We start from the raw sequence: 56,739 nt of genomic DNA on the forward strand, positions 1-56,739 counted from the left end.
TTACGAGCTAACCCAGAGCCACAATAGTGCCATAAAGAGACCCGCTATTACGCAGGCTTTGCTTTATTTACACTACAGTGTCGGCGTCTAGTGTGGCCCGAGTCGAGCCAGCTCATCTTATTTTACACGTATATCAGGCTCAGTTACTGCTGGATTAAAGGCAAAAAAAAAAAAAGGCTGTTAGGTGGTGACCCCTAGTGGCTGTAGTAATTATTACGGCAGCAAAGGAGAATGTCAGGTCCAACATTGCCGCCTTGAAAAAGGGATAAAGATGGTGCCACGGGAAAAGATCTTCTGGAATAAGTTTAAGGATGTTTTTATTTCGACTTGAGAAAACTTCGTCATTATAACAAGACCCAGAGAAAATCTGTCTCACTGTGGCAGTTCTGAGTTCACTGCCCTGTGTGACCCTGTTAAAGATCAAATCTGTTATCTAAGAGGTGCACAACACAGTGGCTCTAAGTGAGGTCCAAACACCATTTTACCTAAACACCACAGCAGCTCAGTTCACTCAGGTGTTCCTCATCTCTAATCAACACCATGCTAATCATCTAACACCTGCAGAATCGGAATGAAAACCTATGAACTACTGATATAATCTGATTGGCAAGATGTTTCTTTTAAGGCTGGCACTGATAGACATTTTAAATCCAAGCTGCAGATTGGAGATAAAAGTATTTTAAGCCGATAATTAAGATCTTCATGTACGTTTTCCCCGGATTTTTTATTCTTGTCGGGGTAAGAAAGCGGGGTGAAACAGCAACTAGGCCACGATAGGACACTACAACTCTCCAGTGAAAGCCAGACTGGTTCAACACCTTTTATACTTTAGCGGCTTTTTGAAGGCAGAGGCAGGGTTTATCGAGTGTTGCCTCTCAAGCAGTTTAGTAACATCACATCCTCACCTCCACCTTCGTCTGGTGGTGGGAGATTTGGGGACGGTAACCCAACAGTGGGGCCTCGTGAAGCATGGATTAAAACCACTGATTTACAAGACAGAATTATTGTATGTACACTCCTCCAGCACTTGCTCAACTCAACAGTTAGTACTTATAATATACACACGCATCCGTGCCTAAGTGAATTTTTAAAATGACCGTGATTTCCATTGTTTTTCCGTTTTCTTCACCCATCTTGTTCGGGTATCGACCAAACGCTTCTTCTGGAGACTGTAGTGATACTTCCACGAAGGGATCCAGTGGCTGCAGTTTGTTGAGTGTCTCGACAGTACATTCCTCATAGATAAGATAGATAGATTGCCCCCGGAAAGAAGAATCTCCCCAAAGAAACACCACCTCGTGTTGACCCACTTCACTTCGAGTCTCTGAGGACGTTCTTGGACATGAGGTACATTCTGCTCCGCTGACAGTCCGACGCTCTTCACTAGTCAGTCCACGGGATGGCGACAGGAGAGTGAAATGAAATAACGGAGCACTCAATTTAAACAAGAGTCCCCATCTACCAAAGAAAACATGATCAAAAATGGGGAGGTGATGGCCCTCTGTGTTGAGGATGTTGTCTGATGAATCACCAGTTTTCATTATCCAGTGACTGTGCCAGGAAAATAGTGATGACCAGGTTCTGTAGATTGTTTCTCTAACATCCTGACATTTTTAAATTTACTGCATCGACTAAACAATGGGGAATGACAATGTTACAATGTTGGGAATGTTAGGTAATGATAATTGATGTGTCCAAATAACTATTAGCTAAACCCCAACCCCAACAGCCACACGGACATCGAATCACGGTCCATGTGGTCGTAATAAGAGCGATACTTGGCGTATGTTTTGTTTTGTTTTCGTTTTATAGCCTTTCCAAAGTGTTACGAATCTATTCAGTGGTGTTTGCATGTGTGTGCCCTAACTAGCAAATTAGCTTCGATAATAACGTTGACGCAGCTTTACTTCCAAAGCTAACCATTAGCTATCCGCATTAGCCATCCCATACAGCTGCTAACGATAAGTTTAACGTTAGCTGCTAATGTTAAGTTTAACGTTGGCAGCTCTGCTCTGATTTACATCGAGGTTTACTCTTTAAACTTTTTTTTTTTTTTTACCTAAAATAGTGTCATCAGTTGGTCCTCATCTTTAAACCTTTTTCCTTTGTAACATTAAAAATGACAACATGCTATGTGAAAAACACAGCAGTAGTCCAAAAAACCTCCGATCAAGCTAGCTAAGCGAAGCAGCCAGACTGGGTCACGTCAGAACAAAATTATTGTCTGATCTTACGTCTTCCGTTATCACATTGTTCTGTATGTAAAACTGTGTACAACCAGCTTTACGGATAGGGTTAGGGTTAGCAATACTTCTTCTTTACTTCCATGTCTTCTACGTTAGCTAAAGCTAATCATCAGCAGGTGAGGACGCTAACTTCCTGTAGAACTTGTAGCTTTAGCCTCAGTCATTTAGCAATTATGTCACATACAGTACGTAGCCATCAAGGGGATATTTAGGACCCTTACAGAGTTCTTGTTTCTAAATCGACTGGACACAGAGTTTTTAACCAACTCATGGAGCTAACGTTAAACAGCTAGCTCGGGGCGGGGCTTAGAGAACAGTCATTTGGCGCCAAGGCAAATTAAATATGTAGCAGAAAGAGGCAACCAAAGTAGTTCAAGTGTGTCGATAGGAAGAAGGTAATTTTTTTTACTACATTAAAAGGGTAAATGAAAGATGTTGGGGTAATGTGAGTCAGGGCTAACCTATGATTTCATAGTTTAAATAGCAATTGTTTGATATTGTTAGTTCATAATCAGCAAGTTTGGTTAGATACAAGTGTATTCGAAAGAAAGTTGCAAACTCTTTCCACAGATCGGTCTCACCAAGTTAACCGGGTATCGGGTGCTAATATATTTTCTCGTATAAATCAGCAGGATTAATATTTAATGATTACATAGTTGTTTGTTAATTACGATTATGAATTATCATTAAATAGGACCTCTACAGAATTGACTACCTACCATATTTGGTGTCAGATATATGAAAACAATGCATGTAGATGGAGTTTGAACATTCGTTTGACTTGCTAACATAACTAAAGTGCAGCACTGTCAGCAGAGTGTTAGACAGCAGAGAGGGGTCACTCTATTGAGGAATCTAGATCAGATCAGAGAAAAAGATCCAATTATAAAGGCGCTATGGGACCATGGGAGCCAGCCTCAGTGCATTACACCGGCAATTGGTGATGAAGACTATAATGTTGCAGAGGGGCTGTTAACACCAAACTTTATTTAAAGATCGAAAACTATCTTACCTCAAGCTACTGAGGCACACAAGTGTGCAGATTTGAAGGACTATAAATCGTAAAAGGACATTTTGGGAAATGTGCTTCCTGACTTTCTTCATGAAAAGTTTTATAACACTCTCATGCCTGTATGATGAATATGAAGCTAGTGTACAGCCTTCAGCCGATTAGCTTAGCTTAGCATAAAGGTCAGAAAGTTCAGACTAAAGCTCATAATGAACACAGTATATGTTGTTTGTTAAATCCACAGCCAACCAGAAAAGTATTAACCATAAATTGTTTTTACTTTTGGACAGAGCCAAGCTAGCAGTTTCACCCCCCTGCTCCAGTCTTTATGCTACGCTAGGCTAATCGGCTGCTGGCTGTAGCTTCATCTTACAGTTTAGTTTTTTTTAGTTTCTAAAATGTCGAACTATCCCTTTATAGTGGCACATAATATGTCACAAGAGAGTGCTGCAGGGAAAAAGGTTGGCATTTTTGCGCCTCTGGTACCCTCATCTCGAAGGCAACTGTTTTTTTATTTTAATGGGTTTTGGGTTGAATGCCTGAAATAAGCTCCGTGGTTAACACAAGCTTAAGATATATTTTAACGTTTTGTTCTACAACATAAAATACACAAGTTAATACCTGACATTTGAGTTTTAAAACGTTTACGTGTCTTGGAAAAAGCTGTTGCTAACAAGTGGCTAAATGATGTTAGCTTTTTTTTCTTCAGGCAATCGTATTTACACCTCAAAAATCAGAAAGTTATTATTATCGTGCTGAACAAAACGCGTAAGTATGAAAAACTTGATTAAAAAAATCCAATAGGCTTTTTGTCGAGGGAACCAGGGGTGATGCTAACTTCCGTGTTAGCCTCCAAAAATACGTCGTCCCTGCAGCGCTCTATATGACACTATATGATACTTTACTGAAAGTAAAAGCCAGACTGGTTCTTGATGGTGATATTAACACATGAACTTTAGTAAATAATGAATATGTGTGTGAAGGGAATAGGCTTTAATACACACATGGAAGGCACGTGTTCTGCAGCTTTCAACTATCCTGGCCCGACATTAAATGGTTTGCACTTATCAAGCGTGCTGGAAAATACTTCTGTTCAATGGGTTTCAAGAGAAAACACGTCAATAGCTATGTGGCCCAACAACAACTACAACAAAACAAAAAAATACATTTTTTAAATAACCCCCCCTCCCCTAAAAACAGCATTATCCAAGGAGTATATCCCTATCTGGAATACCGGACTACATGAAGCATTTATTCAGGTAAGTGACTGCTAATCTTTTATAATCCAGTGTTAAGTGCTTTTCTCTGGAGACAAATTGTGGCTGTATAATGGCTGGGTCACTGACTGTATGGGAGGGGAAAGAACAGCATGTGCCTTCAGTCCGAGAGACCTGGAGCAACAATCGTTCCTGCCTCCGCTGTGAACTTTATTCATTTGCCACCAAAAGGATTGCTGAGGGGGACAGAGACTCCAGCTAGGCCATTAAAGCTCGATCTAATGCTCGGGTCGCTTGACGTTCTCGACAGCGAGACAAAAGATGATATGTCACCTGAAACCTGCATTTACACGCAACATTTAAGAGATGGAAAGAAAATGATGAGGCCGAGTGATGCCACAGTCAACCTCGTTCACTTAGCTTGTATGTGGTGTTGTCCTTTTGTCTTTGATGCACGGAAAAATGTAAGTGGAAGTAATGATACACAAAAGTATATAGGGCTGTTTTTAGTTCAGATTAAGTGGAATCTTAATGCTACTGTGACACTAAAAATGAACTTTTAAACTTTGTAGAACCAGTTTGGGAAAGTCTCATTCCTTGTTCAACTAGAGCACAACCTGATTAAATATAATCCTAACAAACGTTACTGGATAGTGGTTTATATATTGTCTGGGAAGTAATAAGAGTTAAGATTAAAGATAACAAAATCTTATGTTTGTTGTGGTATATTGCTGTTATTTCCTGTCCAAAATACATCATTTCTGTCTTAAGACGCTGTCGAGAGTGTTGAGCGGGAAAGCATATGAATTAAAGTTAAACGTGTGTTTAGACTGAATGCAAGTCAACTGCGCTGAAGAGCTTTTTGTAGTCCAAAGCCGACTGAAGCTGATTTAGACACTGATTTCAAAATGTACCTGAAACCCTCTCCCTCATTATCCCTAAGATTCATTTCACATTCAGTCTGACCAAATCTTATCAACCTGTATTTTCAGCTCTGGCTTCATGTTGACTGATCAATGGTCACTATGTAGAGGATACAGTTTTGCGCTTTACCTACAGCATTAAGGAGCAGGGCTTGTGTTTACTGGGCCAGCTTACATGTGGAAACATTTCGGCTTAGGACAGAGAGCACCACTCCTCCGACAGAGATTCAATAATCACGCAACGACTGCAGGAGCCACGACTACCTACTATCAAAGAAAGACGTGTTGTTGAAGGCAAAGATGGGTGGGTAGGTTGGTGGGTGGGCTTAGGGGCAGGGAGCAGGACTGAATAAATGAAGGGGATGGTTTGGTTTGGGTCATCTCTTCAGATGGTGGTACCGTGGGGCAGATGAGGCACTGCCACTCCAGGCCTCCGGTTGGAGCAGCTCTCCATGTGTGGCAACAAGTGGCCAGAGGGCATCAGGCCTAGCAGCTGCTTGGATGTGCCCGGCCACCTTCGGACCCACCGGCGACTACCATAACCGAGCCTGCGGCTTCGGCTCACTGCCTGGCCTAACAGCATGGCTGTCTGGGGCCACAGTGGGTCCGTGAAGCTAGAGATGCTGGGCTCCTGAAAGGGGATACTGGACCTGCGCCTCAGACGGCGTTCTTCTCGATAGATGTGGGCGGTTGTGAAGAGGTCAGGGCTAAAGTCGGAGCGGGGCTGCCATGAGCCCTGGGTCAGAGAGATACGGCCCTCCAGCGAAGGCCCCAGCAGGCTGAGGCTAGTTCTGTCCGTCAACGAGTCCGTTCGGTCTTCGTAGCTGAGATCAGCGGGAGCTGAGCACTGTTGCAGGGGCCATCCTCCACGACTCTTGCCCCCTATGTCCGCAGTGCTGCCTCCCTCACCACCTTCTCGCTCTACCCTGACTGACTCATCTTCCTCCTCGTCCTCCTCTTCTTGTTGTTCCTCTTCCTCCTCCACCTCCGCTACCTCCCCCTCCTCAACCTCTCCCTCCACCGCACCCTCCTCGTCCTCCTCTGCGCTGTTGGGCGGTGGGGAGCGTGGGTCCCGCAAGAAGACCACTATGACAGTGATGTTATCACTAGACCCCGCGTCACGGGCTGAGGCCACCAGCTTGTGGGCTACCATGGTGGTGTCTCCAGCGTTCTCCTGGAGGTGGTCGCTGACAACCCGCACCGCCTCATCCGGACCTACTGTGTCCCAGAAGCCATCGCAGGCCAGAATCAGGTAGTCTTCTGTGCCGTCCAATGGGAAGATACTATGGTCTGCATCACCACAGATGTAGGGCTTATGCTCCGAGTCGCCTGTCAACACAGGGGCAGGTTATTCTGTTAGGGCTGCTCATACCAGTATCCCAGCAAATATCCCTCCCTATTTAACTGGTTTGAATGGAACAAGTAGGTTCTCTTGGTTTAGCAGCAATAAATACTTATAATAGCTGATAGTTACCTATTGCTCTGGATACAGACAAACTGCCATTAACCCTCCATGTGCCAAACCAGATCACACAGCCTCCCAGAGCCTCGATCCTCTGCTTCTCATCCTGCAGAAAACACATGAAGCACAGTTGGCTTGAGGCGCAGTCATAACGGTGACGACTGTCGCACGGCACATGGCAATCTCATCCTGCCATTCCCCGCAGGAAATGACTCCGTGCAGTGCATTACCTGCCTCTGATGTGCACTTAAACATCCCACTCTTGGACAGCACAGACATCAGTACAGACTTTTGACAGAACATGTACAGAGAGCACTGTGACAGAACATGAAGTGAAAAATAATGCTATCAAACACAAGTTTATTGATGAATATTTCTTGGAATAACTGAAACTTGTAGTATTTTTTTGTAATGCAGAATTTACAAGAACGCAGCAATAACAACAACAACAACAAGATACTTTAAGGGCGTATGGTGATTAATTGTTTCCTCTGTGCTAATGGACATTAATGTCTGTATGCTTCAAATCAACAGCAACATTTTAGGAAATATTGCTTAGTCTTGTTCTGGCAGAGCCGGTTAGCTTAACTTTTCATATAAAGACTGGAAACAGCAGGAAATAGCCGGCCTGGCTCCGTCCAATCTACCAGCATCTCTTAAGATCACTAATTAACACATCTATCTAATTCCTAAGTGTAAATAAAGATAATTTGCCATTTTTATGATGACTTATGAGTCAGACTGTTTTCTTGGCGGGGACCAGTAACTTCCTGGTTGAGCCGCTGGTTGCTTGGCAACTGCTCAGAGTGAAGAAACAGTCAGGCGTCCATTAATGTGTTTTCTGCTTTGGTTTTTGTGCAGATTAAACAAGATATGACATGTTAGTTATTATGATTAGGAGCTTTAGATGAGCTGGATTTTGTTACTTTTGTATAAAGCCATGTTAGCTGTTTCCTCTTGTTTCTATTCTTTATGTTTTTTGCCTTAAATGCATCATATCACTGATTTATCAGTGTTTGTTTGTCTTTTCTCTGATTCTAGTATTGTTGACAACAGTTTCTAAAAAATGTGTGATTATCTTGTCACTCACAAATTAGATTGCTACTTGTGGATGAGGAAAATTTTCAATACCCAAAAATGATGAACAAACTGTGTGTGACACAGACACAAACATTTTTTGCTAATGCATGTTGTACATTTTGTAAATACGTGAATTTAGGAATGGATATAAGGTTTCAGAATCTACAAATTAGCTACTTTTGGCTATTGTTCTGCATCTCAGTTCAAGTTTGCAAACAGTGGAAGTGACAGATTTGTGCCCGATGGTGTTTGAGGATGTGTGTGCATCTGTGAGTGTTTTACCTCTCTGTCTGGTTTATGTGGCTTCATCAGCTCCACAACCTGTCCTCTCCTGACCAGAATCACCTGGGAGTCTCCCAGCCAGGCCACGTACAACGTCGAACCCCGCAGGAACGTCACCACGCCCGTTGTGCCACACCGCAGGTGCTGCCAAACACAGACACATGTTACAGTATTCAGCAACAGCACCACTAACTTCTTACAATAACTGCGTTCCCTGTTTTACACAATCAAGGTCACCAGATTACTAAATGGCCTTTTATCAAGACTAGCAAGAAAAATTCATATTTGTGTTTAGGAGTAAAATAAATGCACTCGATTACAACTTGGTGCGAGGCTGATCTAAAGCATGTTTTATTTTTATTTTTTAACAACAACCAATAAAATACCAGCTGTAGGCTGCAAAAGTGTGAATGGAAAAAAAGTAGAAAGAATAAAGAAACACTCACATGCACTATATACAGTATATACTAAATATTTGTGACAGTAATATTATGTTTAGTCGTGAAGCAGTGAAAACTGTTGTATGTGTGGTTGAATGTGCTGTATTTGTAATAGCAGCAGCAGCAGTAAGAGTGGCAGTGGGAACATCAGGAGAAGCAGTGGTAGCTGTTATAGCAGGAATAGTATCAGTAGCTATAATAGTCGCAGTAATAGTAGCATTAGGTGTACTATACAGGAACTACAGGAATAAAGTGGCAGTGGATGTGTTTACCTCTCGTCTCGCCTTCTTCACGAAGCCCTCATCAGTGACTTTGAAGGCTCTGCAGAGCGCATCGATGGGGTCCTGGCCGAACGATTCCTGGTGAAATAAGTTGACGTGGAGGTGGTTGGCAGCGTAAATGGCAGCGTCCACGCCACCGTGACCGTCAAACACGGCAAAGTAGGCCTGTTCTTCCTGATCCTAAGAGACAATACCAGTCATACAACACCATTAAGACTACTGGTTCAAAGGGTCAGTAACAAATATGATGATGATATGATGGTCTCAAATGACAAAATTTAGGCTTGAAACTTGCAGGGATTATGCTACAATAATACTTTATTACAATTTGAATACTATTTAAATTTCTTTTAGTTTTAAATTCAATTGTTGTTACTCAGACTTAGACACTTTTTCTTCGCCCCCATGGTGTCCAACTCAGAAGAAAAACATCCTCACAATCAGAAAATTAGCAAAAATGTGAAATATCAAAAGCTGCAACAAATTTGGTGTCAATTTATTGGTGAGTGAATCAATTGGTAAAGCTGGAGTGTTTGACTACATCAAAGCTTTTGCAAAAACAAGTTCACACAATGCTGATTAAGCCTATCACCTCAATGCTTAATCATTATAGTGTGAACTCCTCTGAATGTAACAGAGGTTCATTTATATGTAAAAGTCCGGGACTCCAGCTTTAATCACCAATAAATCGTTCTAATGCCACCAGTAAAGTCTGCGATCATCACTGGGGAGGTTTTATTTACCTGAACATTGAAGAGTGAGTTGAAGTCGGGGATGATGACGTGCTTGTCCTCCATCTTGCGCCTCATGTTCTTGATGGCGTGGATGGAGGTTTCGTAGTACGGCTGTGGGCGACGGCGGTAGGGCAGCTCCTTCATCCAGAGGCAGCACATCTCAAACAGTCTATTAAACACCAGCCGGGCCAGCTTCACGGCCTCAATCTCTAACACACACACACACACACACAAATGTAATCAGTCAAAGAGCTTCTGTATTATGTAGCTGGAGTCTGTTTGGATTCACATCAACGTCACAAACAATTTCATGTTCCTGTTCTATATCGACCAATTAAATAATGAATCAAAAAAAAAAAATAGAAGGAAACATTCATCACAGTTTCTCAGTGTCCGAGGTGACGTGTTCAAATGTGTCTGATGTGTGACGTATCCGATCTGCAGTCTTAAACCCAGATATATTCAGTTAACAGTTATATAAAACAAAGAAAAATTGCAAATCCTCACATTTGAGATGCTGAAATCAGAAAACGTTTGAATTTTGTGCTGAATTAATTACTTTTGTCTCATTCGCCAACTTCCCTATCGTGAAAGTAATAGTGCCGACTCACTGAAACGCACCATTAACTTGAGTAAACTCGTGGATATTTCGTTTGAACATCGTTGGAACACAACTCAACAAAATATACAACAAAGGTCGAGTCATTTTTAGACATTTTAATGCAGAATTCTTACATATTATACTTGTAAGTGATCAAAACAGTTTCAGCCGATTGACTATTATTCAACTAATCGTTGCAGCTTTATGTTTTTCAAATGTCAATTACATGTATGTAGTTAACTCTTATTTAAAAGATCTTAATAGGTACATTCAGACCTACTACTCTTTGATAAATGTAACATTTGCATCTTTACTACAAAGAACATTTTTCTTTACTGCTTTGTCTTTGATTGATGTTGAATTCAGTAAAACATGAAGGGGAAGTGGAAGTTTTGGGAACTTTTGTCAGGCCTGATCACTGCCTGCAGATCTTCCTCTCTGAACAACATCCACTGATACGTACAGGCAGCCTGCATGACAGGTGAAAAACTCTATGTACTCGCTGCTCCTGGGAAAGCTTAACTGCTGTGAGGTATAATAATTCAAGGTGACTGTCTTCGCTCATCTGGATTGTAGCAACCAGACAATCAGATGACACTGTTTAGAGAGATTTTAGGGGGTAAATTAAGCTTTCTACTGTGTCAGAAAATAGAATTTAGAGAACTCCCCATCCCCAGTAAAAATACATCTTCATGTCATTGAGGGATTGCACTGAGTTACAGATGTAAGTGGAGCAGAGGCAAGCCCACAGTGGCATCATGGCTTCAGCTCTCTGTAATAACCAAAACAGGCTGTGTGTGTGCATGACCTACTAATGTTAGCTGCAGGTATAATAGTCTATCCCGTCTTTGCCATCGTCCTCTCTCGCTCTGCTCCATTAAATATGTTTTCAGTGAGATGGAGAGACAGTGAGAGAGGAAGAGAGAGAGACCAGCCCACACTGTGTCCCATTTCCTCCCTTCACCCTCACCCCTCCACCTTCTGAAAGTACACGCATGTCAAACTGTGCCGCGATGCTAAACTTCACTTTGTGCTCAGCCCCTACCCTCCTCGTCCTCCTCCTCCTCCACCAAATGAAGATGTCTCAGCACTGTGTCTGGCATCAAGGCTACGCATAACACCTTGCAAACAGCTGAAGAAGAAAAAAAAATGAAAAGTAGAGTGCAGCGAAGCAACATCAAACAGGATGTGATCGGCTGTTACACAACACAAGAAGCTCTTACTTTGAGAGACGACCACAGCAAGGTGCAGAACAGTTTGAGCTTTATTCACTGAATGTTTTTGGCTATCTCTGCCCTGATTAAGGCAAGATAACAAGAAGTGTTTGGTGAAGAAAGAGAAGGACTGGCTCTCCAAAAATTCAGCATCTGTGGGGAGATGTATCCCCTGCATTTGATTCGATCTTCTTTATCTTTGTTATTGTGAGGAAATCTCATGAAAAGACCAAAACCAACAATATGTTAGTCTGTCTCTCAATACTTTGTGACTTCAAAGCCCCTTTTCTACCACATTATCTCTGGTTCTTGAACCGGTTCTGTTCAAGATTCTTGGAACGTCGGTGCTATCTAGCGAACCAGCCGGCACTTTTTCACCAGTTTTGAGCATAGCCATTGTCGTCAAGGGTGTGTCATCAACAGAGGGCGCTGCACAATGCACAATGGCCTGTCTAATATACATTTTTGTATGTATTTGTATGTATGTGACAAAACAAGTCACAAAAACATTTTTTAAAAATAAATAAATAAAAAGGCAATTTTCCTAAAACAGCTTGTCACTGTTGTGACAAGTAAATGGTGCATTTGTTGGGGACTATTTTTAGCAGTGGATTAATACACATTTGGGTGTATTTCCATCAGCAGGAATATGTAAGTGGGATTAACTGGTAATAAATTAGAGCTCATCACTATGAGTGACCTCTTTCAGAGTACACAGAGTTTGATAAATTGTTAAAGGTGCACTGTGTACGTTTTGGGGATTTTTTTTTATATGTCTAAACAAACTAAATAGATAAACTATTTGTTTTCATGACTGAATAAACAAACTGACCTTAAAGGAAAAAAAATTCATACTGTTTTACTTTGTTTATATGTGGCGGACCCTGCCACCTTTCTAGCTTCAAACAGTGTTCTGGACCTTATTTTCCTCTGAGAACAGCTTGTTTATTCAGTTATGGAAAAGATAAATATTTCTGAGTTTGTATTTTTACCTCATTTATATCGTAAATATTAAAATTCAGATTTTGAATTTCTTCTCCAAAACTACATAGTGTCCCTTTAATATAAAAATGCTGATTAGTGAAGCTTTAACAGCCATTGACTGCTGAATTTAATTCGTATGTATTTGCAATATTTTTAACAAAGATTTTTGCATATATTTTCTTATAGGATACCTCTACCCTATACACAGATCCTGGAAATTATCGAGAGGAGATGTAGCAATTATTGTGTTTCCGTCTCCCTACAATATCCCAACGGTTGAGTGCAGGCTGTCCAAAAAAATCAACAACTTTCTACTTTTACCATTACTGTCTAATACTGTATTGTTACTTTATACAGTGAGTATAGTAGAGTCGGCATCATTGTTGCTGTTATTTGTCAGTTTATGTGCTGTTGAATAAGTACCTGTTTTGGACCCTCAACATAGATGTTGAGTTTAAGATGCTTCCATCAGGGTGGAGGTTTAACAGCACCAACAGATACAGATTGACCTTTGCTCCATCTACTATTGGCTTTTTAAACAAACTACAACCTTCATGATCTGTGGTGGATCAGTGTGGGTGACTTGGATCTTGTGCTGTGTTTGCGTATGATGATGTGTTTGTGTTTGACTACTGTCCACACAGGGACATTACAGTTTTGCTCCACTAAATTTGCATTTTGTATGTTCTCTAATAAAAGCTGCAAATTTAATATTATCTAAGCCTTAAGTCTATATGCTCAAACTGAATCAGTCGACCCATGTCGGCTTGGAGTCAACTTTCTGCCCTCTAGTGGTCAAATACCACTTAATGCAGCTTTGCGAGGGAGAATTGGGACAAAGCCCTGGTGGTTACATGCCAGTGTATGTGTGTGGGATGAAGTGAGAGAGAGACCTAATTTGTCTGAGAGACAGAGAGAGAGAGAGCAGTCTCGTGGGCTCCCCAGGGACTCACGTGGTAATGGGTCAGCTCCATCTTCTACAGTCTTATTGAGGTGGTGGATAGAGAGGTCAGTCTGCAGGAGGCTGTCTGCTGTGGCTCTGGCCAGGGCTGCAGCCAGGGAGCACGGACAGTTACTGTGGAGACGAGAGGAGAGACACAGTTATGAATCGGTCAGGATCGCAATAATGCTCTTCTATCATTTTTAGCCAGTTTGACTGACAGTAAAATATTAAGTTTAATATATGTATGTATGTATACACAGTAGGTCCACAAGAGAGACACGGTGCATGGAGCAAACAGCATCCTGATGGTTTTGTTATTCTTAGAGCCTTAACAGATGTAGCTTTTTCTTTCCAATACAGAACAGACTGAGACATTGACATGACAGATATCATCAGCTGATTCTAGCTCATCACTGATATTGTTATCAGCACATAGGTCTGCTGATAAGTAATTAGTGTTGCACAATACCTCGAAATTAAACCATGAAAAATATTGGTATTCAATACTATTTTCAGTATGACAAGGAAAAAATCGACACAGCATTAGATTTTCATTGCTGGTACCGATTTATTGATACTCCAAAAAAATCACACTTGAAACCTTTTCAAATAATCTGAATCAATATGTATCGATCTGAGCATGTGAGTGGAGCCAACAGGGAATGCAAGCGGGAGGATTTTGGATGGAGTGCAGAGCGTTTAAAAAAATAAAAAAAAAAAACTGGGGTGTCGCCTTATCTTTAGCTCAATACCGCTCCAATTACGCTCCAGTACCGTTCAAGCATGCTGAAGCATGCCCGACTCAGAATGCATCTTAAGTGTATGTCTCATCATGCCTGTTTGGAAAATGTGGTTTTGGACTCTCAGTTATTTTGGATGCCAGGCTACAGTTTAAGCTAAAACTGAAATACAACGCAGATTTTTTTTCTTTCTTTTTGGCGCACGCGATTTGCTTGTCTGGAAGCCATTAATTCCTGCACAAAATTCTGAGACATTTCAATGAATAAGTGGAAACTCTGACCAGCTGTTGGTCCTAAATACAAAAATCAGAGGATCCTCAAAGTTAGTGGGCTTCATTTTCTGCCTAGACCAAATTTCATGACAACCGATAGAAAACATTTCAGTCTGGATCAAAGTGGCGGATTGACATTTTTAACAGAAAAACCTTCAAGACTGATATAAAATGCATCAAGTAAAGAACACTGAATGATGAAACATTCAAAATAAGCTCTCTAATCACTGAATATCACATTTTCAAGGTTTTTAATTTAGTCAGCTGGAGCGAGCTGGTGCCAGTTAAACGTTACAATGATATAACAGCTCTGTTTGAGTGCAGCGGTACATCACTACAGCTGGCCAGAGCTGTGTGTGCTGGAGGAGGAGGAGGTGTGTCTCTTCTCGAGGTTAACGAGAGTGTTGGTGAGGAGGAGGAGGAAGAAGAAGAGAAGAAGAAAAAGGGGTCGTTTGAAGGACTGAGGGCTTGCTGAACATGAGTCACCAAGATAACTAGGTCACCTCCAGATGCAGGTAACCATGCCAACCCAACTTCTGGATGCTCTTCCTCATGCTCAAATTGAGGTGAAATTAAACCTGAGCTGAACTGATGTTAGCTTCTTGATGAAGGGGCGGGGGCCACAGCTTGTTGTGAGAGAGTGTTATTAACTGTAAAATCATTTCTTCATGTCTGCACTGAGCCTAAGCAGGTCATACTGGAGTTTCAAAATCAGGAGAGAACACCTGAGTGTGACCTTTTTATGTACCAATTTGCAGGTATGTCTTGATTGGTTGATTAGGACAACAGGTGGGAGTAGCTTCCTTAAAGGGTAACTTCACTGCACCCACTTCAGACAGAGTGCATCCCAAGATTTACCCACTGAGCACAACACTAGTTTTTTCTTATGCGGGTTCATATTAGGTTGAAATGTAGCAGCTGTGTGGCGGCTGAATCCTCAAATCTACAGTATACTCAACGACAGTTAGTCTGATGTTGCATACTTGAAACCGCACTGTATTTAATTTACTCAAACAAATTAACTGCGGCTGGCTGAGTACAACACAGGGACAGTATCTACAATTAAATGCTGTGAATTAAGTGGGAAAGGGCCTCTGTGGCTCTTTCGTAATATGCAATGGGTTTAATCAATGAAGCCCGAAGCCGACAGGAGCCAGCTTCAACATCTTTAATGAATCCAGCTCTGCTCTAGCTAACTAAGACGGCTACGAGGGGTCGTTTTCTTGGATGATTCAAATTCTAGTTTAACGTCATCGAACAACGATGTCTGTCACAAATATGAGAGAAAATTAACAAGATGTACTCACATTTTAGCAAAAATGTGGTCTCATTACCAGTATCTGTCATTTTGTTCCAGATGTGTTCACATTAAAAGAAGAAAAAGGTGGCAACAGACAAAAAAACAAACGAAAAAAAAACATGGGTTGATGAATAATGACATTTAATCACAGGTGTAATCAGATTAACACCTGGTGTTAATTAGCATTCTTGTCATCTTGATTCTGCTACATTATGATCAGATCTCAATATGCAAAGCAGGCAGACTTGTCAGAAAACACGGGACAGGTCGAGGGAAGCGATCCAGAAACTCTCGAGGGGCCACTACGACGTGCAAGGTGATGGTCATCTGACAGACTGACACGGTCTCGGTTGGCGGCGCCTGAGTGCCGGTTCAGTTCACAAGAACTGGCATCCTGTCACGTCTGCAGCCTTGTAGTCCGCATGCATAGAGACGTGTAGTACCACTGGAGGCCTCAACAACCACTTCACCTTAAACACCTGCAGTTTTGCAGAGATTACTCTTACTGCAGGCGCTACAGCCACTGCCCTTCATCAGGTTTGTCAATCATCATTCTGTGCTGTGTGGTGAAGCCTGTTGGATATCTGCTGCAAAGTGACTTTAAAGTTAGAAAAACAGGGATGATCCAAATAGCTTGTAGCAATATATTGTGGTTATTCTTGTTAAAAATGCCAGAAATGGCATCAGAAAAAGGTCATCTGGACCAGAGGTATGTGCATCCAGTCTTGTAATTCCTCTCCTCCCTTAGAAACTTATTATTCATCAGGTCCTTGATTTTGTTCTCAAACTAGGTCAAGGGCTAGAAACTCCAGGAACAGAGGAAAGCATGCCCCCTTAAGGCTATAACCACTGAAAGCTCGTGGGGAAACCTCTCCTTGAAAATGTAATTGTGGCAGCTGGATTGGTGACATATGCTGTGCTCCTTCTTATTCTTCTGGAGTAAATACTGATTGCACAGTGTAATGGCTGTAGAAAAAGGACACCATCCACGTATAGATTGGTTCCCTTTAAAACCTTGCTTTCATTACGCTGGTCCGCCTGCAACTGGGCTCGAGTTTTCCTAGAAATATTAAGCACAAATGAGGGCACAAAGGAAGCTTGTGTGCCATTGAGCAATGAAAACAGGAAGAGGCATTGTTTTCACCAGTGGACGGTGGAACAACTGGAATAACTGTGCAGACGACTCTGTTCCCCTGCTGGTACCGTATGTGTTTCTCTTTACCAACAGGGCCTCAGACAATTTCATACCAGCATTTGCTCTACTTAGTGGAATCTTTTCCGTTTTTATTTTGAAGTTTTAAGAATATTTTGGATCATTATCAGGATAATGTCAGGAATCACAGAATCATCCTGACATAAGATCTTCGTATCATCAAATAATATGAAAAATAATATATCAATACATATCGATTCTGAATATTTGAAACGGTTTCAATACTCATTTTCTGCAGTGTCGATACACCTGTACCATCCGCTCTTTCTGCCAACACACATTATTTTCGAAGGCTACAGAAAAAATAAACGTTTCTAAAAAAAAAGTGTAATATTTGATGTTGATATTGCAGTTTTTCTGCTGTTCTCTGCTACTAGCCAAGATAAAATAATAATATTTGCAATGACCAGCCTTGTTATATTTATGTTTACATAGAAATCTAAAATTTGATGCTTTTAATGTTGCGTCAACTTTCCCCTGTGGTATCAAAAGGGTATCGAATAACTATATTATTCAGGGTATTGCATTGAAGGAAGAATTTCCAGTATTGTGACAACACTAGTAAATATTCTTCCTCTATCCCATTTGAACATTTTTTTAGGGTACTTGAAAATTACAAAATGTATGCCGTGACCTCTGCAGTAGTCTAGTCAGAATAAGCAGTATAAAAGTGAGAGTGCAATCCATCAAAGAGGATGTAAAGATAGATTTAAAGGAGATAGAGACCGAGAGATGAGGGGTGGGGAGGGGCGAACTCTCAGTATTTGGGTTTGCTCATCACAAGTGTCCTCTCCTCCATGTTTCCATTCATAGAAACATTTTCCTCTTTCTCTCTCTCTCTCTCTCTCTCTCTCCCGCTCCTCTCCTCCTCATTCGTTCCACCACTGGCTGCCCTGTGGGGGTGGATGCTGAGCCGAGGAGCTCTGATTGGCTGCAGGTCACACAGGAGAACACTCGGTGCACCAATGACAGTTCCCTGTGGCTCGTGCATCACAGTGAGGTCATGTGGAGCGGAGGAGGATTAAAGGGAAGCTTAATCTCAGTTCACACCATCACGCTGCAACAACACGACCGACTGGATAAAAGACCAGCACTGGTTCATCTGGTCATCAAAACATACATTCGTCTTCCTGTTTCTACAATGTGTTCTGAGGCTTTTTCTTCTGGCTGTCTAGAAATGTGAGAAGTGTTTCAACGTGAGCATTTGAACACAAAGAACACATATGGTGAAGACGCATGCACACCCATAAACACAGCCCGAATAATCCAGTACAGCAAAACAACAAGAGGAGACTATTGTCTGACAATCTCAACAGAAACGGAGCAATAATCGCTCTGTTCGGGTAAAATTCACCTCGAGGCTACTGCTTTGGACTGAAGTGTCTCGCACAGGTGTTCCTGTTATTGTGTCCATCCCTGTATGCTTTATACAATTTGGAAAGGACTGTTGTTTTTTTTAGGGAATGCCACCCCCCTTGTAAGCAAAAAGCAAAATGACGTAAATGCAGCCCACTTGTTAACCTGTCATCCCCTCTCCATCCCCTAGTAGCAGAGAGATTGCAGGCAGAGGGGTTGTTCAGTTGAATATTTTACTCTAGTCCGCCTCAATCTTTGGTTCTTTGTCTGTTCTATATCTCTGAAATATCAGCAGCCTACAGTGTGCTGTGTATTGATAAATCCATGTTACTGTCAGCGGTACTGAAGAAGCAGACGGATTTATAATTGAGCGTTTTTACTCTCAGTCCCGCCCTACTGCAAGTTCTGTCTTGGATCGATCATATCCTATATACAGTATACTACTTACAAATACTCAGTTCTTTAAAATATTGTAGCTTTTATACTCTACAGAGTAGTTTCACCTTCATGATCAAAGTGGAAAGTAGCAATGTGTGGTCGCAGAAGAGCGAGAGGATCATAGAGACACACTGCCACCTGTAGTTTTTCTGTAATATTTCCATGATCATTCAGTAGCGTCAGTGGAGGATCATAGAGACACACTGCCGCCCGTAGTGTTCCTAGAATAATACGATAATATTTCTATGATCATTCAGTCTATGCTGCTTAAAATACAACCCAAGACCATGGCCCGTCTGTAACGACATAATTCAGAAGAGACATGACTACAGACAGTTTTTACTATCGGGTTTGGGTTAGAAATGAACAAGTGCTGAATATTATAGCAACATCTACAGGCTGAAGAAGTATCAGCTTCTGCAGTTTTCTGTCAATTTCATCTGGATTCTATATTTTCTGAACTATTTACTAAAAATACTTGATTCTATACTAAATTGTAACCTTCATGACAACTAGCAACATTCAGTCGCAGAAGAGGAGGATCATAGAGACACACTGCTGCCTGTAGTGTAATATAATCTATAATATCTCTATGATCTTTTTGTAGATCCTGTGCTGCTGAAAATACACCACCAGACCAAGACACCTTGGCATGACTACAGACATATTGTTCACTATAGTGTTCAGGAAACATGGAGGACTCAGAAGAGTGAGAGGTGAGGATCATAGAGGCACACTGCTTACTGTAGTGTTCCCATAATATTCCTATTATATTTCTGTCATCATGTTTGGACACTTACGCCACCTGCAAGTATTACGTGTTAAAAATGCAGTTCTGTTTATGTTCAATACTTGACATTTTACACCTGTAATGTAAAAGTTTAGTCAACTGGAGCTTTCGTTCTGCCTTGGGTCACTGTGTGTCCTCCTGTTTACTCTTGCGAGGAGACCAGATGCTTCCTGACTGGATTTTATTCGGCCAAAATAAAATAAGAATTTGTTGTTTTATTCTCTAGTTAAAATGCCAGACTGCCCACTCATCAGTACGTAACAAACAAGATACTGAAAGAGTCTTTTGCATCTCTTAGAGGTAGTGGTGCGGGCCATGGACTATTCAAATTGTATTTGTATATACAGTATATGTTTAGCCAGTATTTGACTTTATTAAATCCCCTTCACACCTTTCGTTTCATGGAGTCAGATCAGAGAGAAGGAAGATGAGGGGCAGAGAATCAACCTGCTAAGAATAACTGCTCAGTACTTGTAACTGCCTCGACTGCAACTAATGATTAATGTCATTATCCATTAATCTGCCAGTAATTTTCTTGATTGACGGACTCATTGTTAATGAAAAATGAACCAAAAGATGTTCAGTTTCCAACAGAACATCTTCACATTGGAGAAACTGACACCAGAGGATAATTGTCTTATTTGCTTAAAAACTGTTTTTTTTGTAAATAATGAGAAAAGCTGATGATTTATTTCCTTGATTAATCGACCACTTGTGACATTTTCCTTTTATTCTCACAACACAACCCCCCACACCCACACAGTTTTACATTTTCCCTGGCTTCAGCTTTTGACGGTCGATAACATTCGGAGTTGAATATAGCGATACGCTTGAGTCAGAGGTGATTACTGTCTTCTCCCGTGGTCTTTACCACAGTCTGGTGTTGCTTTTGTTCTCTCGTGTGGTCTCTGCGGCGGCTGTGTTTAGCTACAATCGTGCAGGGAGCTCTGACAGGCTGCTCGCAGTGAGAAAACTGGAGAGCTCTGAGTGTATGTGTTAGCAGATGACTCATGCATGCAGCCATGTTTTTTTTTTTTTTTTGTTGTTTGTTTTTTTTTTTTCTTCATACCGTTCCTTTCTACAAGCTCCTTCTTTTCTACAGAATTAGCCCCAGAGTGGAGCAACAAGGTTGTTTCCACAGCAACACTGAAAGCGAGTGACTGACAGCCAATGGTGTCAGTCGTCCTGTTGCCAAACCCACAGATCGAGCTCCCACTTCATTATTCTAAATATTGAGGCTTTTCTGTGCCAAGTGGAGGTGAGAGTGTAGATCCACTGGAACTCACACAGCACTATTGATATGTTGTGGTTTTGGGCAGCGATCCCTTCTACCAGGCATTCCTCATATTAACACAGCACAGAGTAGAGAGAAAATCCTCTGGCTATTTCCAGCTTTGCATTTATTGGTGGTCAAAGGAAAACATTTGAATTCAGTGTGTTTCTAGCAACTACTGTTATGTGAACACAGTATTCTCAAGAGGGCATAACAGGATTACATAACACAAAGAGCGCCAGTAACCCTTAAATCATAGCATTTTTACTGCCGCTTCTCCCTCAAGATGGCTTTCAAGTGACTTTGATGAATTAATTTGTCTCCTCTGTCCACACACACCATGTGGCGCTTTAGTCTGTTGCTTGGCTCTCTGGCATCTCATGGTGAGTGGCAGGGATTCACCGATGCTGCGTCTAAACTGCCGGAAATCCAAAAACGTGTCTTCATTACATCTTTAGGGAAAAAAACCTTTAGTCCTTTCTTTTCCATTCAGGCTTTTTTGTGCATTAAAATAAAATTCCTGTGGATAAAAATGTATTGAAATTGGCTAACTTCAGCTGCTGCCCCACAGTAATGTTTTAAGGCACAATAATTATATTTTCGTCCACAATTTCCTTCTGTAAACCTACATTTTACTCAAAACAACCATGCTGTTTTTAGACTTCAACCATATCTAAATATATCTAAATGTTAAAGCCATTTTACAATATTTTCGCTACTGTTTGAAGGATAAATCTGTTGTTATTCTATATTTGTCTAAATAAATCCTTTAAAAACAACAACAATAACAAGCCCATTGGTTCCTCCTGAAGATATAAATCTAAAGGCAGAGTTCATTTTTACGAGATGCTACATCATTTCCTAAAACAACTGGGCTTAGATAATGCTGCATTTATGAGGACTATTTTCAGCAGGGGATTAAGGAGCATTTTGTGCTCTAGTAGCGAGTATTTACAGCTGCATAGCCGAGGCATGATCTATTACAATACGTACATACATAAACGTGCACCCCACACATACTTCAGACCGGTACACACATGCTTTTTCTGGAGCAATCCAAGGGCGATACGAGGGTAATAATAATATGTGTTTGCTGATCTGCGTCACAATTAGCAGGATGACATTCTTTCAACAGAAATAAATCAGTTTTATGATGTGACAACACTCTGGTTTAGGGGCGTTCAGTAAGGAGACTCGCTTTGGAGCAACTTTCACAAGCTTATTTAAAAAAGATTTGAATAAATCCTAATAGAAAAGATGGTCGGGGCAGATAAGTCTGGAATAAAACTAAATATATGTTGTCTTTCTATTTGCAGGTCAACGACTCGTTCGAGCGGTACAGAAGAAGCACATATTCCGTAAGACAGGTAAGAGAAATTATGGTGTGGTGTTTATAAGGAGTGGTTCGTCCGAGTTAGACTGAGATGTTCAGTAACAAAAGGCCCAGACATTTCTACAATACATGTCATATCACGTCCACGTTACACGTTTATGACCTGATTTTCATATCAGGAGGTGGAGGGGATGTTGGTGTTGTTACAGGCGAGAAGGCTGCCAAGCCAGTGACTGCAGTTTGAGACCTTGTTTCAACATTTTTAATGTGAAAACTCTCGATATTTTTGAGGAGGGACCACAGCATTTCAAAATCTGTTGGCATAACACCATTGGACAATTTATGGATACCTCTGGAAAATTTCCAGCCATGTTTATGGTGACAAATATCTGACATTTTTGACAAGAAGACAGGAAATATCCAGCCATGTTTGTGGCGACCAAAACAGGTATTTTAAGACGAAACATGATGTTTTCCTAACCCTAACCAAGTCGTTTTTGTGCCTAATCCTAACCAGATCATAAGTGCAACATAACATAGAAAATTTAAGCTAAAGAAACGTAAAATTGCAATATAAAGAAATGAAAAAAATCAACATATTAGTGTTTTATATTCAATATAGCCTCAATTCTGTAACATCAACAGTCTAATTGAGCATCAAAAAAGAGGCGTAAACTCTGGTCATCAGTAGAAAAAACATAGATTATCATGAGACTTTAATACCAACACCTCTACTGTAGACTCAGTAGGGATGCTATCAAAATGACCGTTGTTATATAAACACTACAACACTGTACTTGAGCATGAAATAAGCCATGACTTTTATTGCATGACTGTGAAACAAACAGCACAGATGTGTTGTCTCACTGACCATATCGTACAAAGAGCCCGTCCACAGTAAACAGTGAAAATCTGCAGAGCGCGGTGAGCCGACAGCTGAAGACAACAGCAGCTGTCAACAAAAAGTGTGTGTGCGGTGGTTTGCCCTCTCAGCAGTTCCACCTCATAACCTAAGTACACCTCTGGATGTTTCCTCTGCTGATGTAACACACTTCAAACAGTGTGGAAATGATGGAGCGCCTGTGACTGCGGACGTCACTGCAGAGTGCTGCTCCATGCATTTGCGATGCCATGTTCCACTTACGATGAAGTGCACAATGTCGGCTGCAGGGAGGCGTGTCTAATCTGTCATAAAATTAGAAAAAAACCTCCACAGCCGCGAAACTCCCGTAACAACCTTCCGTACAGCTGGGACTGTTGTGTAGGCAGCGAATGTGCTACTCAAACAAGACATGACAGTAAGTGGAGAGGTGACACGCGGCAGGGAGAATGAGGCGTAAAGCTCTGCATGTGTCATGTATTTGAAATGGTTGTGTGTCGCTAAGTGAAGTCAGTTTCCAGATAAGCCCCCAGCCTCCGTTCGGGCTCCACAGATAGAGTGAGGAACTTGCATGTAATTCCCTGTGAGGTTTTTGAGCAGGCCCAGTGCTGCTCTGCACAAAGCCTTAAGGCAGTATTATGTAATCTACCAGCTGGATCATTGGTGGATTGGTGAGAGCCTATAGGGGAGCCACATCATGTCCTGACCTGAACTGTCTCTGGAGGCTCCTTTAATTCAGCCAATTTCACAGAAAACAATAGTGTCGTCTGTGAGGCGGGGAGACGTGAGTGTGCTGACTGCCATAAAAACTATCCCTTCATATAAAATAAAATCTAATTAAGGAATAAAGGAATCTATAATAAATAGAAGATGTTGATAAATATTGATGATGCCTATTTATGCCAAAATGCACTCATTTGTAAATTGTAATCAGAATAGAAAGATCTTCATTGACTTGATTTTTTTAAGCCTAAACAAACTAAATAAACAAACTCTCTTCGTTTTCATGACTGAATAAACTAAATAAACAAGGACAACACAATTTCATACTGTTTTACTTTGTTTATATGAGGCGGACCCTGCCACCTTTTCCTCTGAGAACAGCTTGTTTATTCAGTTATGGAAAAGATCAATATTTCTGAGTTTGTCTTATAACCTGATTAATATTTTCTTTTCCGAAACAACAGATTAAGTGTATTATTTTTCTCATTAGTAGTAAGTTGTAGCATTGTTATTATTATTATCATTACGTTATGACCACAACTCTTAATGTGAAACTAATAATAAACATTCCTGGCAAATAAATGCTATGTTAAGGTTGAACAGCTTGTTTATTCAGTTATGGAAAGTTTGAATTTCTTCTCCAAAACTGCATAGTGCCCCTTTAATTTTTCTCCTTAACTTTATTTGTTCATGTATTGGTCATACCCTCCTATAACTGGGAGAGTTTAGGCTTGTTTGCACTGGGAGAATGTAGGTAAGTAAAGACTCCAGTCCATCACATTTCAGAGTCTCCTGTTCACCACAGCTGTGGGAGGAAGGCAGAGCACCCAGAAGGAAACCATGCAAATATGGAGAGAACATGCAAACTCCACACAGACATGACTTCAAACTAGAGCCCTGTTTTCATAGTACAAGCCATTATCCTGCTTCAATAAGTTGAATGTAACACATCTTACAGCTCAAAGGGATTTAACATCAAGAGCTGCCTGTTAAAACATTTTTGTAATGTGTTCTCTGGCTCGGGACGAGCTTTATCAAGTCTGACAAAATAAATGTCAGCAGGGTTGTCTTGTTGCGGGAGAGATTTTTAACAGGAAATCTGTGAGAGAGCTCTCTGTTCTGCTACCTTCTGTAACTCAATCTGAAGTAGTGAAGCATGTTTCTGGGTTTACTTCTCTCTAGTTTACAGTGTTGGTTCGTGGTTTGTATCTCTGTCACACCGGACTGTAAAGAATCGAGAATCACCAGTCTTTCCAGCAGTGGCTCACACTGATGTCTCTAAAACAGGCGCCTTAATTAATGTCAGCTCTGGAGAGGCCCCATTTTTGGAAGTGCAATGACCTTCAAAAGTGTGCAGTGTCCTCCTTTCCCTCCTACAGCATCACAGATAGACACTTCTGCTGAAGCTTTTCCAGCCTGCTGCTGCTGCGCCACAGCGCCGGGCTTTCGTTGTTCACACAAGGTGCCCATAATTCAAATGATGAGTCATATGTTTGTGGCAGATGAACTGAATGCAAAGCAGTTCAGCTCACGTTATACTCCACAATCCTACACCACCATGTGACCTTGAAAAAATGTATCTGAAAGCCGCTGAATAGGGGAGAGAGAAGCAAGTTGAGCCTTTGGGTCACACAGAATAATTAATTTATCTCAACCTAAATGAACATTTGGAGAGAAGGACAACACAACAAGGTCAAAAAGAGCGATTATACTGGAGGATTAAATGCATTTTGGGCTTCATTGTATATTAATGTGAGGCTGTGTAAGGAAGAATATTAAAGGTGCACTACGTAGTTTTGGGGAAGACATTTTAATCAGAAGAGAAAGATCTTCAATGACCGATTTTTTAAGCCTAAACAAACTAAATAAACAATCTCTCTTCGTTTTCATGGCTTAAACTGAATAACACAACTTCATACTGTTTTACTTTGTTTATATGTGGCGGACCCTGCCACATTTCTAGCTTCAAACAGTGTTCTGGACCTCAATTTCCTCTGAGAACAGCTTGTTTATTCCATTACGGAAATGATAAATATCTCTGAGTTTGTATTATAACCTGATTAATACTGTAAATATTAAATATCTTCTCCAAAACGACATAGTGCCCCTTTAATGTCATAAATGCCGTTGGAGCTAAACTGCTGTGAATGATCATATCAGCCCACCATTTTATCAAAATAATGGCTGTGTAGTTAAGTGTTGCTGTCTCCTGGGGTTTGTTGTGCAAATACAAACCTCACATATTTTCAATTTTTCTTTTAGGCGACAAAATTAACAACATACTGATGACTGATGAGTTAAATCTGTCGTGTCGTAGAGGTACAACTCCTGATTATATTTATTTTCAGTTATACCCCTTGTTACACTGGACAAAACATCCACTAATACCCAGTCACATCGATGGGAAAGGGTCAGTCAGTTGGTGGTGAAGCTTAAGAGACTGAAGAAAAAGATATGAAGGAACCCACTTTTACATGTTGAAAAATCCCCCAAATATAAGCACTAATTTTGGTGTAAAATTATATTAATCTGACAAATATTTTTGCTATTGTTGCTTTTAATAAACGTTTGGTTTGGTTTTTGAGTTATCAGAGCCAAAGATGGTATTTTGACCTGAGTGGGGCATAAGAGGAAGGCATATATCCAGAATGAAAAGGGTTCATCCTCTGGTGAGCATTCATTTACATTTAATAGTCGTCTGTGTTTGATATTACATGTATTCAAGTGGGAATTTTGGGCAGATGACGCCACCAAATACGTGAGGATTGATTCATTGTGGACTGCGAACTGAGATGGAAAATGAGACTTAAACGTCCACTGATGAAAACAAGACTAAAACTAACAGTAATCAAATTACTAAAATGAGTAAAAGACTAAACTAAATCAAAATCAACACCAATCTGAGGCTTCTAAAATTCAGTGTCTTGATATTTTTGTTCTGAAGCTGGTTCAGTGCTGTGCTTCTCTAAAATCCTGAAAAGATTGCACTAGAAATGAGCTGCTTACAATTTTCTATCATTTGAATTACAAAGTAGGGATTTAAATTTAAGTCGAGTTTTTTTTTTTTAAGTATTAGGGGGTCGTGGAGGTCGCTTTTATTTAGGAGGCGTTTCACAACAGCTGTTTTCTGAGCCGTGACAGGACTCAGGGAGCGCTTCACAATCACCGGCATTTCATCCTCAAAGCAATTTAATACTCTGTTAAAACAGATGTTGACGAGTAGGATCGAGACAGCACGTCGAGGCTTGAAGTGCCATTTCTTTTTGCAATAAAGAGCTACCTTTTGACAGCCTTGAAGGAAACCTTGAATGCTAGGTGTTGTCATTGATGTCAAGGTGTAATAAATGATGAATGAGGCAATTACAGAGAAAATGGCGGAATGTTTTTCCAACATGGCGGCAGCAGAGAGGATGAACAGGCCGAGCGAGCGCCGGAGAAATTCCTGTTGTTTGGTCCTTGGATGTACTTCGTCATAGATCTCCATATACCATTCTGCTGTCATAACTAAAAATATGAGTGCATCAAATCTCCGCTGAAAATAGTCCCCAACAAAAACACCTCCCCTGGTACTGGACATAAAAATCACATTAATTCTTCCCACCACAGACAATGTACGGTGACTCACAGTCGGAGTTATGAATAAATAACTCGTCCCTGCTCTGCGTCATTGCTGGTAGTATATCTGGACAATGTATTTGTTCTCCATCAGCTTGAGTTTGCTCGTTCACTGTATGTTGAGAGGAGCCAAACACTCAACACTCAAAGACTCAATCCCATTTCCAATTTTCTACCGCTGCCCCTCGTTTTCAACTGTCACCTTGCCCCTCAGACCAGAGTTAGTCTTTGAAATAAAAAAACAACCCTTCAAGACCCTCAGATCATGTCATCAGTTGTTGCTGATGCCGTTTATCTAAACAGACACGACATGAATATTGCTAGCTATACTCGTACTTCTGTACTGTTGGGCCTCGTCCTCAGTGAGTGAGAGACGGACAGGGTACTGGAGACGAGAAAGACATTTCCCATTTCTCACAGGAAGTTTTAAAGGAAAGGGTTGCGCATTTTATAAAATCTTCCGCGTTGATTTTTCTGTCGATCACGAGTGTCGCAATAACGTCAATCACCATCGAGAGGCTGATAAAAACAGTGGCGTCGACATACTCTGGAAGGAAAAAAACAGATTCACTCAAGTTGACGCCAGAGGGGTGAATTATTAGCATATTCTGCATAATTCAAAGTAAAATAAAAACAAAAATTAAATGCTGTTGCAGTGTACTTATTTATATAATTTTTTTGGTTATTCTCATTGTTTATAAGTTGACTTTAAATTAACTAATCAAGCATTCATATTAGTACATACATAGCAGTATACTTAGAGTTTAAAAAGTATACTTGACGTTGTTCCACCTAAGCACCTAAAAGTACACTACATACACTTCAAATTGTGTTTTTCTACAAATACTAAAATATACTTAGTACAAAATTAGTCGTTCCAAAATAACAAACTTTAAGGTAACTGATCATCAACATACTTGAAGTGTTGTGATGAGTTGTCAGTAGTCAAATATGCTCAGCCTTGCTAGTATTTAGTTTATTTATACATTTATATTTTGAATACTTTTTCACGAGGAAAGAGCCACATGAAGTAATTCATCCAATCATGGCAATCTAGTTGACTACATCAGTCTTTTGGTTTGTTCATGTAGCACAGAGCTGCTAGTCAAACAGGGAGAAGTAAGAGGACATTGTGGACGCCCTCATGATCTTCAGTCGTCAAGGTAATATTAGCAATTAAGGACAGTTACATGTATTGTCCTTCATTACAGTTAGCCTGACTACTACTACTTCATAAATAAAATCAACATAATCTTCTGACATCAAGAGAAAAACTAGTTCTATTATTCTGATGGTTTCAAGGCACAAGACAAAGTGTTCATCGCTGTGGGGCAAGGTTACATTATTACATACTGTTTACCATAACTGTTTCATGCATGTACACATTGGTGACTGTTGTGTAAATCAAATACTGCAGGCTCAACAATTGCCAGTGGTGGTGGAGGGCAGTAACTGAGGCTTGCACTCGGTGGTAATCCCAGCGAGACACTCTGATTAAAGGATTACTGCTGAAACTAATTTCAAAGGCTGGGATAGCCCAGACTGGAGCTAGGAGGCAAAAAGAGGAGAGGAAGTCGAAGTGGATGACTGGACTGAGAAAAAGCTGCCAAAACAAGCAGGAGGATGGATGGAGTTAAAACACAGAAAACATGTTGAAGATGAGCACTGATCAGTCTCACAATGAGTCCGGCACTGATTTTCTTTTATATGCATTACAAGGCCAATTTTTTTTTGTAAAGACAGGATGCCTCAAAGTCACAGAAAAACCCCTTTAGAAAGGAACAAACAGAGGCTCAGACAGCTTCAATATTCAGAGGTGCTCTAGAAAGCCTTACAGTTACTTCCCAGAAGCCTCAGAGGATGTATATCTCTAGGGGGGGACCAAATCTCCTGGCTTCATATTGCTCTGATTAAACAGTGAAAAGCCAGTGGACAGACAGATGGTAGCGTGGAAAACTGGGACTTTCAAAAAACTCCATGTTCCGTGTTGGACCGTATGTTGACTTTCATTTAAAGCTCGCAGACAGTGATGCTTTCTCACTGGAAGAGGCAGCTATCAGACGAGTGGCGGACGTGTCTGATGTTGTTTTATATACACTGAGTGTGATGAGGGCTGTGTTCATCGTCTCCTCTGAAACTAGTTCAGCGCAAAAAGGAGGTCACTTAATTCTGAGACAGTACATGTGGGACTTCAGTGGATGGTCTGATTTGTCTGCTGTGAAGTGACAGAAGCGTCTAATGTTTGCTCGCTGCAGATAAATCCACTTTGAGCTCTGGACTGCAGCTTTATTCTGAATCACTTCTATGAGTGAATTCCTCCACAGCATTGTAATACACATGATACCTTCCTCTATGGCGGTGCAGAACCTTGCCATTGAGGCATCTGCTGTGTCCGGTCTAGCAGTGACCTTTTGATCTTCTAATTAAAGCAGAAAGGAGAACATAATGTCGGAAATGCTCAAGAGCTTGCTCCATGAATACAGCTTCATTCTGCTGGTTGACGGCTAATGGACCTCTTTCAATAAATGAAAAGCTCGAGGCGACCTTCTATTAACCACAATGTTAGAGACATTTCAGTGCACGTCGTTCCCTCTGTCATGTTTCCACTGGGAATGCAAGAAAAACGTCCCAAAAGAACAACATTCAAGATTGATTTTTTTTCCATTGCAAGTCATTTTCTCTTCTCTTTGGGATGATCCCTGAAAGTCACACTACACACCTTCAGCAGTCTTCCTATTAGCAACTGTCCCAACTGACAAGATGATTTGTGAACAACTTCACTTCAGTGTTCTCCCGTATAAGACCGTTTGTTGTCACAACAGAATCATAAATAATGACAGAGTGGTGCCGAAGTCCGACACTGGACAAGATTAATATTCAAAGGAGATGCGAATGTAGAAACTTGTTCCTCTGTAGCTATAAGGCACGTTAGCTGGCTCCAAATTACAGAGATGGTTCAGTCCCCAGTCGACTACTGTATGTTTATTCTTTTACTACACAGCCTGCCTGCCTTGACGTAACCTTAATTATTGCAGAACAAATACCAACAAGTGTGCTAAATAAAACAGTAGGTATTTCTGGCTGTGATTATGGGGCAGAAGGACAAGTGGAGGATTAAAATCACTACGTGGTGCACATACAAAGGTAAAATCATGGAGAAATAAATCCCTATCATCCTTATTTTATTCATTTTCCATCCATGATTATGTATTTCATCATTAATCAGCATCAGCTTCGTACAGAATGTTCTTGTTTGTCACCAGATTTAATGCTATTTTAAGTGCTCTAAATGTATTAAATGCTCCTTAATTTGTCTGTATTGTGCACAGATTGCTTTGTGGTACTACAGATGAAATGGTCACTCGTTCTGAAATGCACCAGCTCCGTGTGAACACAGCCCCTGGAGTGTAGGAGTGATAAGAGTGTGTGGGCAGGTGGATATTAATGCTGCTACACACTCCTGTATTGGCAGTATTTCCTCTCTCTACTGTGCAGCATCCTACTTCTGCTCGATGGCCTGAGGGAAGTCCTCATTAATAAAGCCCTAGAGGGGTTTTGCTTGTTCCAAACAAAACCAGCCCAACCTTGAACTGGAGGACATGACTAATAATGTGGTTTATCGTCTTGGTAAAAGACAGTGCAACAGGGTTAAGTTGGGGAGATTTACACAGCTGAACGGGTGCTTAAAGTGCCACTAAAAATCACAAAAATCACCTGTTTGTGCAGTCAAACATGTGTGTCATGGTGAAGCTACACCGACACCTGGGCACCACTTGTATACAGTAATGTAATAACTGTACAATGTGTTTAGGCCTACCTGCTGTTTCCAACCAGTTCCATAGTTATCCATTGAAAAGTCACCACTAAATTTCCTCTCAAAACTCAATACATTTTTAGAGATATCACTGTCTCAATAGCTACTGTAAACTAATTTAGGGACGATATACAATTCCTAAAAAATAACACCGCGACCATAAGGCCATCTTGGTTATTTACGCCAGCAAAGACAAACTAGTATCGACAGTGCTACAGCTAAAGATGGCTGCCCCATCTGTTATCGGCCAGTCGATGGCTGACAGTCGTCCTACAGAGCCCCGACTGTCGCAACATCATTGATGCGGGAGAGAAAAGTTTGTTCCAGCTCAGTGCATGAATATTGGTCTCCATGTCCTATTCATTAATTTCTTATTGAAGCTTTGTTTCAAGCTTCTGAGGCTGAACACAGCAAAGTTACAGACATGTGGTGCAAAGACGGTGAACTTTTCAAACCCAGCATGAGGATGTATGTCCTTGTTGACAGGAGACAGTTTTCTTGGCCGAGCTAGAGGAGGAAGTCTTTGTCCGGATATCCTTCATCTGTTATTCGAATATCCACTGGCTACAACTGCAACCCCCGAAACGTTGGCTGGTGCCCCCAAAGACTTAATCTTTGTCGGACAATGTTGATCCGTTCCAAGACTGTAACGCTAATTAGCAACAGGATACAGTGAACAATCTGCTGATACTTGGAACTGTAAAAAATTAGACACCTTAACGTTACCCTCTTTGAAAGCAGCAAAAACAATATATTGAATATAACATTTACCCGAACATAAAATACTCTGTAGAGCTTCAACTAACTTGATTTTTATTATTATATTATTATTTATTCAATTATTATATATAAACTACCGCCTGTAACAGGTGTTGTTTTTGTGCTACGTCTGTCATGATGTCATACTGTACTGTACGTGTTCACAGCAGCTCCATCAGTACAACAGTCTGTGGTTTATCCTTTAATAAATCCGTCACCAGCAGCTCCACTAACACCACCTACTCTTCTAATTGTGTGTGTGTGTGTGTGTACATACTTGAGTGTGTCATGTGTGCCGGAGGAAGCCGGATCTACCCCCTAGTTCTTTACAGCTGCGGGAGACATTTCTGTTTAATGAGGTCTAGAAAGGCTCTCCCTTCAATTACTATCTATCAGCTCTCAGTGTGTGTGTGTGTGTGTGTGTGTGTGTGTGTGTGTGTGTGTGTGTGTGTGTGTGTGTGTGTGTCATGGGTCATTTAACTCCCCCTCTTACTCCTCTTCAAGTCATCATCAATTCATCAGCAGTCAGTACAAACAGTCAGTGACGTCAGAGTGCCGAGAGGTTTTTTTTAAATTCTGGATGGACAAAACTGTGCATCAGATTAGTATAGTATAGTATATTTAATTTTAATTCAATACAATAAAGAATTAGGAGATCAGTCTATTGGGGGCTGATACTGATCGCCAATTAAATGTCATTATCAGGTTACCTATTTGCATTGGGTTTAAATCCAAAAATACTGCCAAAAAGGGGCACCTTTTACACCTTAAATAGGTGCTTGGACAACATATCCTCCACCATCGTCTCGTCAGTTCAATGTCAGTAATCCTTACGTTATAAGGGAAATGTGACTCCTGTGACTCTGCTGCTGGCCCCGCTGCTGCACTTAGCAGACCTATGCGACATTTTGTAATTGTAGCGTCCGTCTTCTGACTAAATATTGATTCTTCAAAACAAAATGAGGAAAGGGGCTGTGGCCAAGTAATGTAATCGGTGTAAACCTATGCCTGCTGAATTGTCCCAGGCCACCATTTTTTCCTTTAGAAATTCAGATTTTGAAGTGTTTTTACGCTTTGACCTTCATTGTACACAAAACAAACTATTAGGAAATCAGTTTTGTCTCAGAAGAGAAGTCTGAAGGACAACAAGGGCAGCACAACACAATTTCTTTAACTTCAGCGTAACCAGGCAGAGGCCATGGGTAACATTGTATTTCTTGTCATTGAAGGTAAAGTGCATTGATGAAAAATAACGTGAAGTATCTTTTAAAAAGTAACCCAGATTTTTCCCTTGGTAACATCTAATAGAATCTAAACCACTGTTGTGCTAATTTATCAGCGCTAAAAGCTCCTGACAGAAAGAAATTCAGCCTTAAAAAAACAATAAAAAACCCACAAGGCCTTTTGCACACAGTAGGTTTGCCAGCTAAAAAAGAACAATTACTTCTAATTGTCCTCTGGGCCTTTTAGAGGTGTTAAGAAATTTTGAAATGACTTCAAAGTGAAAGCCAGTTTTACCCTCTCAAGCTCTGCACCGAGCGGTACTCAACACCGAGTCAAACAGAAATGTTGGGGTAATAATGGTCAGCAGTCCAACACATGAACGTAGTCTGTGTCAGTGTGGAGGTTATTCGATCTCAAAGCACTAATCTGAAACTGGTTGATGTATTTGTACTATGTAACGAATAGTTTAAGCGAGATGCAAACACAGGAAAAGAGGAAGAAGTTGTAAAAATGGCAGAACTTTTTGAGGAGAGGTTATGCGAGTTAGTGGGAAGTTTTAAACATCTGCATGATGTTACCTTACTCAGGCACAGAGACAAACAGTTACTACAGAACAGCTGGGAGGAGTTTAGACGGTGGCGAAGGAAAAGTGGAGGTACGTGCGAGACCGACTTGACTCTGAGCAGCGCCCTCTATTCTTTAATTGTTTAAGATTCAGAGCCAACGTGAAGGACGCCTGGAAGTATGAAGGCAGTGACGGTTATAGGGTTTTAATCTATTTTCGTATGTAAAGGGAGCATAAATGAGCCTTAAGCATGGCTTGTCGACTCCTGCCTACAACCCGCATTCATCTATACTTGTTCTATTCACACAGCAGCATGATTTAAGTCACACTTGAAGTAAACCCTCCACACACACACTCCAAATCAGTGTTCAGAGGGAGTACACTGCATCCTCTTCTTTTCAGATGTGACTCCCAGCTGCCTGGAGGAAAAACGGATTAAAACCTAACTAGCGTCACTTTAACGCACACATACACACTCATTCCACACCCCCAGACTCGTTCTAGCACACCAAGTGCTTCACCCGCCCCTTATTAACACACACTCTCACACAGAGGGGATCTCTCTTCTTGCAGAAGTCTATTATTAGCTGTTCAACCCAGAGACAAACTAATGACACGTTGGGATGAATCACCAGAGCTGCTGCCTCCAACTATCATTACACTCACGGCGCGGCTACAGTAGACAGCCATGTAGGATGCTGGACACGCCACACAAACACATGCACACACTCATCATGCCATCAGTCTCCTTGAGAACTGCAGAGAAAGTTCTCATCGTGAACCCATAGGGCCCACGTGTCTGAGGGGTTTCTTTCCAACACGAACAGCACCTGATTCACAGAACACCCCTCAGCACCAGGATAAAATGTTGGTAGTTAACGTTTCTGCAAACGACTGGTACATTTGTATGTGTCATGGGCCTACGAAGCATTTCGACGTTTCTACAAAACCTGTCATATCACAATAAAAGTAAATGTTTATGACCGGGGTTTCATATCAGGAGGTGGATGTGATGATGGTGGAGCTACAGGCGGGAAGGCTGCCAAGCTAGTGACAACAGTTCAGCCCTTTGTTTCAACATTTGTCAGCGGGCAACCACAGGATATTTTTAACGAGACTTCAGGACAATTTCCAGCCCCGTTCGTGGCAACAAAACCGGGTATTTTAAGCCAAGATGATGTTTTCCGGAACCTAACCAACCGATTTGTTTGCCTAAACTTAATAACCAGAGGATAAGCACAGCGTTGTCACAAGATAAATTCGAGAACTGAACTTAAAGAGATGTAACCTTTATCTGACGACCAGAAATCCCAAACTCTGCCAACATCAGTGTATTGAGTGAGGATTTAACATCAATACTTTATTGTCACTGGATATCGGGTCAGATGCATTAGCTTGTTTACTCAGTCTTTGCTCTGATGGCTGCACAAATAATTGTTTTTATATTAACATGTGAAAGCTATTGCTGACAGAGACTCTGCGATTCCCATCAGCTTCACAGTCGCTCATTCAGCTCATTGTTTTGGTTTTGCTTACTCGGTTGTTTTGCTTTTGTCTCACTCATCAACCCCGTTTCCAGCCGGGGATGCATCTTCCTGACCTTGTTTAGAGGATCAGGTATCATCCAGATAGGAACATTCCACACTCAGTATACAGATTCTTTGTTTATGTTATTATAAAAATCAGTGTTTCGGCTCTCAGTTACATTAATTTCAGTCACAGCAGGCCTCAATTACCTAAAATGATCCCAGTTAGCTCCAGGAAGAGAGATTACACACAGGAAAAGACACCAGTAGTTTCAGTACTCTTTATTAGCAGATAACACAAGTGAAACAGCTCTAAACTGACCCACACAGTTTATAACTCACTGCAACTAAACATAGTGGAGCATTTAGCAGCTGAGGAGCCAGATGTTTCTCTCAGGAGTTGGTAGAGACGGAGTTGATATTGGTTGGCCACAGATACATCAGTATGTGTGTCTATGTTGTCCGATATGTGAAGATATGAAAACTATAAAGTTAATTGTTAAACTGTAAATATATATTCATTAAATGAATATATGAATCTGGGCCAATGCATCATTATTGCAATGTTTTTACTCCCCGATAATGATATCGGCACAGGTCCAGAAAGTCTAGTATCCGTCGAGCTCTAGTAAATAAGCAACTATTTGATTACGTATAATATGTTAATGTGACCGCTGTCATCAGCCATCTTCACAGCCACTAGTGTTGTCAAAAATGTCAATACATGAATACATATTGATTCTGAAAAATACGAAGCAGTTTAAATACCAATTTTCCACAGTAACGATATAGTCAGGCATTCATGTGGGTCATTCTAGGTGGGTCCAGGTGTGACTGGTTGTTGAGCTGTCTGGGGAGGGAATTGCAGGTGGTTGATAAGTAGTGTCGTAGGCCACCTCCTCTGTTTAACGACAGTCTTTCCAGTTTGACGTAGATGGATTCTTTCACGCCTCTTTCAAACCACCTGTCTTCTCTGGGCCAAGTTGTGTACAGCACTGTCCTCGAAGGACGGCAATTAAAGAGGTGTGAAAGGATCCAACTGAAACAAGTCCAGTTGTCTACAATTTAGCACTTATAATTACCATGACTGACAATCTTCACCAGCACGTCCTCAATGTTGTGTCAAATTTTCCCTATGGTATCGCACATGGTATTGAGTGTGAATATTTTTCAAGGTATTGTCTGGAAGTAAGAAATTCTAGTGTCGTGACAAGACTAACAGCCACAGCACAGCAGGCAGCTGGAAAAAAAGCCTGGATAAACCTTGTAAGGCTTTAAATCCGGCAGGTGACCTTTGATGCATGTCACTCCCTGTCATCTCTCCACTGTGTCTCTCCAACAAAGACAAAAAAAGGGGGGTGGGGGTTGCTTGTTTGCTTATTTTTTTAAGTAAGGTATCAAATAAGGTCCGCACTGAAATGTGGATATCACATCTGCACTAATATTTCAACATTTTTAATGATACCCAGCCAAATGTTTGACACGAGTCCTTCACAAACCTAAGAAGACATTAAAGGAATATTTACAACAGTATAAACAGTAGGGCAAAATATCTAACACACATTTAAACAATCTCACAGCATTCATTGCCACATTTCCCAACTGTATTAAGCAGAAGTAGGAAGCAAAATAACACGTAAAACCCAAAGAACTTGGTGTACTGCTTGCATTCGCTCTGCTGCTGTCTAAAGCACTGTTATCAAACTGCCAGTCGGACTGAAACATGGCTAGCCTGCTGCCTGCTGTATTCACACTGACTACAAAACACCATTATTACTCTGTGCAAGGACGCCCGGGTTGTTGTTACTATGACAACTGACGTATATGATGCAAATATACGCCAGCTCAGACCTTGTCACATGTACATTTCACTACAGACTGTGAGCACAGAGAACAGCTTTAACTGGCAGCAGGCGACGTTAATGGGAGCATAAGTGATACATTAGATCGAGTGTCAGCTCTGAATGAGAGCTGATACATGATCTGTGTTCCCTGTAGCTCCTGTATCAGGCAAGGAGTCTGCACGTTTGACTCCGACCACAACACTGTAGCGGCTCGTTTTACTCATTAAAACACTTTAGCAATGAAATCTGTGAGATCAGGAGCTGAAGCGATGGAAACGAATCCTGCAGCTTCGTCCATTTTAAGTGTGTGATCCAGTAGATGTCCCTTGGTGTGTTTGTGGGTTCAATTTTAAAGTCCAGTGTAAGATATCTCCACCAGATTGGCCAGACGTGACTTGAGATGTGTTGTAAAAATTCCAACCTGTCCAATTTTCACTCTTAGCTCCGTTTTTGGTCTCTACCAACTCCTGAAGGAAATATCTGTCTCTTCGGCTGCTAAATGCTCCACTATGTTCACCAGCTAGTTGCTAACTCTGTCTACTGTTTGATGTGGAGTTTTTAGAGCCTCTTCACTGAAAACAGCTGCCTGCTGCGGCCAGAAATTACAATGTGTGGGTGGTTGTGTTAAAATATCGATATATCGATTATGAATATATGAATCTTTTTCAGTACTCATTTTCTGCAGCATACATAACCCGTTACCAACTGTGCCTTCCTATCCTCTCCTTTCTCTGAGGTAGGGTTGCACATGTTGTCCCCTTAAAGGCATAAAACCTGGGTTAGAGATGTTTTCAATTTCTTGCTTTCTTAGCCAACTAAAGCTGCAAAAAACAATAAAAGTTCCAATTAAAACTGCTCATGTGATTTCATACATCCGAAGTGTTTATGAAACAAATTGATGCATTATCATGATAAATAAGCCAACGTTGATGAACTGCGATCCTTTGTGTTAAAGTAAGACGCTTTGTTAACCGGCCTATTCACCCCCGACCTCTCCACACATCCAACCCTCTGCAGACTCTAATAATGTCACACTACTTCCTCCTTTGCTCCCGACAGACAAGAGTCATAATTACAACGGCTATGTCGTTTTTGGCCATTTGCTGAAATGACTGACGCTTTTTCTGGGTTTCTGGGACAGTGTGGGATATTCATGATCCTCAGAAGATGATTCCTCATGATTTTTGTGGACGTCTGACCAGTCCTGTCACAAAACCTCTGGCAGCTGTGCTCATAAAACAGAAAAAACGAGTGTCCCTCTTGACCTTGTGAGCAGCTGGAAGAGCTGGCTTCTGGAAGGGTCTCTTAAGATAAAATGTTTGATGGAGAGACGCCAAAGAGTGATTCATAGAGTCCAACGAGCCAACTTTACTGTATAAGATGAAAGCTCGGCCAGAGAAGAGAGACAGAAGTCTTTTTCACAAAGCGAGTTAGGCGGTGAGCTGCAGTTATTTTTGCTAATAACCGTTTCACAAAGCCAGATTGGACAGACTCCATTTAAATGAGTGTGCAAACTGCAGCTTTCAGCCAAATGCTGACATTAGGGATCACACACCGATCTCATTCGTGTGCTTTGGAGAGCTGTGCACTAAAAAAATTACAACAGCCAGTCATCATGTAATCACATGTTGCTGCCTTGTTTCTGCTTTTGTTCGACATCAAAAGGCTTGTAGTTGTCAGGAAGCCCAGAGAGTTGTTAAAAAACCTATTTTTGATTTATTTTTTCCTAGTAGTGAAACAAGAACTCAGAACCTTTAATTAAGTGAAAGTAGAAATGCAGCAATGTAAAATATACTCCATTACAAGTAAAAGTACTGCATAAAATGTAAATGTATTATCAGCTTAATGTATTGAAGGTATTAAAAATTATATATTAAATATATTTTATTGATGGATTTTTATTTTATCCATTAATAAACATGTTAAAATAAACAAATGTAGAGGAGTAAAAGTACAATATTTGCCTAAAAAATATGGTGGAGTGTCAGTATAGAATAGCAGAAAATGTAAATACTCAAGTAAAATACAAGTATGTCACTATTGTACCTAAATACAGTACTAGAGTAAATCTACTTAGTTACATTCCATCACTCTTTTATTTATTTTTTTTCAAAAAAGGTACAATATGTAGGAATTGGCCACCTCTTGAATTCATACTCCAAACAAATAAGGGTTAGCATATCACTAGAGTAACCACTAAATGTAGCTGCCATTAGCTAGTTAGCTTGGTTAGCAGTGCAGCTAGCAGTCAGGCCTGGGAGTTTGGTGAACTGGAGGAGTATTGGTGCACAGAAGCTTTAGACTGGGATGGGATGTGGCTAGTCTGTTAGCATGCTAACTTCGCTATATACCTTTGCAACACAATATATAGACGTCATAACATCAGAACTGTTATTCACTTTTTGTTGATAATTTTAGTTAATTTTTTGTTGTTTTCGGCTAAAATTCCTACATATTGCACCTTTAAGCTAAATGTGAGCAGCTCCTCTTTAATATTCAATAACTAAAGCTCCCATGAGTCTTAGAGGGGAGGCTGGGGCTAGCTGCCTCGCATGCTAACTTCAGTATATATCTCTGCAATACAATACATAGATATAATGTCAACACTGTTTATTTTTATATTTTTTAACTAAAATTCCTACACACTGCACCTTTAATGAATACTGTTTTATTGTAAATGTATTTAGTCTGAACTATATGCACAGTACAGGGAGGAAAAAGGATGAAATCTTCTATGACAAAGAGTCGTTTATATCATGATAGCCTTTTCTGGAAACAGATTATAGATAAAACAACCACTGGAGAATGTCTGTTTTGGCTTGTGCTGCGAGTCAAACACCTGACATATCTGCCTAATAGATCCAAAAATATACAAATGCTATAGAAAATGTCATCTCACAGTAAAAATCATTGTGTAGGCTCAAGATTCAAACTCTTGGATTGGTTCTTGACTTTCTGCTTTCCTCGATTAGTCCACGGCAAGAGGCGCCAGGTGGTGAGGGGGGGACACTCACACTCACCCAGCTGACTAAAGCTTAAACAAATTTCTAACTCGCACTTCTCTGTGAGAGTGGGCGGAAGATTGAATCCAGTCTGTGCTTGAAGTACAGAGCTGGAGTCAGGTCGTGTTTGGATGTGGCGGGCGGGTTAGCCCTGCTTCCTGTGACTTAAGGGGGGATAAACAGCTAGACTGGCTCTGTCTGCTTTCTTGGCAAAAAGAAACAGCCGGGTGCAGTGACTGTGTGACAGCTTTCTGAAATGTTGTGGTTGCCAGGTTTGAGAGACGTATTCAACTTTATCTGGCAACCTGCACTATAGTCCGAGACACGGAAGTACTGAGCTGATTTACTAACTGGTGTTTGTCAGGAAACAGTAGCAGTCTTTTTTTTTTTGTACATTTTTCTTTGTGTACTGATTAAAGGAACAGTTCACTGAAAAAAAATGAAAAGTCAGTCATTATCTACTCACCCTCATGCTTGAACTTTAGAGATGCAGACAGAGCCAGGCTAGCTGATTCACCCTGTCTTCATGCTAAGCTAAGCTAACCGTGTCCTGCTTCCATTTCCTTACTGAACCCAAACACAGCCAGTACAGAGTCAGGCATCAGCAGCAGGCAAAAACGGCATTAAGAATTGGAATAATTTTACTTATTTAATGAAATAAGGATTAATTTCAACCTGAAATGTGACCCGATTTCGGAAAAATTTTGTACGGTAGTGAACGGAGAGAGACAAATAATTTTTTGATCCCACTTGAGTTGTGCCATGGCAATTTAAAAGATCAATTTTCGATTTGAGAAAGTCGCTGTTTGTCTTAAACTAATGAAATACGACATTATGAAACCTATACAGCAAGCAGTCGCGTTAGTGACATCATCTCGCTGAACGGTCACCAAAACCCGTAACCTCAGTTGTCAATATGAGCAGATTTATTGTGATTTTCACCTTTTTTAGTACCTTTTCTGTGCCGAGCATGCGGCCATGTTGGTGTTGGTGACGTGTGTTGAGCGAGACGAGTTCACAGAGCGGTTTAACACAAAACTAGATCGATATTTTACTTTATTTACCACAAACTGTGACTTTCTTGACTTGGAAATTTCATTTTTTAAATTCCCAAACATCATATGTGTGGGTCATGGCACAATTCAAAACAGATACCGTACAGATTCTTTCCAAAATACGGTCCCATATGCTCCACCAGAAGCTGACGTGACTTCAGCTCTCCATCTAAAATATACATTTAAACAAAGATGGATGCACCAAACCAAATCTATTCAAATTTCTCCATCAATAGTCAGCAGACATGTGTGTGAGCATGCTGTCAGAAGAGGACGGGATGGGCGAGTAAAGCTGTGCAAGATGTTGAGTGTTGATCTTATATTCCATCAAGCCTGGACATGAATGTGTAGTTCTGCTCCGACAGGTTTAAACATGTGAACCGCTCTCCTGTGGAAACACCTGACAGCTCTCTCTCTACTGTCTGCATGTGATCCCTCCTGCCACCAACATATGCTCTCCATCTCCATCGCTGCTGGAGATAATGTGCCTATAGAGAGGGTCTGCCTGCAAAAGTCTTTTTTTTCTGAGACATACATACATGCAGGCAGCAGCAGCAGCAGCAGCAGGCAGCAGCAGTCCCCTTGCTACTCGTTGCCCTAGATGAGTCCGTCCACCCTGTTTCTCCCCAGCACAGTTTCTGCACCTATTTTGGATTCAAAACCAGGCCAGGCAGCAGAGTCTCAGGGCAAGAGCGCTTCTCTCTTCAGCCTGACTCATTTTTCATCAAGTTTTGTCTTTGAAATCTGGAGAGCTGTCAAATTTTAAAGTGTTACCTCTCAGAGACATGTCATAATTTCACCTTCACATTTAGGATGCAAAAAAAACAAACAAACCCCAAAACGCTTAAAAAATGTCATGCAGCAAGCTTTTAAGTGGTTTCCCCTCCAGTCTGCGTCTGGGTAACGATCAGACTAACGACTGTGAGGCTAATAACGTAACCGGTGGGGGTTATTTTTAGCCTGCACGAAGATGCGCTCAGCAGTGATGGCGATGGCTTCCTCCGCCACCACCCCCCTCCTACACCATGATGACGTCGAGCTGTTACGCAAATCCAGGGGTTCACCTTTTGTGGACCTTCCAGCAGCACTGGCGTCAATGTGTGCAATTAGGAGGCGAGCGCATATTTAATACAAATTAAAAGAAAACGAGCCTGCAGAGAGTTAAAACACGACACAGCCCCGCGTGAGGCAGTGGCAAGGTTTTAACTTCTGCTTTAGCTGTAATTCCTCTTGTCCTCTCAGTGCACACACTTGTCTAAACTTGGCGTCGGACACACCCAGCAGCACGGCGGGTACCAGCTTGGCATCTTTTTTTTTTTTTGCGAGAGGCATCCCGGCTCGTCTGTGACCCAAGCCGGGGGGTCCGCTCACCACCTCCTCCTCCTCCTCCACATAATGTCACGTTCAAAACACGGATATTTAGCAGCTACACACACACATACACACGGAAATAAAAAGCAACATGCCATGACAGAAAAGTGGACACTTAACTATTTGTAGAGGTGTTGGAGACACAGGTCGAGGCACTCCCCCTCCACCTCGTCCTCAGTCACCAGGTCCGACAAGGGGCGCATCGGCACCGGGTCGCTCTCCTGCAGAGGCATTCTCATCTCCCGAAGAAAGAGCTCCAGGAACCGTCGGAAGGTTTTCTCCTCTGCTGCAGAGCCGGCCATCATTTCTCATTCCTGGGACAGACAGAGACAGCTCCGCCCGTCAGAACACTTCACTCGCCGGGCTGAAGAAGAGAAGAGTCAGTACACTAGCCGAACTAGTTGGGACTGTCAGTGCGCGGTTTGGACTACCTGAAGAAATGACTGTGTGGTACCGGAGGAGCAGAGTCGTTGACTACCGGTGTGTGTGCGTGTGTGCGTGTATGTGTGTGTGTGTGCGTGTGTGTGCGTGTGTGTGTAAAAACAGCGGACCGGACTAGACGAGCAGGACCGCGGCGTCTAACGATTAAAAGCTACTACTGGACCGGCTGTCAGGAGCTGGACTGAGCCCCCATTCAGAGGTGCGAGCGGGAGCGCGCGTCGCGTTATCAGGGATTTCGGTGAGCGGAGGGCGGTGACGTCAGAGAGACGCAGCGGTTTACGAATGGGTCGTGAGCGCGCACGCAGCGGTGACGTCTGAGACCTTTTTTGGAAACGTTACAGTGAAGGTGGCCTGTTTACTGATGTCACATAATAACTTATTCTGTTTTATCAGCAACACGTCACACTGACAAAAGTATGTTTTATAACAAAACTTTATTTAAAAACAACAACAACAACAACAACAACAGTACACTGTTGGAATGTAACTAGGTACTTTTACTTTAGTAATGTACTTTATCTGAACTCCTTTTGTCTTATTGCTTATATGTTTTTATTTTATTTTATTAGCAACATGTCACATTGACAAAAGAATAATGTATAACAAAAAACTTTATTTAAAAACAACAACAACAACAACAACAACAACAACAGTACACTGTTGGGATGTAACCAGGTACTTTTACTTTAGTAATGTACTTTATCTTGACCCCTTTTGTCTTATAGCTTATATAATGTTTTTATTTTATTTTATTAGCAACATGTCACATTGACAAAAGAATAATTTATAACAAAAAACTTTATTTAAAAAAACAACAACAACAACAACAACAACAGTACAATGTTGGAATGTACTTAGGTACATTTACTCTAGTAATGTGCTTTATCTTAACTCCTTTTGAACACACACATATATACAGTATAATATAGCTATATAATGCACATTAAAGGATAAGTTCACCCAAAAATGACAGTTCAGTCAGTATCTACTCACCCCATGCTGATGGAAAGTCGAGTAAAGTTTCTCAGTGTGCAGAACATTTCTGGAGCTTCACAACAAAACATGTCAAATGTTTGAGTTACAGTTTTATATCAAAAGTGACATTTACATTGCATCATACATTTAATTCCCATGAAATTATATTTTATTTAAAAAGTAAATATATTTAATTGTTCACAATAAGTTTTCTGTTAATTTTTAAAACATCCAGCCTTCGTAGTAAATGCGTTTTAATATTATTTAATTTAGAGTCCCCATCTACTGCAGTTGTTTAGAAGAATGCTGCAACACTGTTTTGTTATGAAGCTCCAGAAATGTTTTGTGAACTACGAAACTTCAACCGAGATTCTACCAACGTGGAGGTGAGTAGATAATGACTGAACTTTTCATTTTTAGGTGAACTCATCCTTTAAGTAGGCCTACACTTTCAAGGTAAATCAGAATTTTCAAAAGTCCAAAGAAAGTCCAAAGTAATGTCTTTAAATGTCTTGTTTTGTCGAGAAAAGCAACAAATCCTCACATTTGAGAAGCTGGAATCAAATACATTTTGGTATTTTTCCTTGATAAATGAATTAAATGATTATTAAAAAGAATAAATTGTTTTAATCTCACTTGATTAACATTAAATGTTTCAACATTACTGCACAGTGAGGGTCCAACATCAAAGTACGTTAACAATAAGCAGAACATATCTTTGAGTGAAGGGAGACAACAGAAATAGACATGTATGTGTCAGAGTGAAGAAAAGGCACAGACATCCAAACATTTTCCAGACGTGTGAGCAGACAAGTGGAAAATAAATAAATAAAAATACAGCAGCAAGTCCACCACATCCACATTCTACATGAGACATTTCATCAAGCCATCGTGCTCTTCATTAGTTATTCAAGACCTTCAATGCTGCAGCTAAAAGCCTTTGAGACAGGTCACATGGTCACTTACAGTACTATATATATCAGCCTGCTATAATGACGGAAACTCATTTGTTAAAATCCAGAATCCACCTGGAGGCTTCAAACACTGGCTAGTCATAGCTCCAGTTTACAACAGAATTTTGACTGATATTGTAAAATAATCAAGAATCCTAAAACGTGGTGAATTAAATATACTATATCTATATTAGTAGCTTGAAATATGATGGGTCAAAACCACAGTGAAAATATCCTGATTCTGAGTTTTGACCTGTCATAATTTCAATGGAAACATTTAAGTAGTTTAATCTACAGCAAAGTCTTTTGTTTTGTTTTGGAGGAACCATGTATCTCCAAAAAGTCAACTTTTCATGAGATCAGAAAAACAGCCTGTTTTCAGCCCACTGAGAAGAGGGTTTCAATTAAAAGAAAAAGATTGATGCATTAATTGTTAATGAAAATAATCCCTAGCTGAAGCCCTAATGTGCAGACTTCAACTCTTAAAGTCTTTTTTAGAGCAGTATTTGTGACATCACAACTATTTTGGAGGCCCCTGAATGCAAAGTGTAGACGTCACTTTAGGTTTATAGATTATAGATTGAATGATCAATCATGAAAATATTGCAGATTAATAAAAATATATCAAAAAAAAAAACCTATCAAACACAAATTAGCATTCAATTAATGAAGTATTCATAAACCATAAAATACGTCTGGATGAGCTCTTTAACTAAATTTGCCTTTTTATTAAAGGTTTGTCAGGTGTATGTGGCCAGAAGAGATCCTGTGACTATATTATGTGTGTGTACTTTACTTTCTTCAGGAAGAACTTGGAGCTTTTGGAGGTGACACTGCCCCGATTCCTTCAGTTCATCTTATCTAACCTGGTTTTTGTTTTCTGCTGCCAAAAACTAAACTGAGTTATACTTCAAGGTACTGTATGTTTTATTCTCTGTATAAGGAGGCTCCTGGGTTTGGAGACCCCAAAGTGTTAAAGCACTATTAATAAAGAAAGAAGACATTATATAAATGATGAATAACATAACAATAAGGCAGCAGCTAAACACATAACTCGTTTCACCTCATTTCCTGTGATTAGACAGATCAAGATCCAAGATTTTGTGATGAAAAACTGTTCTGAAAGAAATGTAGTTTCAATGATGTGGATGGCATGTAATACTGTGAGTCTCTTCCTGGAAGTGTGTGTGTGTGTGTGTGTGTGTGTGTGTGTGTGTGTGTGTGTGTGTGTGTGTGTGTGTGTGTGTGTGTGTGTGTGTGTGTGTGTGTGTGTGTGGGTTCGAGTGCATGTGGGAGTGCATGTGAAGTGTATGTTAAAGTTGGGCTGTGGCTATTGATGTATGTGTGGTCAGTGGTCTATATGTTATTTTGAAAATATTTCATTAAAAAATGTTATAATAAAAACAATAATCATAATTGCAGTTTGAAGTCATCTAACAAACAGAGGAAAACCAACATTTAAATAATCATAAACTCAAATATTGTGCTGAAGTACAGATTTAAGGTACTTTTACTTTTCTAATTCACCACGTTTAGGAGGGAAACATCATACTTGTTTACTCCACAATATTTATTTGACAGCTGTAGTTACAAGTTACTTCACAAATTAAGATTTAAAATGCAAAACATGATGAGTTAAAACATGATACATTGTTATGAATAATATTTTCCAGCAGTATATACATTTCTTAAAATTAGCTCTACATTGAACAACTAGAAGTAAAATGATATTACCTTTGACTGTATCACAATAAATAACAATAATAATCAAATAGAATATATATTATAGTTTAATACTGAGTACTTTACTTTTCATACTTAGGCTAAATTTAGCTAATAATACTGATCATGCTTAATGCGAGACTTAGCCTTGTAACTTGGCATTTCTACAAAGTGTAATGGCTTCTGTCACTTTATTTACTAAATATACTTATTTCACCACGAAAAACACGCGCAGCCAAAAGAGGAACGGTTCAGCAAGTGTTGTACCTACTCGGACATTTTAGTTTACGAACCCGGAAGTACAGCCGGAAATGAGTGCGTCGTTGTTTTCATACCCCCGAGTTCCAGCATGAAGGAAGCAAACATGTCGCTCCCTGTGAGTATGGGGTCTCTGCTTCAGGCAGCCCTGGAAGAGGACGCTGCTCACCGGGACGACGGCCTGTGTGTCGTCGGTATTTTCGGTAAAAGCAACATGCAGTCCGGCCCGCCGAAAGAGTCTCTCATCAACACTCTGGCGGACAAACACATCTTCTCTCTGTTCGGCGTACCGGAGGACGACGGCGGCACCGCGGACAGCCACATTCAGGCTTTCTACAACCAGGAGAGCCGGGTGCTGTACCTGCTGCTCTCCTCCGTGTCCGACAGCCGGCAGCTCCTGCGGGCCTGCCAGTCTCTGAGCGCCGGTATCGGCCACTCAGACGCCCACGACTTCTGGAAAGGCCTGGACAGACAGCACTGCCTCCACCTGCTCTACATGTTCTCCGTGTGCCACGTCCTGCTGCTCGTCCACCCGAACCAGACCTTCGACGTGTCCTACGACCGGCTCTTCAGAGCCCTGGACGCCCTGCGGCAGAAGGTCCTGCCTCTGATCCGGGCTGCCATCAAAGACTGTCCGGTGTCCAAAGAGTGGAAGGTGAACTGTCGGCCCTGCCCCCCGCGCCTGCTCTTCGTCTTCCAGATGAACGGCTCTCTCAAGGTCTGCTGTCTGATAAAGTCCTTTTTACTGAAGGGCACGCTGCTTGTAAACTTCACTAAAAAGTTTGATTTGTTTAAGATGGTCTCCCTTTATTCTTGTATAATAACCTGATGAAATTGCGGAGGAGTTTTATGTTCTGGTTTGAGCAAAAATGCCCCAAATTCATCAGTTTGAGCTTCAAATGTGATTTTTTTTTCTTGGTGTTTTGTGATAGCAAACTGAATATGTTATGCGATTAAGACAGTCAGGCCTATTTGGACAAAACAAGCAATTTAAAGTAAAGTTTATATTTGAATGTATTTCTCTTGCTTGACATATTATTATGTAAGTTATAAAATGTATAAGAAAATCTGCAAGAAAGTGAACAAGCATATTTCCCAAAATGTCGAACTACCTTTATTATCACATAAAGTTTGTTGAACTCTAGTGAGCTATAAAACCCCAAGAGTTTTTAATGAATTGAATTTTTTTTTTACAAAGGTCTCTGCAAATGGTTCAGAGTCTGGAAACCCTGACAAGCCCAAGAAGCACTCTCCCCGGAGGAGGCTACAACACGCCCTGGAGGACCAAATTTATCGCATCTTCCGTAAAAGCAGAGTCCTGACCAACCAGAGCAGCAACTGCTTGTTCACTGTGCCCGCCAACCAGGCGTTTGTGTACGTGATACCGACAGTAGAAGAAGACCCCGTGGGCGCCCTGCTCGGTCAGCTGCGCTCCAGCTGCATCTTGTGTGAACAAGACTCCACCCCGTCGGTGTCGGGCCCGAGGCGCTACCAGCAGATGAGACGTTCAGTTCGGCAGCCTGGCTTTGGCGGAGACTCGTGCGGCATGTCGATGGGCGGTCAACCGGTGGACTGCAGCTTAAAGGAATTCCTGTGGCAGCACGTAGAGCTGGTGCTGACCAAGAAAGGCTTTGACGACAGCGTTGGCCGCAACCCGCAGCCTTCGCACTTTGAGCTGCCCACCTACTCCAAGTGGATCCAGGTCGCCTCCAGACTCCACCAGGTTCTTATAAGCAACACAGAGGAAGAAACAGCTGAACTAGCCACAAAAGTGCAAGGCCAGCTGAAGGTTTTGGAGGGTTTCCTCGATGCTGACACAAAGTTCTCTGAGAACAGGTGTCAGAAAGCTCTGCCGCTCGCTCACAGCGCGTACCAGTCCAATCTGCCCCATAACTACACCACCACGGTGCACAAGAACCAGCTGGCTCAGGCTCTGCGGGTGTACAGCCAGCATGCCCGAGGCGTGGCTTTCCAGCGCTACGCTCTGCAGCTTCATGAGGATTGTTACAAGTTCTGGAGCAACGGCCACCAGCTGTGTGAGGAGCGAAGCCTGACAGACCAACACTGTGTTCACAAGTTCCACCTGCTGCCTCAGCCAGGTGAACACTCTACTTTCTCTACCTCTGCTGTGCTGCGTCAGGGCTAATGAGGACAGAAACCTGCTAATGTAGTGTACCGGGTGTATAATATAGCACACTGGAGTCTTCCATGTAGTTTTTATTAACAGGAACATTTCAATTAGCCTCAAACAAACATGTACTGAGTGTAAGAATTAGTAGTGGGAGCCATAAAACCTTTTAAACACTTAGGAAAGAAAGATCTAAATGTATTCATGAATATGCATGTTTAAGATTTAACCACTAAATCTGACATTAACTTCTGTAGGAGAGAAGCCGGACATGGACCGCAACCCACCCATCCTGAACCACAACAGCCGGGGCCGCTCCACCAGCTCCTGTAACTGTGGCAGGAAACAGGCTCCTCGTGAGGATCCGTTTGACATCCAGGCTGCTAATTATGACTTCTACCAGGTCAGGAGTCACACTGCACACACAGCTCTGCCAGTGATAGTACGACACTCATCATCTAGTCTGTGGGCATTTTTTGTTGCCACGTTCTGAAAGTTTGTGGAGGGGGCACTTTTTTCTTTGTCTTTCAAGAGCCAGCACGTATTAATTTCACAAATAAATCTGAAAGATCCAGATTTGTATCTTGCTCCATGTCAAATTGTATGGATGCATCCATACAAAATCTGGGCTGAGACCCATCCTCCAAATCCATGCAGTTTTTGTGTAATCCTGCTGACAAACCAACCAGCTGACAAACAAACGGACATGGGTGAAAACACAACCTCCTTGGTGAAGGAGAAGTATCTGACTCATAGCTGCTAAATAGTCTAAACTATGTTCTATGTTATGAACTATGTTCACCAGCTGCTTGTTTACTTTGTGTGTCTGGTGTTTGGTGATATGCTGTAAGTGGAAAGTGGGTTTATGAGAGCTACCTGTCTAAAAACAGCTGCCTGCTGTGGCCGGAAACCACTATGAGAGCAGAGAGAGTGCACCAAAACAGTAAAGTTGTGAGCCGGGCAGCTGAGCGATGAGCTGAAACGCACTGTAAAGCTCTGTAAGGTGAAGGGAAGCTGCAGATTTAGATGATGATTCACTGTGGGAACCTACAGAGAATTTTTCATTTGATACATTGCTATTATAGGACCATTAATTATAGCTGCTTTAAATAAAATCTGAAACATTGTCCAACTCTGCCTCAAATACAAGTTTTTCCTCGTCTCTGTTGCACCTCAGTAACGTTGCTTTTCCTGAATAGATGCTGGACGAGAAATGCTGCGGGAAGCTGGAGAGGATCGACTTTCCGGTGTTCCAGCCCAGCACTCCTGACCCTGCACCAGCCAGCAACCAGCCTGCTCAGAGAGTCCCGTGTGAGGCCTCAGCGTCTGGTGAAGCAGAGAGGCTGAAGGAGACGACCACAGCGCAGAGCCACACACCTGGAGACACCAGCCTGAGCCTGGCTCTCAGTCTGGGCCAGTCCACGGACAGTCTGGGGCCTTACGCGGATGGAGACGGCACCGAAACCCAAGTTCAGCAAAAGAGGCCGAGCCTTGTTGACCGCCAGCCCTCCACTGTGGAGTACCTCCCGGGTATGATGCACTCTGGCTGCCCCAAAGGTCTGCTGCCCAAGTTCTCCAGCTGGTCGCTGGTCAAACTGGGACCAGCCAAGTCATACAACTGCCACACCGGTCTGGAACAGCCAGGCTTCCTCCCCGGCTCTTCCTTCCTGTTGCCGTGGGACTTGGTGATTCGCTCACGGTCGGAGGAGGACGCAGGACTGACGGAGCCTTTGGATGGAAACACCTCCTCGTGGCCAGCCCCCAACAAGACCCTGGTGGGGAAGCGAGGGAGCACCGGAGGGCTCGGTAGGAGTCGCAGGAGGGACGATATGGCTCGTGTCTTTGTGGGCTTTGAGTATGAAGACAGCAGGGGGAGGCGCTTCATCAGCTGCGGGCCTGATAAAATAGTGAAGGTTCTGGGGCCAGGGGGCGCCAAAGATCCCGCCACCAGGGTGCTAAACACCGACATGCCGCTGTACATCCCTTCACCTTCACAGGGCCGCGGCCTGAAGCCTCACTTCGCCCAGCTGGCTCGCCTTTATATTGTGGTACCTGACGCCCCGCTGGAGGTGACACTCAACCCACAGGTAAACAGTTTAAACCACTAATAAACGGTAGATTAATCGTTAGTGAAAAGAATCTTGCAGCACCAGTGATATCAAAAGGGTTTTTTAAATGTCCCAAATTTAACTTGAACCTGCAGAAACCCTGGATTTAACTGAGCTGTCAAAACGTCGTGGGAACATTTATTTTGCGTCCGTCTTCAGTACTTCATGCTACTTTCTCAGTACGACACTTTCCAAAGTTCACTGTTTAGTCAAACGCAGATCTTTTATAAACACTCCTCCAGCTCAAGCTTTTGGCTCAGGTCTGGGGATCTAAACGCACTTGTTTGTTAGAGACAGAGATGCTGTGGGCCAGTTCCATCATTAAAAATCATCACATTTTCTGGAAGCCGAGCGCAGTTTGGAAGCTCAGTTGTTTACTGTCACCAAAACAAAGAAGTGGCACAATTCAGATTTAGGTGTTAAAGTCGCTAGATTTATAGTTTATCTAACAAATTAGTCTTTATATTTATTCTTCATATATATCTTAACCAACCCAGTCTAGTACTGTGATAGCTTTACAATAGATAGATGTGTTAATTTTGGACGAAGAAGCTGATACAGTGAGGTGTTTCTCCAAATTTTAGCTCTGTAGATGACCGTCTCTTCAAAATATTGGTTTTTCACTGCCTGTGCTTCATACTTTGGTCTTTTCCTTGTATCAAACACATATTTCTTAGCTCAAGTTTGGCTTCTTCCAAGTCCAGTAATCATTATTACTGTTATGTAATCGAGAGGTTAAAAGACTTGAAGCTTGGAAATCGTAGGAAAAGAGAGTCTCCTTATAATAGCAGAACTTGCTTGAAATTATAGCGTTTTTAAGTTTTTTTCAGTATCAAAGTGATCAAGTATTAGCTGTCTGTACATACAGGGGTACAGTGCAGACACAAAGTGCTATAGGCTAATTTGGCGTACTTTTATTTGTGTTAATTAACAAAATGTAAACAAATATAGGCTAAATGAACAAGGCTCATGTTGTAGCTCATTGCAGGAGGAGACAGTGAGTTAGCTAAGTTAGACTTCCTCGTTTTGGGGAGGCACAGTTTGATCTAATAATCTCGATTGGAGAAAAAGATATTTACACTTGAGGGTAATTATTCAGATGTCTGATAACAAAATATTTAGTTTTAATAGAGATGTATGAAGAATGTATTAAAATGTCACATTAATCCTGACAATACTGTGTTTTTTCCGATGTGTTTCCAGGTGCAGCCCGGTCCTCTTCCCTGCCCAGTTTTCCATCCAGAGCAGACAGATTTAGTGTTGCCGCCTGACGGTCTCTGGGTCTTGCGGTTCCCTTATTCCTTCTCGACAGAACGCGGCCCCTGTTACCCCCCCAAAGAAAACCAACCGCTCAACAACTACAAGGTGCTGCGAGGCATCCTGAAGGCCACCACTGCTAACCCTCCACCACAGTGAACTTTGTGAAGAACTTCACCTTCCTTGACCCAGTTTTATTTATTTACATCTCTCTCAGGTCAAAATCTGGCCATGACGAACACTTTGGGTGACAAGGGTGTTGGGTTTTCCAAGAAATGTGCTGTTGATATTCACACCCCATAGATTGAATCCTATTGATTTAGATTTTTGCTTTAAAGCACAGTTTGAATGAATGTTGGGACACTTTCAGGCTCCAAAGAGGAAGAAGCCTCTCTGTAGTGCTATCCAGACATTGAACTTTCCATTTTTAGCTCTTTAAATAATCAGTAATGCACTTGCTCTAACACTTTTGGGGGTATTGCAGCCTCTATCAGCCAGAAACAGGGCTTTCATCTGTCAGTATGCTTCGTTATAAGTGCTTCTCGGATGGTCGAACAGCTTCGGATACCCCCCCTCTCCCTACACCTTTCTGATGATGGATTGAAGTGTCGCTATATCCGACAGTTTCTTTAACTTTTTGGTCTATAACCAAAACCAAAAAACTGACATTCACACTCTTCACGCCATGATTGGCCAGCTGTGCGGAGGCGAGAAAAACAAGCAGGATGTAAACTACGACTATTTCTGTCACTTTTCATTGGAACAAACAAGTAAAACACTGTGGACGTCTTCCCAGAGAGACTGTCTGAAAATGTGTCCTGATCATAATAACAAGACTGAACTGATGTTTATTTAGCAGTAAACTACTTTCCTCCTATTAAGCATTTATAAGCAGTATACAAACATTTCATAAATGGTCTATAACACACTATAATGTTGTTAATTCCTCCTGTATGCACCCATAAGTGGTGATAATATAAATTATGTTTTAAAAAAAGGTTTAAAATAAATAAACAAATATCTGCATACAACTACACATAACAAAGTGTGTTATAAGCCTTTAATTAAATGTTTGATTGCTGTGCAGAAATGCAAAATATGAGGACTTACAGTAAAATGTAAACCTACTGAGACAAACATGCCTCATAGACCAGGTACTGGGGAGGAAGATGTTCATGTTTTTCTGTAAATAAAAATAACTGTCATTCTGTGTCAGATGTTCTTGACAAGGCAACTTTATTTGTGTGGAACAAAGTCATAAAGAAATACAGTAAAGGTAAAAGATTTACAGTAAAAGTGCAAAAGTACAGACAAAATATAAAACACTGGAAAAACATAAACAGTTAAAATGAAGGCTAATTTAAAGCTAAGCTGCAAAAAGCTATTAATTTATACTTTGACTAACGGCAGCATAGAAGAGAAAATCCTCCAGGTAGGTTTTTAAGTCGTATGCATTATACTGTTTGTCCACTAGAGGGAGCTAGATGCCCTTTATCTCTGTTAAACCACCTCAATATCCATTGGTGGAGACAAATTCCTTCTTTTAAAGCGTCTACCAAAATTAAATTAATAAATGATGTCCCTTATTGGACTGTTTTATAGCCCGATACATGCTTTTACATCAAACTACAGAACTGTTCTGCTGCTATAAAAATAAGACTCAACAGTGTTTTCATATAATCTCGGTGCTGGCTTCATTACACTGACTTCCTGCCAAATTTAGGATTTAAATCAGAATCCTTCAAGTTAATCTAATGGCTTAAATTAATTTGGCTTAATGTCTGAAAGCTCCCTCCAGAGCCCCAGAAGACTTTATACAGCTGTGTGAGCGGTTCAGACCTCTCAAGTGATAATATAAGTTTACACACCACTGCTGTTGGGCTGCTGTCGTCTGTCTTGTATTATTTGTTTTTAGCATTTAACCAAATGGAAGTGTCGACCAAAAACATAAAGGGCTGGAACGAGATCAGATAAGACAGATATTTATGTACACTTCATTACACGGGAGTCAAAGAAAAAACAACTTTAATCAGTGTTTATTTCCTGTAAGCAGATCTCCAATTTCATCCAGTAATTTTTCACACCTCTATTTCTGTAGACGGAGAGCTGAGAGTTATCTTGATAGTCGGCAGAGCCCATAAAAAGGATACTTGTTAAGAGTGTATTTTCTTGCAACCAAAAAAACCCTACAGCAGGTAGATATCAGTGTTACAAAAGCTTTAAATAAAACATGAAATATATAAGATACAAATAGAATAAATGATGAGGCCACTGCCATCTTCGCAGTGCCTTCAGTCCCAGAAAGAAACAGAAGCCGTTGCATCCACTTTGGTAAAACTCACCTTCCTGTGTTGCTTCTGGTGCTTCATTTTGTCATTTGTGATGTGGCTCACACACAAGCTTCAGGAATGTGGGTAATAACAATTAGGTTAATAACAAAGCCAACGAGTGTTATTCTGTCATAAAAGTTGAGCAACCGCCGGTTCAAGATTTAAAGAAACATTCAGCGTAAACTGTAATAGTTAACAGTTGTTCGCTGTTGGACACACTGCTTCTACGGTGGCCCTGAGGGTCAAAACACAACATGTCTTTGTGTTTTCTGAAACGTTGTCATCTATTGTGAAATGTTGTGTTTTGACGCGTTTCAACTTTCCATCTAGATAGATAGACAATGACTGAATTTTCATTTTTGGGTGAACTTACCCTTTAAACTAATGTATAAATGTCTTTCAGCACATACTACTACGTAATACTTGTGTAATACTTTGTTTTAACTATCACCTCAACTTCTTTTTCAGTTTTTCACTTCAACTCTACCTGTTGTCGCTGTCACACAGACACATTTCCATCGTCAGACCACTTTTTTTTTATTTGTATTGACACCAAGAGTTTCCCAACAACTCATAATGCCCTTCAGAGAACAATCAGGTACTGGAAGCAGTAAATCTGGGTGTGTGCGTGTAAAGCAACAACAACCATAAAAGACGCAAAACAAACCCGAGGTGTTCAGTGTCTCACCTGTGGACAGGTAAGGGGAGGCGGAGGAATAACAGCCAACCCACATGCAGATCTGAGTTTACAGCTCGGCTTTGTGTCTCATTTCTGTTCCAGCCTGAAACGACTGTGCCAAAGTTCAGCGCTCGCAGCTCGGGACAATAGGAGAAAGAAGACACTGGACTGGATGTTCTCTCTGTGACCCTGAAGACGAGTGACGGCAAAACACCTGAGACTATTCAACAAGGCAGCGCAGCAGGATGTGAGTATACTACACATTGTCAGATTTATCAGGTAATCAATGATTATTTAACGTTACGGTAAAGTGTCCCCGGGGCTCCTGTAATGGTTCACTAGGAGGTTAACTTGCAACGTTGTTTAAACCGAGAGAGGAAGCAGCAGTTTGTTTTGCAGACAGTCTGGGTTATGGTACGTTTGAAAGATTTTATTAATCAAATCTCATTTTGTTGTGTTGAATCGTCTGCTGTGACTTTGTCCCCTTCAGAGGACAAATCTTGATCAACTTTAGAGGAACGTACCAAAGTTTTTGCATGTTTAAGCCTCATGTGAATAACAGTGCAGTACTTTAGTATTTTAATTTGTACATTAAAGATGTTTTTACTTATTACTCTGTTAGGACACTCCCACCTCCAGTTAGTTAGAACTGAAGAAGCCTCTTGGATCAGAGGTGAAACGTCTTCAAGAAACTGAAACAAGTCCAGTTGGCTACGATACAGCACTTAATATTACCCTGACCTTGCTGACTGAGAACCATCATCAACATTTTACTCTGTATTTAACAGCTGTTGAAACAAAATTTTTAGTTTTACATTTGATGTGACACAAAAAACACCTTTGTTTTTCTTTTCTGATGATGGATGATCTATTTTTCACAATGATCACTGCTAAAATCTGCAAACATTCGATTGTTAATACTTTACGAAAGGAAAAGCAGTGTTGTAAAAACTACCCAAAAGTCATAAATTGAATAAAAGTAAAATGTTAATTTCGGTAAAAATGAAAGCCACCAATACAAATAGTATTAGATTAAAAGTCTTAAAGTGTGCTCAAAATGTAGCAGAGTGGAAGTATAAAGTAGCAGGAAATGGAAATACTCTGAATTCATCATACTTGATAAAGTAGAAGTACCCTTAAAAACTGTACTCAAATAAAATACTTTACAGTCCATCACTGAGGAGCAGCTGTAGCGTACTTTTTCCAGTACCGGTATTTAGCTTTTCTTACCTTCCAGGCAGCCGCTGGTGTTCAATTTATTTTTATGGTTTAACAAACAACTTTTGGAGACTTGAAACTTAGGTTCAGTTTAGACGATCAGTCACAGTTAACATCAGTATCTGTTTTTTTGTTATCTACTTTCCTCAGCACTGCAAGCT

The 56,739-nt window shown here is 41.1% G+C and overlaps 2 protein-coding genes across 2 annotated transcripts; one reads left to right on the forward strand and one right to left on the reverse strand.

Annotated features, from left to right (window-relative positions):
* Window positions 1-5,780: 5,780 nt before the first annotated feature.
* ppm1e (protein phosphatase, Mg2+/Mn2+ dependent, 1E) lies at window positions 5,781-42,811 on the reverse strand. Its single transcript, XM_073478885.1, has 8 exons — window positions 42,630-42,811; window positions 13,427-13,548; window positions 9,684-9,883; window positions 8,932-9,120; window positions 8,220-8,363; window positions 6,870-6,963; window positions 6,417-6,724; window positions 5,781-6,371 (listed from the first exon to the last, which is right to left on the reverse strand). The coding sequence occupies exons 1-8, from the start codon at window positions 42,809-42,811 to the stop codon at window positions 5,781-5,783; spliced, it is 1,830 nt and encodes a 609-aa protein (XP_073334986.1).
* Window positions 42,812-46,891: 4,080 nt separating this feature from the next.
* On the forward strand, window positions 46,892-53,568 carry smg8 (SMG8 nonsense mediated mRNA decay factor). Its single transcript, XM_073478739.1, has 5 exons — window positions 46,892-47,576; window positions 48,057-48,957; window positions 49,244-49,389; window positions 50,186-51,073; window positions 52,298-53,568. Exons 1-5 carry the CDS (start codon window positions 46,950-46,952, stop codon window positions 52,508-52,510), a joined length of 2,775 nt encoding a protein of 924 aa, XP_073334840.1. The 5' UTR covers window positions 46,892-46,949; the 3' UTR covers window positions 52,511-53,568.
* The last annotated feature ends 3,171 nt before the right edge of the window (window positions 53,569-56,739 follow it).

This window comes from Pagrus major, chromosome 13 (assembly GCF_040436345.1).
Source record: "Pagrus major chromosome 13, Pma_NU_1.0".
In the NCBI taxonomy this organism is placed as follows: Eukaryota; Metazoa; Chordata; class Actinopteri; order Spariformes; family Sparidae; genus Pagrus; species Pagrus major.

What these genes read in the sequence shown, in the direction of transcription:
- ppm1e (XM_073478885.1), bottom strand. Translation starts at nt 42,811, where the DNA reads ATGGCCGGCTCTGCAGCAGAGGAGAAAACCTTCCGACGGTTCCTGGAG. An exon ending in CTCCAACACCTCTACAAATA is followed by an intron (nt 13,549 to 42,629) that starts GTTAAGTGTCCA and finishes TCGTCTCCACAG; the next exon opens with TAACTGTCCGTGCTCCCTGG. An exon ending in ACTCACTCTTCAATGTTCAG is followed by an intron (nt 9,121 to 9,683) that starts GTAAATAAAACC and finishes ATTGTCTCTTAG; the next exon opens with GATCAGGAAGAACAGGCCTA.
- smg8 (XM_073478739.1), top strand. Translation starts at nt 46,950, where the DNA reads ATGAAGGAAGCAAACATGTCGCTCCCTGTGAGTATGGGGTCTCTGCTT. An exon ending in AGATGAACGGCTCTCTCAAG is followed by an intron (nt 47,577 to 48,056) that starts GTCTGCTGTCTG and finishes TTTTTTACAAAG; the next exon opens with GTCTCTGCAAATGGTTCAGA. An exon ending in AGGTGACACTCAACCCACAG is followed by an intron (nt 51,074 to 52,297) that starts GTAAACAGTTTA and finishes ATGTGTTTCCAG; the next exon opens with GTGCAGCCCGGTCCTCTTCC.